Source organism: Nanorana parkeri, unplaced genomic scaffold (genome assembly GCF_000935625.1).
Source record: "Nanorana parkeri isolate BGI_ZX_2015 unplaced genomic scaffold, ASM93562v1 scaffold697, whole genome shotgun sequence".
In the NCBI taxonomy this organism is placed as follows: domain Eukaryota; kingdom Metazoa; phylum Chordata; class Amphibia; order Anura; family Dicroglossidae; genus Nanorana; species Nanorana parkeri.
Genome location: NW_017306965.1, coordinates 442612 through 506617, shown reverse-complemented (window position 1 = coordinate 506617; position 64006 = coordinate 442612). Strand labels below are relative to the sequence as shown.

At 39.6% G+C, this 64006-nt stretch overlaps 1 long non-coding RNA gene across 1 annotated transcript; it reads right to left on the bottom strand.

The window, feature by feature from the left end:
• Positions 1-22124: 22124 nt before the first annotated feature.
• LOC108792912 lies at positions 22125-47401 on the bottom strand. The gene is made up of 3 exons (XR_001941607.1): positions 47327-47401; positions 38847-38854; positions 22125-22135 (listed from the first exon to the last, which is right to left on the bottom strand). It is a non-coding gene; the product is annotated as an uncharacterized LOC108792912 (long non-coding RNA).
• Positions 47402-64006: the final 16605 nt, after the last annotated feature.

The following is a 64006-nucleotide window of genomic DNA, read 5'->3' as shown; positions in this document are numbered from 1 at the left end:
GGGGGGGCGGCCCCTTCTTCGGGACGCAGAAGCGATCTGGCGACAGGTAAGTCGCCAGGATCGCTTCTGTTGTAAAGCCGACAGTCGGCTCTACAAGTTTAAACAGACTCCCGGCGGCAAAAGTCGCCGGGAGTCTGTTTAAACAGCCCCGATGCTGGCGACGTACACTGTACGTCGTCAGTCACGAAGGGGTTAATATTTGAGAGGAGAACATTTTACATTCAGAGATGGATTTTTGAAACTGACTCACTTTTTAAAGGATATAAACAAATCAATTTCTGTGTAGAAAAGATGCTATCATCTCTTTCATCTACAATGTCCATAGCAGTTAAGGCTTGGAAATGCAACATTTGCCTAAGGTGAATGCAAAATATTTTGTTCCTAAACTTTCATTTTCAGACCCCGCATTCAGAATATGAGATGAGATTTCTGCATATTTCAAGGCAGTAAGGCTTTGTTATCAGTATTCCCTTTGTATTGCGTGGCATATTAGGTGATCTGGAATTTATTTCATATGGAAGGTGATAATTCCCGTCTAAAATTCAGTCGCTCTTCAGTCTGGGGGATTTGCCTTGCCACAAATTTGAAAAATCAAGTTAAAAGATTATATTTCTTTTAAACTTATATTCATGTTTTCTTGACCAAAAATTATTTTCCAAGTGAACTATAGTGCAGTAATCTTTGCAAAATGAAACGCAATATACAGTAAACAGGGATGCCACATTCTGTTGTAACATACTGCCTGTAATGTGTACAGTTTTCTGTGACAGGTAGAGGCAATAGTAAGCCATTTATAAGACCAGGGGAGGGGGAAGAATGTGACCAGGGCCATCCCTATAATGGAGCAGCCTCAGGAAGCATCTCACTGGGTCACGTGGGGGCATATGCTGCCCTTTTTCCAGCCAGAGCATCCCAGGTTGATAAGAACTCTTGGCAACCTGTGACGCACCAGCTTACTGACATCACTGGTTGCCAGGAGCTGAGCCAGAGTCTCTGGCTGGTATTCTGCCCACTCCTGGCAACCAATGACTTCATTGAGCTGGGAGGGATGTCGTGCACCACAAACTGCCCCATTCCACCTACCCAAAATGTCAACCACAGGCTGCCGACCGCCCCACCACTCCACCCCAAAGTAATGTGCATAATGAGCACCCGCCAAGCCCCCCTGACCTCAGACATCTAGGGATGTCCCTGGATGTGACAAAATGATTACCGTTGCCATTATTAAAAAGCAGGTCATTGCTGGTTGCAGATTAACATAGAAAGTAATTTTTTCATAACAAGAAGTATCAAAATGTCTTTATAACATCCTACTATGGAATATCAATTTAACATCCTCTGAACCAATGGGTCACAGCTGTGTCCTGTAGTGAAAACACAGACATCCAACATAAGTGTTGAATGCTGAAGAGTCTAACGGAGGCTGCAGTACTTGAACAGGGTGAAGATAAGAGACAAGTGCCACTGGAGAGATCTCTTCTTTTGTCGGGAGATGCCGTTTAGATTTTTGAGGTGTGTGGGTGGGGGGATAGTGCTTTATAAGAAAGTAGTCAAAATCAAAAAGATTGTATAAAAGTGCAACAGGTTACTGACTAATTACACAGTTAGAAAAAAAAAAAACTTAATATATTGTAGCTAGTAAAATCAAGCAAGTTTGCAACCATAGCCTAACCTATTTCTCTTTCTCCTGTTGTTCTCTGGGAGCTGTATTGAGATCATCAAGTTTCTTGCTAGTTACAACTTCCATTTGTTGCCTAAAGCTGCACATACACCTTACAAATATCGATTTTCGTATGCAATCACGTTTTCGTATGATATTCGTAAGGTTAGGCAGTGTACAACCACAAATACTGTACAATCGATCAACTTTTGACTAACCAGCAGGTTAGAAAACTGCACATGCACAGACGAAAATATGTGCAGCCGATTACCTCAATTCGTCCAGGTGCTTTCTTTTAATTACTGCTGATCCAACCTTGCGATAATCGGGGCAGGATGGGGCCGCCGTACGAAAATCGTACAACGGTTCGATCATCAGACGAAAAGTTTTGTCCGATGATCGCAAGGTGTATGGGCACCTTTACAAAGACAACTGCAAATACAAAGGAGGCATCACCAGCATTGCTTTACTTGTACGTGCAATATAGGATATCTCACAATTCATTGTCAGCGATCACACATCTAAAAAGATCTCAAGGACCAAATGTAAATCTAAATGCTTCATTGACACCATATAAAGTATTAAAATACTGGTTAGAGTCACTAACATGAAATAATATAGATATAAGGAAGCACATAATAGTTAAAGTTGATCTTTTAAAAGATATGAAACTACCATTTATTGCTGTTTTGTATTCATTTGAACATAATACATAATACATTTTGTATTCCTTTGAACTTTATACAACCAGCATAAATGTATAAATACCTGAATCTGTCTTCTGTGATCCCCTGCACAACAGCCCTCATACTGAAAGTGTAAGGTAACGAGGTCTTCTGCGCATGTGCATGGTCCTGTTTTTGCACCATAGGAAAACTGGCACTTGCGCGCATGTGTGCGCATCGGGACGTACGTGCACAAGCGTGCTAATCTGGTGCAAAGGTGCACTAATCTGGCACACAGGAAGTGATGCAGTACCTCTGAATTGATCTCCCTATTTAAAGCAAGCACAGACTGGTCTTAGTTGCTGGATGGTCTTCCAGCTGTTCCCTGTGATCCTGTTTGCTCTGCCTGTTCGCTGTTCCTGTATCTTGACCCGGATTGAACCTGACTGCTGCCTGCCTTCTGACCTTGGAACTGTTACTGGACCTTGCTTCTGTCTCATCCCGTGTACTTTGCTGCCCAACTGGTGTGACCCCTGGCTTGTCTGACCTAAATTCTGCCCACTGCTCTGGTACCCTGCTGTCCGCCTGGTGTGACCTCGGCTCTGCTCTACCCGATCCTGATTCTGGACTTCTGCGCGGCACGGTGTTGCCCCATCCACTGGCACCCTTGCTGTTTCTGAGGCTCTATTCCCATCCTCAGAGTTTGGGGGACACAAGGTGCAAGGGGAGCCTCCTCATCAAACCAGTCTCCAGCCAGATACGTGATAGAAAGAAGTAGGAGCAGAACCAGAAGCCTATTAGTATCCTCTGCATGCTGATGTGCTGACTGGAGGAGACAGCAAAGTGGGCACAACTATTGACCTATTTGTCCACTAATGCTGATTTTGTCCAATCAGCAGGCTGTGGTCAGGAAAGTGACACCACTGTATGCCTCCTTTTACTGTCTGCCGAGATTTATGAAACACAAACATAGCTGGACAGGATTGCAAATCCTATGGGAGATAAGAGAGATCACATATGTATATTTTAACTGTGTATTACATTTTATAAGGTCTATTTACTCTTTAAGGAACCTGCAAGCCCAACATTTGTTACCTCTATCTGGAACAAATAGTCATACCATACAAGTAAGTACATAGCATTTTACATAATTTTATGAAATTGTTTCCTTCTATTTATATTTGCTTTGACATCATGTTCAGGAAATGTTCTCAGGTTAAATAAGCCTGTCCACACACAAGCAGATCCCTGACTGAATTCGGCACTAAGAGTTATGTCAACCTCCTGCTGACTGACATTAATTTTCTCCCTGATTTGGCTGTTTCAATGTAGCACATAGGTAGGGAACCAACTGTTCCCTTCTGATATGTTGCTGAACCTCTGTGTAGAGTTAATGAACACTTCTGAAGCTTATTAGGTCAACTTTGCAGAAAGCACTCTTGTCTCAACAACAAGAATTCTCTCTCACTCATCTTCAAATGCCTATCCTAAGTACTTACGTCTCTTAATGCTGTTAACTGCTTCATATATACACCAAGTAGTAATTTAGGTTCCCTGGTCATTTTAGACATCAAGAAAACAGCTGAAAGCCTTCTTTAAAAGTCTTGTTTGTTTTATAATGCCCCCGACAACAGCATTATTGAGAGCTTGTTAGGTCATCTATCAAGAACATACATATTGATGAATATTCTACTTTATAGACATTTCACTTAATTTACGAGTTTCTTGAAAAGCTGCTGGAAGTTTCCAGATAATTAGATTTTTTTTTCTTTATTTCCATAGTATTTAAATGCATTTGAAATATACCATTCGTCACCAGGTAAAACCTTTCAACAATGGTGCCACTTGCCAGCAACGGCTCCAGAGAATTTAACTCTGATTGATGGCAGGTCAACTCGAATTGGCTGGCAGAAATTCCAATTTTCTTTTGGGAAATTGCTCATTTCTTGAAGTCTATTCCTATTTTTACAAGTGGACAGCAGGCTGAGATTATACATTACTAGGTGTCCAAGTATAAAATTGTGATGGATGGCTCCACATTGAGGGAAAGAGTTAAATGCTTAATTTAGATTTGTCTTCAGTGAAATAAAAATATCAAGTGAAGGAACTTTAACATATATATTTACTTTCTTGGTTGAAGAGTTTTAGTGGCTAGAAATAATGTATAGCAGGAACTCAAAATACATTTCCTAGTGTTAATAATATGGAGCTTTTATGTGTTGTTTATAAAGATTCTGGCAATAGAAGGTTTGAAATCAACATACTATTTCTCACCAGTAAAATGAGTATCTCTGTGTGCTCCTGTCTATATATATATATTCCCATTTGTCCCACTTTTCCGTAAAACATAATTTTTATTTCAAAGCCTTGCTTCAGATTTAAAAAAAAAATAGGTTTTCATCCTAGTTTTTCTTTGTGGTCTGTAAACCATAAACCACACTACCCTACACTACACTACAACACTCCAACTTCTTTGCTTCCTTCGTAGTTTAGAGCAATATGTCTCCTGTCACCAAGCATGTGTACATTTGAGAGTTTGGGTGGCTTACTGTCAGTGTAAACATTTCAAAGAAGGCAGAGGCAGAATGGTCTGTGACACACTATTTGATGGAAATGTAATCAAAATTAAAGTGATATTAAACCTTTGATTTTTTTTTTAATTTTTATAAAGAGAAAGCCCACACTGTCACTGGCCGGCGACCGGGGCACACAAAATTACTAAAGGTAGCATGCAAAAAATGGTGTCTGGGATGCAGATCATTGAAAACACAGGAAGTAGGTGTCTGTGTGAAAACCTGGTAGTTCAGTATATTCAGGTAGGCAACTGACCTCATTTTCTGGGAACATAACATTTCTGAACCTAGACCTATTGTCCAACGAAAGGCTCTGACCTTTTTGCTTAGCTAAATCCTGGTGGTGACAGGCAGTGTATATGCACAGTATAGCCATTTTTTTTTTAGACAGAGTACGGAAGGGCTAAAACACCTTCAAGTTTTTTTTTTTTATCCTGTTTGAAGATCTCCCTTCACTTCCTGTCCCAGAAACACAAGCCAAAGTTAAAGTCAATGTCTAAAAAGGAAATGCCTCTGTTAGGCTCACCATACACTATGCAATATGATTGTACAATCTCCTTTAGTTCTACCAACAAAATTATTGATTTGTTCATGTGGTTCCCATACTAAATTGTTGTTGGTAGCCCTTAGTTGTTAAAGGAACATATCCCCAATGGGACATTTATCTACAATTCTTATTCTGCTTAAAGTTGTAAAATGTTGGATTTTCCATCACTTTCTGTCTCTCATATTGACAATGCTCACCAAGACAATCACAAAGGGTAAACATAAAACGGCAAGGACAAAGACAGCAATAAAAGTTGACAAGGGTTCTATTCTTTCCCTACTAAAACCCAAACAAAACTAAAAAACTTTGGTCTGTACATATGTTTTAACAATATCAGGAATCAATTTAAAGTTTTGAGACCTTTACAAATGCACCTTCCTGAAGCCTTGTACATTTCTATGGCCACCAATCTCTTCAATGAATCTTAAAGCTGATCCCCGAGATAAGAAAATATTGTCTAAATACGAGAGTCACTCTTACTTGAATCCTGGTGAGCTTTGTGTATTTCTTCCAACTCTGCACAGTAATCCAACATGAAAATATGCCTGTGTGCAGGCACGTCCTCTTATAAAGACCAGTTCTCTCTCCTTGAGAAGGGATGACAGGTCTTGTCTCCGCCTTATCCTGCAGTTTTCTACAGGCATCCTGTAGTAGGTGGGGCCTGCTGGGCACTTCTCACAGTTCTGCTTTCTGCACAAGCTATGTGCAGCATGGTGATGGTGTCACTGCTATTTTTATATGGTAAAAATTGGGTCTCTAATGGCATTTTATGCACACAAAGTAAACATATATCCTCTTTGGCTATTGAATATATTTTAATGAAAGATGTTTTGACCAGTGTTCAGCATTAATAATCATATTACTTGCAAGGATTTATTATTCCGTATATAGCTGACACCTAACGTAAGGCAATACACCAAAAGTATGTTTTAGTATCACCATCTTTTTATTCTACCGGGCCTGCGCTTTCAGAAAATATATGGTTTGGGGGGTCTTTTACAAACGCTAGCAACGCAGCAGTTGAAAATCAAACCAATAGGAAAAAATTGCAGAAAATTCAAAAATGGCTTGGCCAGCTGATTTGAAAAATGTTCCGGAGGGCTTGGCAGCGAAAGGGTTAAACTGCTTTATTCCTTTAACATAATTAGAACTCCAAGCTCTTGATGCTTTCTTTAAAAGCAATGCAATATCACCATTGATTGATGTCTCCCAGAAGTTGCGCAAGTTGAAAAACAGATTCAGTGTTTATGCCAGGGTGAAGTTGCTGTTTGACGTTAATAAATCCTATCCAATTTCTTCATTATCCTCTAGCATCTGAACCCATCCAAGTATCACTAGGGACAGCCCATAGAGCTGTAGGCTAGGAGTTATAATAATTCTGAGAATCTTATAATAGCACCCTTTGCTTTGATCAGTGAATATTGCATTGGATATTGTATGAGACGCCGCAATAAATTCAGTACAGGTGCAACAAAGGCTTGGAAAGAAATAAACAAGATATATGGCTTGTACATATGAGAATGTCATTGCGTAGAATTATTCCCAAGCAGAACCTCAATAAAATTAGGTTCCTTACTCGGCAGCTTTCATGTTTAAATTTTAATTAGCCCTGTTTATCAAATTTTGCACAAAATGAGTTTATGGCATTAAATCTTCAGCGCTTAAGACGTCCCAGCAGAACAAGAAAATAATGCGAATTTGTGACCCCCGCTGTTTCTTTTGATATTCTCTCCCAATTTGTTATAGATATTATGACATTACATGGTCTACACTTCCATTAATATTACTTCTTTCTCCTTGCTATCATCTGTTATCTAATTCATTTTATGGGAGGATTAATTAATCTTTCTTTCCATGTTTTGCAAGGGCTGTTTTCCTACATGCGTGAGTATTGATTTGGATGTTTCAAAGCCATTCTTTAAAACCATATTTTATCAGATGCTTGGCGAAAACGTGATCTGTAGCTAAACCCTGTTTATCACAATGGTAACTGAGCAGTTTCTAGGCTTAAATTAAAGAGGGTTTTACATCCCTAGACCACTTTAATGTTTTGGTTCCTCTTGTAAAAAATTAACCTCTTCTTTACCAGATGTCATTAATGCCTAGATGTGCAGGAGAAAGGTGGTCTAGATTGTGAGACCCCAAAGAGACGTCGTAGGATGCGGATGGAAGGGAGAATGTTGTAGCACGTCAAGCACAAGTGACAGATCCTATTGCGGGAACTATGATCTCACGGGAGGATGAATCTTCAGACAGCCCTTCAGGAAGTGCACGACCAAGGGATCCAAAGCCCATCTGGACCCCGACAGCGCTGAAATGGCCGAAACCTGAACCCGGAGAGAGTTCCAGCTGACGCACTTGTCCAGACCGGACTGGAGGAAATCCAGGACATGATTCACAGTAGGAGTGCGGACGTCAAACCCGCCGGCTGCTGCCACCACAGTGAACTTGTCCCACACTCTTCGGTAAGTAGCGTTGGTTGAGAGTTTCCTTGCCTTCAGCAATGTGGAAATCACCGTATGGGAGCATCCCAAGTCGGAGAACCAGTCCCGCTCCAAGTCATTAGATGAACCTCCAAGTCATTAGATGAAGCGTCTCGGGTGCTGGGTGCAGGAAAGGGCCCTGCAGGAGGAGATTGTGGTGATTGGGAAGCAGGAACGGAGGTTCCATGCTCAATTCCAGCAGTGGAGGGAACCACGGCCTCCTGGGCCAATATGGCAAGATTGCTAGTATCACCCCTGGGAATGCAGCCACCCGCAGGAGAAACCTCGGTATTAGAGGATAGGGCGGGAAAGGCATATCCCAGAGTGAAGGACCACGGGCAGGTCAGAGCATCCTTTGCCACAACCTGGTTGCATGGAAATCTCGTCACGAATAGAGCGGACTTGCTGTTGTTGGGGGTTGCAAACAGGTGGATTTGAGGCACAGCCCAATACTCCATCACCATGTCGAAGATTGCCGGATTCAACTCCCATTCGTGCGGATCGACCGTTGAGCGGCTCAGCAGGTCGGCAAGGCTGTTCTGATTGCCGGGAAGGTAGATCGCTGAGAGATGCCATAGGTGAACCTGTGGCCAATGCATTATTGGCTCGAGCTCCAGCAGCATAGAGCGACTGTGGGTGCCCCCCAGATGCTGAATCTAAGCGACCGTAGTTGAACAGAACAGTGTTGGATGATCTGGGAGAAGGTAAGGAGACCCTTGAAGGCCGCTCGCACTTCCAGGATGTTCGAGGGCATGCCCCACGCTGGAAAGGACCACCTGCCCTGGGCAGCTAAGCCCTGGCAGTGTGCCCCCCAACCATGGAGGCTGACGTCTGTGGTGATCACCATGGACTGTGGAGGACAGATGAGATGATGATTCCGGAGATTGTGTTGGTGAGTCCACCACTCGAGAGACTGTGTCATGACTGCTGATATGACAATCCTCTGGTGAAGATCCACTCTGTCTGACACACATCCAGCAAGCTTTGACCTCCTGGTGATGATGGTGGCATGTGCGGTGAGAGGTGGTCTCTCTGCGGCTGCGCCGTGAAGTACTTCTTCCTCTGGACCTGTTACGTCCAGGTGAGGATAATTTTGAGGAAGTCCGCTGGTGTTCTTTGTGAGGATGGCTGAAATCACAACATTTTTATGAGAATACACACACTTCACTGTCTCTTTAAACGTCATTGCAGGGGCGTCCCAAGGCTGGGTGACACCCGGAGCGGTAACTGAGTGTCACCCCGCCGAGACGTCACTGCACATGCGTGTGACATCACCACACGTGTGCGCGCTGACGTCATCGTGCACGCGCGGCAGTATTCTGATACCTGCCGGGGGCCATCTCGGTGATGTACACCGGCAGAGAGAGGAGGGGACAGTCACCCGGCGGGATAAGGTATGCCGCCGGGTCCCCTCCTCTCTGCTGATACTGTCGGACGTTCGGTCCATTCAGAGGGGGGTGACACCAAAATGACTGTGAGTCATGTTGGTGTCACCCCTCCAATGATGTCAACCGGGTGTGGACCCGGTTGTACCATACTCTTACCAATGATGTCTAACAACATTTTGTATTCCAAAAATTCCAAACATTTTGTATTCCAAAAATTGTTTTTTTGTTGCCAAAAATGAATAAAGACAAAGTGACTGTTGCTTGTTCAAGAGCAATAGTGCATTCAAAATATCTAAAGAGAAAACATATGATTCGGGAAGGGAATGTAAGGAAATGACATGAAAGGCTGGCAGGGAAAGACAGCTGTACCAAATAGAAATGCACACTAGCTGAAAAGTGTTCAGTCAACTAGGAAGGCAAAAGGATTGTATTCTTTATTAGGAGGTCTGTAGCTTCCAAATTTTAGGAAATGGCTCATGGGTATCAAGGATGAGACCAATTAAAAATGTACCTAGTTTACATGACTTAGAAAGCTGGCAAGTGTTATAGGTGCTGATGTGCAGTAATTAATCTGGCACCCAAGAAGATGATAGATACCAGTGTCCATGACCAGGTGCAATCAAATCTAGAAAGACAGGGTAGCACAAGATTTTCACTCTAAGGAAAAGAGTACCCCAACACCAAGGCAAGCAAACTGTATATGTTGGTCCAGCATGGAGTAACTTCTTTTTTTTCTTTTGAATAGTATATGTACTGTGCATATGAACTACTTTCAGATGCTTGCCTTGATTGTCTTGACCAGATAAGGATTGCTGACAGCTGCAATGATGCACCACACAATGTTATTATTACATACTGTGCAAGAACATCATCACCATCACACAAGATGGAATTATGTCATAGAACAACAAAGCCAATGTGCAAATGTTTACGGATTGTTTTGATTTCTAACAGCATACACTCATTTGTAAAAATAACTTTTGTCAAGAGAAAGTCTGAAAGCTACCGGTTCTCAGTAGGAGGAAATCTCTAATAGGAATTATACATTCACCCATACCGTATGCATAGGTTAAGAACACCAACCTCTCTATCCCCTTTCCAAGAAGATGTCGAGGATCTTTTTGGAAGAAGATCCAAGAAAATCCTCTTCTTCGATCTTCTTGATCCAAGAAGATTTTGTATTATTTTTTTGTACTGAAATGTAAATATTATAAAATCTTATGTAATAATATGATGAGTACTTTCATATTTTTACAATATACATTTTATAGTCAACCTTCAGCCGTCATATCATAATATTAATCCAAAGTTCCTCGTGATATAGTTATCCTTTACATACGTAGGTGTTGAATATTCAGTTTATTAACCCCATACACTCTGAGTAGTATTAGATAATATAACAGAAAGAAAGACATTCTAATATATGTGTTATTTCTGTGTATCTTTAGAGCACTCGAGATAACCTTGAAAATAATGTGAATCTGATTAACATTCTTTGGTTTACAACGCGAGTCGGTTTTCAGTTTTCTTTACATTGTGTCAACATAGGCAGAATTTTTTCCCCCACATATTATGGGGGCATGGAAACAAACACAGAACACAAAGGGCTATTAAGACCTGCTGATTTCAAGCATAGTCATTATCAATTGGTGTAATTTTGCAGAACAAAGATTGTGGATTGGAATTGTATGTGCAGTGTGAATCACGAGTCAAGTACAATGAACTCAACCTCAGAAAAACAGAAATGAGCAGTGTGTGCAGATGATTTCCTTTGTCTGTAATTACAGAAATACTGCAACTTTTATACAATAACCTAATACCCCATGGCATGCTTAAAGGGGAACTAATTTTTCCAGGTCTTTTTTTTTTATTTTCTTTGTTAGATATTTCATTTGCAGTTAATGTAAGTTGGGTTGAAGCATCTGATGGCATCATATGTGAATTTCAACAGTGAGATGTCCTACCTATAGTCCCTTGTTTTCTTTTTCCTCATCTCATCTAATTTAAAAAAGAACAGTCCCACACATCCAGCCTCATTCTTCCAAATATAAAATGAATAAAAATCCCACAGAAAGTTTTGTATTCCCCCCATTACAACTATAGAGGACATAGAATGCAAGTGTTCAGAACCCTGGAGACACTAAAAATCAAGAGGTAATATTACAACCTAGCATATACCAAATCCATAGCTGCACTGATCCACTAATATTTGTATCTTTATTTGACGCTGAAGTCTGGCTAGAGAAGTCCTCCCCCCAAAAAAAAATCCCCCCACCCTCCCTCTACCAAATTGCACCACAATTTTAAAAAATAGCCTAAACGCCCCATATACTCACCTAAATAGACAGTCACATGACACACTAGGTCTGGCATCTTTTCCACTGCAATGTGGAAGAGTCCTTCTTCAGACGCCCACATCTCATTCCAATTTTGTCCATTGGTGGGGTCCTCACAGGGTCATGAAGACAGCAGCATGGGTCCAGACTGTAGATAAGGATCACTGGTCCTCACTCCTGGAAGAAGAGCCATGGAAGGTTAAGTGAATAGGTTGAAGGTAAGGAGGGATTTCCTATTTTGTCTGGAGTTGGGTTGAACCTTCCACATCAAGTTGTCTCCTCTCCCTAAACACTGTACAAAAGGTCATTTGGGGGTGGGTAATAATTAGATAATATACTTACCTCTCCCCAAATTCCTCCTGCAGTGCCTAGATCAGAGTGATGCCATCTTGCTTCTGGCCAGATCTTAGCTGTCCAGATCTCACTGAAAATGATCCTCTACTGTGCTGTAGCATCATCTTGCAAGATCTGAGCTCATTGCCAAGGATTGACAAGAATGACAACCCCCCCCCCCCAGGGAGAGGAGTGGGGGCACCTGGAAATGGCAGACTTTTCCACGGAGTTGGATAGTCTGCTTTAACTACCCATGCATAAAACCATTTTGGGATCCATAAAAATAAAGTAAAATGGGATTGTACCCCTTGATCAAAAGAGACCAATGAGATAACTGTTGTATTGCCAATACCAACATTCTTTTATACTGCAATAGAAACTTTGAACTCCTCAAAGAATATAGTGTAGGTAACCTTTATGAAAAACGGATATTCGCAGTGCTTGGTTACATTTTTGCAAGTCGACGTTTGATATATAAAAAATCAGCTCATGACTCCTGGTGTCTTTTGAAATACAGCATCCTCAAGACAAGTACTGAGCTGTAAGAGCTTTGAATCTTCTAAATAATATACAAAAAAAATCTCCTGAAGTTAACTATTTTTTATCTACTGCAATAACTCCCTGATTTACAGCTTTGAAAGCACAGTCTGCATCACATATTAGCAGCTGTTTTTATGTAAACACATGGATAAAATGGTGCCATGACTACATTGTTGGGGTTTTGAGAATCAGAGACCTAACATTGTGTGCATTAAAGGGAACTGAAGCAGGGTGGTATGTGGTGTAAGTACTTGCAAAAAGCATGCATGAGAGGTAGAGCCATTGCCCATAGCAATAAATCAGGACTTATCTTTCATTTTTAAACATGCTTTAAAAGAACTTAACAATACATCTCAATTGTTGGCCTAATCTCCGAAATCCTGAGCAAAGAAAATTTCATTCAAGGTGAAGACTTTAACTTAATTGTTTATTTCATTTTCCCAGATTAGCAAAGAGGAAATCTCATAGTTAAAACCAAAAAAACTCCAGTGGCCTGTGCACTTTTTTTCATACATTTGCTTTACATAGCAGCCAATGAAGAGTAGAGGTTTGGGAACAAAATATAAAATCTCCCAGGCCCAGATCTTTTTAAGTTGGTGAGCTATAGGTAGTACTTGTTAGAAATGCAACAGCATTCTAATGTACTGATATACTGATATGTCTTTTGAGCTGTAGATGGCACTGTAGTGTTATTCTCTATGTTTATGATTATCTATGATACACAGGAGGTTCTTTTTTTCTCTTCTCTCTGTTTCCAGCACAATGATTTATAGACAAATGTAATGTCCTTCTAGGCAAGTAAAACTTGATTCAGTATTCCTCAAGATATCAGTGCTTCATCTAAACACATAACCAACAGTACTGAAAATACAATTATAGTAAACAAATCACTGAAATTATTAATAATGTTAAAAAACAATGAAGTTATGGTAAAGACAAGCTTTGGCAAAAGCTTTTTTAAGTGGCCCCTTTGTCACCATCAACAAAACAAGAACAAAAGCACATGTAATGTTTTGACCCTTCACTACTCTAGGCATTAATTAATCTGCCTGGGTTCAGTTTGCAAAGAGTTGAACTTTTTAAACCTTGAACCCTATGGGAGGCAAATCTGGTTTTTCAATTCTGGCCATGTGTAGGCTAATAAGTAAAAAAAACAAAAGGCATGGGAAGCTAGGAACTGTCATGTGCATGTGTACCAATGCCAAAGAGTACAAACAAATTAATGCAAAAACAGTTTCTCTCCCTATACAGAATTGCCATCTAACCCACCCACCCTTTTATAGGGTTTTAAGGGTTATCCATTCCTTCATGATATTGACTCTCATGACTAAGCTAACCTGCTCTACATTAAAGGTTGTTCCTTATTTCTGACAATTGACCTGCAAACCTCTCAGCCAAAAATGTGTGATTCACAAACTGCGAATCCTGGAGGTTCTCCACAAACCCATGGTAACCTGAACCTCATTCCTACCCTTCTCTTCCTCTAAGTAGAAAGCTTTGGTAGCCGGTGCTTGCCGTTCTGGTTATTGGATGGACATCATGCAGCAAATGTATAGGTACTGGGCAACATCAGTGCTTGGATCTACTTAAAACTATCCAAACACATTCATTTTTTTACTCATGTAATTTTTTTAATAAAAATAATTAGTAGATGTTGATGAATTCAATTGCTATTCAAGTGACTTTTGCTTCACATGATGAAGAAAGGGTTACAATAAACATTTATTCTACATACATATGCTTTAAAACACTATTAATAATTTGTAGACATTTTTGGCCAACTACCTCATGTTTGCCAGTAAACTATGGTGTCTTCAGATCCTTTCATGCTTGCCAGCCACAGTCAGGTGTTTGCACACTGTTTAAAATATTGCAGAAAAAGTGGATAACAGCACATCGACATATACCAAAATTGGGTTCTTTATTGATCCATAAAAGAAATTACACGGGAGATGAACAAAAACATCTAACATGTTCACGTACAAATGTGCTTAGTTTTAGTCATAACCCATGACTACATGCCTGAGCTCGTGAAATGTGAAATGTGTTAGAGGTTTCTGCCTCATCTGGAAACATTGATCAACCTCTGCCTCATCTGGAAACATTGATCAACCTCTGCCTCATCTGGAAACATTGATCAACCTCTGCCTAACCTGGAAGCATTGATCAGAACTGAACTGAATAGAATACCACCACAATGTTGCATGAGCAAATTAATCAAATGATTAGACAGTGGCATTTGGGCACCTTAAATGGTCAGCCAATACAAAGCCTGTAATCCATTTGTATGAAGATGTTGGACATTTAAACCACATGATATTTTGTTATATCTCTCGAAAACGTATGCTCCCTGCTGTGCCCATTATGAGGGGATCCCACACTACCTGTTAATTTTTTTATTTATATAGTGCCATTATGAGGGGCACCCATGCTCCGTGTTGTATTTTCTATGTATATTATACACTGCAAAATGCAACAGCAGGTGATAAAACACATATAGGTAGGTGGGAACAACCCAAACCTTCCAGGACAGGAACAGAATTGTTAATTTTGGCAGGAGGTCTTGCTGTTGGCATATCCATGAAAAAAAAGCCAGGGGCTCACCCAGTCCAGTCCTAAGATTGCAATGATTGGTTGACCAAAACTTCGAGAGCCAGATGTCCTGAGCCATGGTTGCCGCTGTTCTTTCTGACCATAGCAATGAAAGGGTACTCCCTTTCTTTTTCAAGGACAGTAGATAAGAATAAAATGGAGACTCAGACTGGTTGGTAAAAAAGACAAGAAGAAATCAGGCACTTTTTTTCTGTAAGGGCCATTGATGAGAATATGTCTCTTTTCCAAGAGCCTGTTCCCACAAAGGGATAATAATTAGGTTGCATCTGTTGTACATATATCATCTACAAGACAACATTTGTCACATTTACTGCACAGTAGAAACAAAACAAAAAAACCACAACAAATGTATTTTTAATAAGACTCAGAAGAGCCAATAGCAATTAGGCATTGTCCTACCAAAACTTTCTGTTACATACTCATTTTCATAACTTATTGATGCGTACAATTAGCAAAGTTTTTACAGTAGACGTTATTAGGATAGTGGTGCCAAACACTTGATCAATTAACATTCCTAATCCCATTATGTTAACGTTTAATTGATATCTAATTAACTTGTATGGGGATTTCAATACATGGCAATTTAAAAATGTACACTTCCTTTTCAAGGTTAATGTACTAATTGGAATCAAATTGAGCATCGCTTGCTGTAGTAGTTTCAAAGTAATTATGTGACTATTAGATTTATCCCTCAAACGCTCAGTAAGTTATCATTTAACAATCAATTTATACAATTAAAAGAAGCAATTTTGCTGCCAACCCAAAAGCTGAGTTTTAAAAAGAGACGATGAAACTTTTACAAGTGACACGTCGATGTGCTACAGATACCGCAAATCAAACGTACAGCCAACTTAATTATGGAGGAAATAACATTTAAGTGAGATTCATCAATATTTCTCCATTAAATTATGTCATCTATTAAGGGGTAAATTGATTGTTCTAATAAATATTTTAAAATTACAATAGCAATAGCTGTAATATTTTAGTGCACCGAATCGCCCAAGCAATAAACAATACCCATTAAAACCTAATTGCAAATAAAATGGAAATAATTAAGAAAGTCACATGGTGCCTCAAGTCTGGTGCCTACGCAATCCGAAAGAGGTTCTAGATTTAAATTCCTAATTATAAATATTATATTTTTTAAAAAAAATGACTTTATTAGAAATTAACAAATTGATATAGGCCGGACCGTTATTAAGAAAAGCAAATCTGCTGTAACGATTTAAGTGAATGAAAACTTGTTATTCATTTATAATATGATTAACATACAAAGGTCTGGTGCTTTTTATGAAATGTTTTTATCTGTGAAGATCCATCTTTAGATGAAGTATGCAGTGATAGGTCATCAAGTAAGTTGAGATATTATTTTAATGGCAATTGTAATATTTCAATGATAGGTTGTTTTGCATATTAAACACCGGAGAGGTTCAAAAGAACTAGAGAACAAACTGTTCAGTTGGGAAAACAAAAGAGTTAGGAATATACTTTAAATTGGTCCCAATAATGTGTTACATGCCCCAGGCTTCTTAAGCAGTCACTGGCATCCCACATAGGTGTAATTAAAGGGAATCTGTCTTGATAAGGAGGAACAGGTTCTAAGAAGATCATTTATATCCTTATTTTGAGTGACCTGAAACTAGCAAATAGCCAGTGATCCAGGTCAGTGCCTCACCAATCCAGTTTTTCTCAACCAGGGTCCTGTGGAACTGCTGAGTTCCTCTAGAGGTTGCTAGGATCTTCTTAAAGCAGACCTTTACCCATATCTTTAAAATAACAACAAACACACCTTTAAAAATGTTTAGTTATGACAATATACAAACACATACTTCTAGATAATTGCCGGCTTTGTATTCTTTGCATACCTTATTTCTCTTGTCTTCCCCAGTCCTCTGACAGTGGCCATGTTTATTGAGGGCAGATTACTAGCTCTCCCTTTACTACCTGGATTTATGGCACATGTGACTAGACATGTGACTAGGGCATGTGACCATCTCAGGGGAGGAAAATGCCTTTCCCTGAGATCTCAGATGAGATTACAGATGAGATTTCTCAGCAATGCTCTGCTGATGAAGTCATTTTGCCCTTTCAAAGCAGGAAGTGAATTCAAAATCCAAGCATTTTACACCTGACATGTCTATGTTAATTATTAATCATCATACATAGAGGGATGCATCAGTAGAATTTGTTTTTTGAGTGTAAAAGTCCGCTTTAAAGCCCATCACCAGGCACAATTCCAGGACAACGTTCAGACATCCTCCAGGGTCATCATCTACTTCCTGGACTGGTGCTTGTGCAGTTCATAAATGACTGGCATGGCTTGGCTCCTGCTGAAGACTATCACCTGATTTTCTACAAAATTAAAATGTTGCAGCCTAATTACTAGAGGAAAGTGAAGAAATGCTTTGTCTTGCCTGCGGCAAACTAATACCATCATCTCAACCTCATAGGCTTTTTAATGATAAAACCTTCCTATCGTGGACAAAAACCTGGCTGTTCTGATGACAAGTCTCTGAAACTTGCAGCTAAGCACCACAACCAAATATTAAAGCTGAACTCCAGCCAGTTATAAAAGATTCAAATTAAGGCAGTTCAGAAATCATGAATACATCCTCTGTTTTTAAATACAAGTATTCTAAGTACCAGAATGCACCTTGCAATTTCTGTACAGTAGAACTTCGACTCTGAGGAACAGAGAAGCAGCACAAGGAACCAAGCAATTGTGCTGCAGTGCAAGCAGCATGCTAATAGGAGGAGAAAGCATAGTGACAGAGAGATAAGCTCATCAGTCTGCTGCTTCTCCTTTCACTATCTAGACACAGGCAGACGGTGTGGAGGAAACCTGTAAGTGATATCGAACTGCATTATCCGGTCTTCTGCCCTGCCGCACAGGAGTATCCTCTGTGGCAGAGTGGTGTTCATTTCTGAACAGGATGGACATAAATACAAATGATATGGAAAGTAAAACAGCTCTCATATATGAATTCCATGAACCCATCACACTCCTAATCATCTGGTCCCCAATATTTGGTTCTACGGATGGCACCATTACAGATATGAGAAGACACTGGCACTCCAAAGATGCTGAAGAACACGTCTTTTTTAACGTACAGTATGTCTGTACAATCTCATAATAGCAATTGTTCATAAACAGACATGGTGTTCATAATTTATCTTTAAAAGAGAACTATGGGATAAGTGTTTTTCCCCATAGTTCTCTTTAGGGACACGGGAGGACATAAACTAGCGTCCTCCCGTGACCCAAAGCTCAGTATTGCCCACGATATACTGAGAGCATCGCAGCCGGGATGGATCCCAACACTATTGTGACAGGTGGCTCTGCCTATCTAGAGGCAGCACAAGCTGTACACGCCCAGCTGTGCCCATCTAGATAGACTCAGCGCTGGAGGATCGGAGAGGGGAGGGGGGAACCCCTGTGGTGACAGTCACCGCTCACTGCAGGGAGACGTTCGGGAAGTGAGTGTATCGGCTGCATGTTTCTGCTCACTTCTTGATCAATAGAGCCGACCTGTGAGCAGGGCCATATTTACTCTCTTTGCTGCCCCAGGCAAGGTTCCTCAATGCGCCCCCCCTACCCACCAACCCCCCCATGGAGAATTGCAGACCTACAGGCTGCATACAAGTGATCTCAGCGACATCACCGAGATCACTTGTACAACACATGCGGCGGCTTCCCCGCTGTACATTTAGCTCTGCTTGCTCAAAGCTGGGCTAAATGTAGAAAACAACTATCCACCCGGTGCCCGGAACTGCATGTCCCGGGCATCAGGAGATAGGAATACCACACCCCTGCTGCCCCTCTACTCCCTGCTGCCCTGAGGCCAGGCCTTGGTTGACATTGTGGGAAATCCAGCCCTGCCTGTGAGAGCGTATTTGTCAAAGGTCGGCTCTAACTATGAGGATGAGTGGAAATCACTCACCTCATAGTTCTCCTTTAAGCAATTGCATCAGTCATTATCTTGTGTTACAAAGGACACTATGCATGTAGTAAACATACAGTATCCCTCATGACAGTTGTTTTAGGAAACCGCGATTTAAAATACTTATTACTGGTCCTGCTATTTTGTTTCATTTGCTTAAGCTTTCCTTTTTTCTTTAGTTGGGCATGCTCATGCTTGGTCTATAATTTGACTTGATGTGCACTTGCCATTGTTTTTACCCGGTGCAATCACCTTGTGCTTTTAGTTATGATTTTCATTTGGAAAGCATTTATAAGTAAACAATAAGCACAAAGGATGCATTGCCAATTTAAAAATCAGCATTCCTTCCCCGAAAGTGACATGAGTATCACACTTCCTGTCCGTTCATTTACAAAACGTTCCTTTTAACAAAATATCACTGGCAGGTTGCTAGGTAACCAGGAATATATCATAGTAAAGCTTTCCAACAAACAGCGCTCATGATTATGTGGATATAGAAGATGCTAAGGAAACAATTTCATCAAACAAAACAATTTCTGTCCATCTTTATTTTACAAGTGATAGATGGCGCAAATCCTGTATTGTTTTGAGTAAAATGTTTCATTGTATTGTCAAGTCAATTTTCAGTTTAATTCTTTGCTTCTGGACATGTCAATAAAAAACAAATACAGTGAATATTTTATACGGATCGCTTTTGCTTACGGAGGAAAAAAGGCACATTTTGCATTGTGACAACGCGCTCTGAAAGAAGTGAGTCAGTTGAAGAAAACTGACAAATCAAACAGCTTTGTTTTTCCAACTCTCTTTAATGTTATACTTATTATTATCATAACATGCAATTTATAGGAGATTCTCACCATTCTCTGCATACTGGCTGCAAATTCAAACAAGACTGACAGTATGAACATCTCCAGTGGTTGCTTAAAACTCCATTTTATAAAAATATTGTTTAAAATTGTCCCCGGAAGATTTAAGAATAAAAAATCAGCTCTGATTGCAATAATGACCCTTTCACTCTCCAACACTGTCTTCTGTATGCCTCTCCCAGGTTGAATGGTTCAGTCTACTTTCTTTACATGCAGGACATGCATAGACATGTCCCCTGGGGTGGGGAAGGGGGGCATCAGCGGCAACCTGCATTCACATACAGTAATTTAAGGAAAGGCCCATTAAAGTGACATTAAGGTCACACATTTTTTCATCCCCCCATGCTGCTTTAAGGACTTAAATGATGCCTCTTGGTCTGATCATCTTCATCCTTCCACTTGTATTGAGAAGTCCCTCCAACGCTGGTGCCGGTCTCTGATCCAACCCTGACTCCTCAGGTCCCACAGTGTTTGTCCAATGAGCACGTTCACTGCTGCGTGCATTCATCTCCACTGTATCTCTCCTCTTCTCCCCACCAAAGATCTCTACTGCGCCTGCCCTATCATTCTGCCCGGCCACTCGAGAGGCTTCAGGTCTTCAGACGGAGCTAGCGGCGGTGACATAGGTAAGTAATAACCTTTTCGGCAACTTTTATTATTTTTTGTAATGTTTTTACATATATCTACTGCTTGCCAACAGTAGATATATGCAAAAAAACAAACAAATCAGTGTTTCATTTTACTTTAAGCATCACCCAACACTAGAGAGGAGGTGCAGAGGACCCTATGATGGCATGTGATTAGCATTAAGAAATCTTAAAATCATAAGTATAAAATGGAAATAAATGTGGGGGGAGAAGTGGGGTTGGGGGAGGGGTAGGAGGAATTGGATTTTAAAGAGACACTGTCACCTTGCCCGTGCATCATCCCTATTATCAAGGGCAATGGACCAAGGACATCCTCTGCCAACCTTATACTTACCTAACCTGTGTCCCCATGCAAATCCTTGTGACTAGTGCTGAAATTGGTTGGGTGGTAGTGTCTTCAGTGTTCTCCCCCCCCCCCCCCCCACCTGGTCATCGACAGTCCTCAGGCCTATCGATTGGCGATTGGGCCTGAGCACTGTCACAGGGGAGCAGGTCATGGTGGATATTCTCTCTGGCCGTGGAGTAGCAAGGAGCTGCATGGATGTGCAGGAAAAGTAAGTATCAGGGATCCAGGAATACCCTTTGAAGAGGCATTATCACTTTGCTCTGCATGGGCTTGGTGTCAATGTCTCTTTAAAGTAAACCTGTTGTTAATAAAACATGAAGCTTTCTCATTGCTTAGCTCTCTTTCTACAATTGCTAGTTGCCTGCCTTTATTAATGTTCTATTGTATCAAAACCTTGAGTCGCTCAACCCTAGAAAGGTATGCAGATGAGGACTTTTGACTTTCTTCATCTGCATACTTGCTCTGCATCAGAAAGTATTGGTGCCCAGGTCAGCATATCGGTGAGGCAACTACAGTAGAATTTTCAGAAGAAAGTCAACAAGCTCAGCCTATATATTTCTCTCATGTCAGATCTCCTTTAAATAAAATAGGAGCCAGAGAAGAAAGGAGAGGAGTGATTTGCTCAGTAGCTATTAGCTTGATAATTTAGATGATAAATCTCTGTGTTTTGGCTCATTGCATTTTACTGCACAATATTTTCAGCGTGATGTTAGTACTATCTTCACTATGGTAATTGTATTCATCCTCATAATTTCATGGTTAAAGTGAAACTCCAACAAATGTTAAACATTTTTCTGCAAGGAAAAAGGGAAATCATAGTAAGTGTTTCTTGTAGATCCATGAGTAAAATGTCCAATGAGAGGCCAAATTCTTCATTACAAGGAAACATAACAGCCAACAAATTTCAAGGGCACCAACACTCCTCCTTCATCAGGACTGCAGCAGAAACAAGAATATAAAGATGGAAATATTGGAAACATTCATGAATAGTTACAGAAAATCCCATATAGATCCCATTCATATAGACTGGAACTCGTTATGAGGAAATACATAGCATGCAAAAATAATCAAGCAAAGATACAATTCCCTAGTTAAACGTAATATTCTGTATATGGGTCTGGGGTTGTTGGAACAATCATAATTGTTACTGTTGTGAACTGTTATGTTCCTTTTTTAGAGACTTTGAAAATTTATTATCTGCTGCATACTTTTCTATGTGTTCAAAAGCCAATATTGTCATCTTGTTATTATGAAGCAGATTTTAAGTGTTCACTATTGTGTCAGCTTTTCATATGTGTGTATATTAACTACTTTTAACTTTTAACTTTAACTTTTAACTATAGATGATGACCTGTAACTTTGCTTGATCATTTGTGCATGATATATTTGGTCTTTTCTTATGACCTGGTTTTACCGGTTATGGCTATATGACTTTGTTTAAGTTATATTTTGTTCTAATATATTCTGTGAGCTTTCATGATTGTTCCAACTATTTTCATTTTTGCATATTTTTTCTAAGGCTTCACCGATAAAGAGGTTCCCATAGTTTTAATTTCCCTGAAACGTTTTGGATCTTCCTTTTTCCTTGTTATGTTCAAACCGATATTATAAGACTTTGAACTTCAGATCTTTGGTCTGGTGCTCTCACTAGACTTTCACATAAGGATCTTGAATTAAGGGGTATCCTGTATTTGTTGACAGCGGTCACTGTACTCTAAATGAACTCAACTGACTTTCTACAGCTATGAATTACTGGTAAGTCAAATCCAGCAGCTTTGATATACATGTTCAGCTGTTTTATTATACTCTGTGTCCATGTTAGGATTTTCCTCCTCACTGTTGAGATGACACAGAAAGGAAGAAAAAACAGAAGTTTGATCCTGAAGTTCTAACCTTAAAGTGTATCTAAAATCCCTTGAGTTTTAAGTTGAGTTTATTTTGAGATTTGGTATGGAAGGGTTAAAACCCTTGTGAAAAATGTATTACTATCTGTGATTATCAGTGCCGGGGAGGATTAGCCCTCAGTTTTTCCTGGGGGCTATTGTCATAGGAATGAGAAGTGATGGAAAATCAAACATTTTACAATTGTCGCCACAACAGAAGGGTGGTGGGAATCTCCCATTGGGAACATTTTCTCTGGTGACAACTGTCTAAGAGGATATTTCCCCTCTGCCCTAGGAGGTTTCCCTGAACAGTGGCATGAGAACTCCCCAATAGGACGGCTACTGATTTCAAAACTTCAAAAAAGATTTTTGGCTAGAGATGCACTTTGAATGGAAAATTATCTCTGGAAGTTGTGACTAAACAAAGGCAGGCAGAGGGCAAATAACAAGTCACCAGTATTGCCCATAGACTTCATGCAGTTTATCATTTCCCTATTACTGACTTACAATAACAGCCAGACCACCCACATTTTCAGGAATGGCAGCCTGTATAGTTCTCCTACTTTTTAAGTGTATGTAAAGCCAAAACTTTTATTTTTAGTTTTCAATAAAGTAAAGGCTGGTTAAAGCCCCTATCAGGCTTCTTTGTTGTATCTGTCCCATTTGGGGGATATTCCAAAGACACAACAGGAAGTAAGAAGAAATATCTTCAAAGCAAGAGGAAATTCCCTCTTAGAGAGTTGCCACCATAACAGGTGTCCTCATTGAAAGGTTTCCCTTCCCCTCCTGTTCATAGTGACTCTAAAATATTACATTTGTCTTTCTCTATTGGAATCATTGGTCACCAGGAGGAATGGAGGGGGCAGATCTTCCCCACTGGGGGCAAGAATGGCAATAAAAACCTGAGAGGAGTTTTAGCTCTTTGACACTATCCAAAACTAAAAACAGATTTGGCTTAACAAACACTTTAAAAACTGTGTTTGCACGTGCACATTACCTTTTTCAATACCTAAAACAAAAATGTTTGACAATTTAACCTCATACACTATATGCACATTACATAAAGTGTAATAATAAATTGCCCATATAACAATTTGCATATCCCATGACATCCGTAAAGGACAAATAAATTGTAATTGCTCTAACAGAGTCGGGATCTCACATCTAACTTGGGGTTGGAGAATTTTCATCATTATCCCTTAGCACTGTCACACAAGTAAGCCATTGGTATTTATGTGTCACTCACAGTCATTTGCGACTAAGTAGTTTATAACGCAAGATCTTCTCTCCTGCTCCACTTTCTGCCTCCTAATGTGTTTTGATACAGTTTTATGAGTCACTTTAGTGCAGTAGGTTCTGTTGCGATTATGATCACAAATCATACGAGACATATTGAAATAGAACATAATACCCTAGATTCTGCTACTCCATATCAACAGCAAAAACTGAGCTTTTTAAATTGTTCCTCTAATATGCTATTTGCGGTATTAGTTTTAAACTTAATAACCAACTTCTCCTAGTTTGATTCCAGCAAATACAATAGTGTATTAACTGTGTTTTTGCTTGTGTTTTTTTTTTTCCATATTTTTTTTTATTTCTGTCTTGTTTACGATCACCCGCCGTCTTTGGAAGCTTAATCGCAATATCTAACCAACTACAATTATTGTTTAATTTGAAAGAAACGTAACTGCAATTTGGCAAGTGAAAGTTAAAAAAGTTCTTTCAAGCGTACTAAACATCTGAAATGGATGGAACAGCGCTGAAAACATAAATTAAATCAACAACATTCGCGTTTCGACTCACAATGGAAAAAATTCAAAAAGCAAATAGAGTGTTAAATCACAGCACAATATTTGCATTAATTGTAATTTGGGTACAATTTAGCATGACATTGAAAAGAATGAAGTAGTTATGAAAAGAATTGCCTAAGACATTGAAGATTAAGAATGGAAAGGCTTGGAAATTAATCAGTGTTGTTTTCAGTGTTCTATGTTGGTATTTTCTATCAGTAGCAGAGTTTTAGTATTCTTTTATAGTGCATGATGTTTGAAATGTAAAGACAGATGAACCTTTGTTTGCCTAGCCATCAAAGATGTTTCACAAGCAGAAAGGCACTAGCTTCCCTCAAGCAGAAACATTTTAAAGCCCAACTTTGCGCTCAATAGCAACCCCTACTCCCCATCCCCGAAGGCCCCTACACCGTGTGTTTTGCTTATTAGTTTTATGTTTACCTTACTCAGAAGTGTTCACGTTATAGATCTTCTTCCTGTTCACTTCTTATCCAGCCAAGGCAGATTTGCTGTCCTCACAGTCTATGTGATAGCTTAGTCTTCACCAGTGCACCCCCCTAGGAGTGATAGGCTGGTGACCATAGTGGTCCCCAAGCTGAGAGCTACTGCCAGGCTGCAAGCTACCACCAGGTTGTGTCTCTTTTGGATCACCCCAACTAAAGGTTCACAGGAACAGAGTGCCTATGATGCCGAGACACGTTATGAGGTAACAGGAGGTCAGAGTACAGGCAGAGATCAGGGCAGGCGGCAGCTGAGGGCATAGCTGGTGTCAAGGCAGCACAGTGGCGTAGTGGTTTACACTTCTGCCTTGCAGCAGTGTGGGTCCCCGGTTCAAATCCCAGCCAGGTCACTATCTGCAAGGAGTTTGCATGTTCTCCCTGTGCTTGTGTGGGTTTTCTCCGGATACTCCAGTTTCCCCCCCGACTCCAAAGACATGCTGGTAGGTTAATTGGCTCCTGTCTAAGTTGGCCCTCTATGTATGCATATGAGATAGGGACCTTAGATTGTAAGCTCCTTTAGGGTAGGGACTGATGTAAATGTGCAACTATGTAAAGTTCTGCATAAATTGTCAGCGCTATACAAATACCTCTAATAAATAAATAAGGCAAGGGTCAAGGCTGGCAGTAAGCAGAGCGAGTGGTCAGGAACAGGCAGAGTCAGCAACAGGGCAGGAAACAAGAGCAGAGTTAGGCATTCCAAGTGAATCAGGGACAACAGGATCTAGTGCAGCAGTTACCAGAAAGGAACACATTTATTATTATTATACAGGATTTATATAGCGCCAACAGTTTGTGCAGCGCTTTACAATATAAGGAAGTCATTACAATTACAATACAATTTAAGACATGTTTGCAAGGAGGGCACTGCTGTGAGAGCTTACCATCTAAAAGGGAGGGACAATTGATACATGAGGAGGTAGCTGTGTGGGGATAAGAAAGTGATAGTTTAGTGGTTTTTTTGAAGCGGAAAGGCTTCCCTGAAGAGGTGAGTCTTTAGGGATTGCCTAAAGGCAGTCTGAGTAGGAGATAGATAAGGAGGTTGGGGTAAGGAAGTCCAGAGGATGATAGAGACTCTATAGAAGAAGTCCTGGAGTCAAGCATGGGAAGAGTTGACGAGGTAGCTAGTGAGCAGGAGGTCTTTGGAAGAGCAGAGGGGACGGTTAGGGTGATACTTTGAGACAAGGTTGGAGATATAGCTGGGGGAAGAGTTGTGGATGGTTTTGTAAATGGTTGTTAATATTTTGAATTTTATCCTTTTGGTAACCGGAAGTCAGTGGGGGGATTGGTAGAGGGGAGTTGCTGACACTGAGTGGTTAGGTGGATGAGTCTAGCAGCAGCATTCATGATAGACTGAAGGAGGGATAGCCTGTGTAGAGGTAGGCCAATGAGGACGGAGTTGCAATAAGTGAGTGCTGGCTGCAGGAGGAGTGAGGGGTCTGGTAATTAAAACTGCTTTTTAATGATATCCTAGACAAAAAGAGATTTTTTTTTACCCTTGCAGGGGTAGTTTTAAAATGTCCCCGGAGTTCAGCTCTAAAGTGCATCTACAGTCCAAACTTTCAGTTTTGGATATAAATTGAGGAAAGGTTAGAACACCAGTGTTTACTGGTATCTGTGGCCCCATTAGAGAAATCTCACCAGTTCCTTTTCCAGTAAATGTCATCAAGACAGACATGAGACATGAGACATGAGACGGAATCTCCAAAATGGACATTGACAGTAATAATAACACTATTTTTTGTAGTGAAAGGCTAGAGTCCTGTCAGCTTTTTATTGACATCTGCATCCCCAATGAGGCCTCAGATATAATTAATAAAACCCAAGGTTCTAACTTTCCTCTATGCTATCCAAAACTAAATAAGTTTAGTAGAAAGTTACATTTAAAGCTAAAACTTTATTTTTTCATTTTGGATAGAGTCTGGAGTGTATAAAACTGTCTGTGTCTCATTTGTGAAATGTATCCCTTATTTCCTGTCTTTTGGACACATCAGGAAGTGAGAGTAAATCTCTCAAAAATTAGGGAAGCTAGCTCTCTTAGCCAGTTTTCCCTGGAACATGTGTCCCCATTGGAAGCTTTTTCTCAACAAACCCCCCATTCTGCTGGCATCTCCCATCATAATGGTCACCAGGACATATGAAGAGAGAATATCTCCCTAACAGGGACACAACAAGCAATTAAAACAAGGGTCCTATCCCATCACCACTCTCTTCGAGTAAAAAAAAAAGTTAAAAAAAACTTTTGCTGCTTACTTCACTGTAATTCCAGCTACAGAAATGAGCGGGTTCCTGCGACTGGAACCAGATGTGTATATGAACAGCCAGGGGCAGAAATATTTTAGCAAAACAATGACAGGATGACAGGTCCTACAGCAGTCCAGTACGTTTTGCATGTATCTGCACGTCCAGCAGTTACCTGTGTGTGGTTAAGGACAGATGTTTGACCCTGGACACAATCTGTCTGCGTCCAGGGCTAATCATCTGTTCCTAGCTATGGGTAACTGCCGGATGTGCAGATACATACAAAGAGCTTCCTGGCCACGGCTGTTTACACACACCACTGATTTCAACTGCAGGAATCTACTAATTCTTCCCACAGCAATCTGCTACCACACATATCTGAATGTAAGGAGGCCTAACTTTCCCATATCTGCCCAAAACTAAAATATCTGTTTTAAGTGGGCTAATACTTTAATCTGCATTTTGATGTAATGCAGTGCAAAACTCAATGCACAGCTAGAATACATTTTAATTTCTCTAAAATGCACACTTTAAAATGACTTGTTCCCATTGTCAGAGAATTCTTGTTCCTATTTTCATGGTAAATGCCCCTGAGGGTGGTAATTAGACAGACAGTGTGATGTCTCTACTCACCAAGAATATACACGCACATCCTTTTTTTCTTTTTTCTACTCTTGTTTTGAAGGTTCAGATTATTAAAGGTGTTCTCAGATCCTCTCACTGCATCCTACTGCTGCGTACTGAAGTGAAGTGTCCACCTGCTGTGATACAAAGTGTCTTCTTCATCTTCCCGATAAGCTTTATCCCTGACTTTTCTATTTAGTTCTATCGCTCTATGTACAGATGAGCTTAGCTGGCGGAGAGGTGAGTACGGATCAAAAGAACTTTGATCGATCAAAATAATTTTGATCGATCAAAACAATTTATGATTAATTGACGGATTTTGCACCCCTAACATATATATATATATATATGTATATATACTTGAGAGTCTCACCTTGACATAATGAACAAGTTATTTTAAACATGACCATCCTAAATTTACAAAGAGTTGAAAGGTAGAAACTTTAAAGCTGTAACCAAGATAAATATATTTTTTAAAAGAACCCAATGTGTGCATTTAGGTACTATAGCCACTGCAAAGACACTCTCTATGATGCCAGATTTACTTAGCAAAACTGCCATTTTCACCTGTTATGTGGCAGTAATTGTTTACTATTTAATACGTAATGTTTTCTCCTACAAGAAGACAGTTTTTAACAGCTTGCCAGCAATGGATTTCAGACTATCCCACAATGGCCACCGCAATTTACCTATATTTTATGGCTACTGAAAAGGGAGTCACATGTGCCAGCATGCAGAGTTCTTGACATTAGAGGTAAGAATGCACTGCAGCATGGTCTGTGAAGAAGGAGATTGGTCAGAGAACATTCTGACAGGGTAGCTGAATGAGAATTCAGGGATACATCTTGCTGGAATCTTCAGTTAGACTGCTATTACAGGGACAGCAAAAAAAAACAAAAAAAACATAGCCTCAGACATTGGGTTGGTATAATTGAAGCAATCCAGCTAATCCTACATTATGCAATCCAGCAAATCATACAAAGATATTATTACTGTTCCTTTAGGTATTACTGAAGCATAGAGATGTGGAATTGCTTTATTTTGAAATCGATAAATCTTGGGGTGCGGTATCATTACCCGAGGTTAGGACGCCTACTTGATTTGGTAATACAATATAATGGAAATAATGCCATCATAGGTTGGAGGGTGTGTAGCCTAATTGTTATTGGTAAATCTATTGCTGACAAAGTACGGCTGAATCCACTATAAGCTGACTTAAAGGTATGTGAAGTATCGGATATGCCTATATATGAATTATTAGGTTTGAGATATGTTGGATGCCAATTATATTTTGGTTTTATTCTTTGCAACATAAGGCCCCAATCACACTATACGTTTCTGGATTCCTGCGTCAGGAATCCCAAATATTCAATTTTGAAGCGGCCGCCTTCACCAGTTCAAGTTAATGAACAGGTGACAGCGGCAGCATCTGTAAGTGGTTCTCCACATGTAATTGTATGCAATTACATGTAGTTTGGAATAGATCACTGTCCCTGGATACAAGATAGATGTGTCCAGGAATAGTCATCTATTCCAAATCATATGTAATCATATGTGCCGCTTACAGATGTGGCCACTGTCACCTGGTCATTAACTTGAATAGATAACAGTGGCCACTTCTAAATGGAATATTTGGGATTCCTGCTGTAGGAATCCCAAATCATACATTCTTGCATAGAGTGAGTGATAGAGTGGTAGAATAGAGTGAATGTAGCTACAGTATAAGGAGGAGACCCGGAAGAGGGACAGCTAAGCAATTACCCTATCTGATATTTAATATGTACACAGGTATTTTTCTAATCAGTATAGAATATGGACTGCTAAACTTAGGACCTCCTTTGAACAATATGCATATATAATAATAATATTAATGTGAATATCACAGATCCGCGGAGCGTTTATTGGCCTAGGGCCCTACTGACTGTATCCCTGTGCTCGCCCATGAAATCTCAGGTTTAAAGACTCCATCTGTACGTATAATAATATATTTTTTTATTAGTTTACATTTATAGTGTATCTTCTAATTACATGTATTTGTATATAACCTTAGTAGTCCCTCAGTAAACTGAGGAAGCGGCTCATGCATCCATGAAACACATAGAGACATCTATGCTGGTCACCTATTTGGTCAACACTAATAATGAAAATAAATAAATCCAGATTCTTTTGAAAGTGTAATAGTTAGAAAGTATTAGTGAATAGGTAATAGATGGGGATAATTACTTTTCAGGACAATTTTATAAATGGAGACTAAGTGGCATGATGTCCATATGATAAAGTTTTATATGTGTTTTTAATACATTATTAATACATTTTGTACATTGATATAACATAGAATGTTGAGGTTGGGTACCTTAAAAGTTCATCTTTATTTCTCTTAAGCAGGTCTGTGTCAATCTCAGGACACAATGGATAGGGATATAAATCTTTTGACAGGTAGAACAGTTTGGTTTTATGTATGTGACTTGTGTATTTAGCTATTTGCCTGGATTTTAGTATATTCAGCAGTCTGAATATCTTCACACTGTAGGTATTTGAACTACATAGCTAATTTCAGCTGAGGTTTCACTATTAGCTATATAGGAACAGAATCCTGAAGCTCTCTCTTTCGGCTATACAGCTTTGTAATAGGGTCAGTTTATGAAAACAATAGTTTTGGATATATATTGGCCTTTAAACCCCAACGTGGGCTATTTATTTTTTTTAAATGTTCCTAGCTGAATTAAAATTGAAAAAGCAGCTTTAGCTACAATTCTCACCTCCTCTATGGTGCTGTTCCCTGCAGTAACGTTATACTTCTACAAGATGTCCTCAAAGTGTCATTGCCCAGCCCCCTAAAGGGGCTTTACTATGGTGCCCTGCACTGTGTAATGATGCAGAGAAGGGTGCTGATGTCATCATGTCAGCTCTATTGTCTGTATCTTTGAGGGATGCCCACAACCAGAGCCACAAAGGAAGAGGACACTGCTTGGTCACATGACTGGTTTGAAGACATCTTAAAAAGTAAGTAAAAGAAAAAAAATACTGCAGTGGGCACCAACAAGGGAGAGGGAGGGGTGACAGGGAGCCAAACCCAGGGTCGGGTTTTGTATCAAACGTGTGTATTATCCATGCATAATTATAATCCATGCATATAATTATGCATATAATTATGCCCCCTCCTCAGCAGCACATACTCATATTGCTTGCTCCCCCAATGCTCTATTTATCTGTTGGGGGCAAAGAAAATACCTGATACCTGGTATGAAAAGCATTTGACTCCCTCCCCTTCCTCTTAATTGACTGGGGTTTAGTGATTGGCTCAGCACTGTCACATGGGGGACAGTCTTGTGTATGGAGCGGCAGTCTTGTGATGGAAAGGTGAGTATGTGCTGCTGGGGAAGGGGCATTAAAATAAATCTGTTTTTTTTTTTTCTGCAAGGGAAAAGCAATTTTCTTTAAACTATATATGTCTGCATAGCAAATGTCTGGTATTAAAAGGAAACATTTACTGAGAGAGAGTATGGAAGCTTTGATTATCGACATCCCCTTATAAAAATGTCATTTGACTGCAATCATGCTGATGCAGTAAATCCCATTCTCCCTGAATCACTAACAAGTAAGCAAATATGAATATCTGACATTGCTTTGACTTGGCTAGGTCCAAATTTGTTCAGGATCAGTGGCTCAGGAGACAGTCAGGCAACTAGCATTTCTAGAAGTAAGTCAGCAATTGCTAATCCCATATTTTTTGTTAATACAGATCTCCACTAATGTTTGATGTCCATCAAATGTAGGCATGCATGGACAGTTTGGCTTAATACATATTTTCCCATGAAACAGGCAACTAGTAGGTGTACAAAGTACCCTTTCTTGTTTTATAAATACTGTATATGTGTAGGTGGGGAGAACCCTCTCTTCATGAGCAGACTTTGATTTGTGATGCTCCTCTCATGTCACTAACGAAAAGCTTAAAAACTCTCTAATGATGTTCAATTGCTTAACATCTCTAATGATGTTCAACATCCACAATGCACCTAGAAACTAGAGACCATTTTATTGTTTTTTTACACTGGAAGTGATATAATAGATCTTAGAGCAGTGTTTTTTTCATGACACAAAATAATTATTTGATTGCCTATTATAATGGCATGTGTTTATGCTGACATGCCTTATTGATTCATGTGAAGTATGATTTTTAACAATGAATCTGCTTTAACAATTGTTTTTGTTAACCATCCAGCAGGGTATATTTGTATATATTTCAACCTCCCTTTTTTTTCAATATCCCTGTGTATTACTTATTTTTCATGTCAGCCCCATTGATTATAGGAGTTCAATAACATTGTTTACCACAAGCATAATCATTAGCTGAAAACTGATTTATGTCCAACCCCTAGAAAGCAATAGCTAGTTTTGAATGTGCATTATTTGTCATGGTAACTACATTAGAAAAAAAATCATGTACATTATATGATACATGGTGCTGTTGTACTGCATGCTGAAATGACAATTACGTTGACCTGGCAAATCTTTAATACTGTATATGTCAAATGATTATTCCTTTTGTTTATGTATTTCCTTCGTTTTCTTTTTATAGGTAGAGATGAGCAAGTAAAAAAAAAATGGACCCCATCATTTTCTCCACTCCCCAAATATTCACTTAGACTAGCACAACATAGTCTATCTATTCAAAAGTGATATTTTGGTTACAGATGGAGCTTTGCGAGTCCACGATTCTACTAGGCCTTGCGTACTCCAACAATGAGATCCCACTGCTATAATTCCCAACTTTGTTACTATCTACCTGGAGGATTTGGGTGCTCCTGTCCACCTTTGCATGTTCCAGCACCTCCTGTTTTAGCCTCCATAATATAAAGTAAATATAAAGTACAAAGAGTGGAAAAACCTCCTAATGTACACTGCAGATGTGCAGGCTCAGGAACTCAAGTGGAAAGATCCCACTAATAGAGTCCCTAAGAGTCAGTGGATCCCTCAACAAGAAGCTCACATTTCACATGAGCCTCATTGGCCATTAATGTCATGGTAAAATGCATGATACTTTGCTGCTGTTTGATGTTTATGGGTAGGGATTTTCAGATACCAAGTACCGTACTCGGTACAAGTACAAGTACAAGTACATGTACTGATACTTTTCCAGCTCCAGGACCAGACTAGAGAAAAATTCAAAAGTTAGGAGGCAGCCATCTTTTTAAGGAGCATACGGAGCTCCTGGAATTTGTACATCCCCATTTTAATGCATTCTTTCTTTTTTTATAAATATATATGATGCAGTGATGCACTGATACCATTTTTCCCAGTACAAGTACTCACAGATACAAGTACTGATACATTTTTGTTTAGTGTCATGTGACAGCTTTTCTAAAACAATACAGACTAATGATTTCAGGACAGTGGTGGAGCGCCAGAGCCAGGTCCCAGCTGAACTGGTATCTGGACATCAGTATCTACTCGCACGCTAGGGGGCGTGCGCGAGCAGGAAAAAAATGCCGTCTGGCGACGGCAACCCGCAGATAGGAGTCAGCCGTCCGTCCGTTTTTTCTTAACGGGCGGACGGCAAGAGGTTAAAGAGGAAATCTAGGATTTTCGAAAATTAACTCTTGCAGTGGGTCAAATTTTAATAATGTTACCCCCTAACAAGTACCTAAGTTATTGCATTTGGTGGTGACATATTCCCTTTATGGAGACATCAGGGGTCTAATGCAGATGATGAAGCCCAGAATTGCGCTTTTGCTTGATCGTCTGTTTACCCAGCACTTCAGCCAGGTTTGTGACAGCTCTGAAGCATAGTTACATAGTTATATTGTTAGTCAGGTTAAAAAGAGACACAAGTCCATCAAATTCAAACTATAGAGATGAGGGCACAGTGCTTCCAGCTTCAGAGTAGATCGATGAATGAACATTCCTAGATCATGGTCCCACAGATGAGCAGGGGAGACCAAAAACAACAGGGGAGACCCTCCCATTCTGAGATGGGAGGGGCCACACAATCGAAGGCTGGTACAAGTGATCAGGGCAGATGTACAGCCACAAACATCACTTGCTGAAAAAAAATGATACCCAGATCACTGTTGCAGCAATAGCCGTGATCTTAGTATAACCACTTCTGAACGACAATGCATATATGTGCATGTGCATACAGAAATCCTGAAGTAGTTAAAGATAGTCAAACTGTGTCCTTGTCCAGATTACACAAATTCAGCAGTATATGCAGAGGTTTCTGTTGACATTGACCCTCTAGCCCCTGTGACATTTTTCCTCAAGAATAGCTTGGTGTCAGACATGCAGGAGGAGACTTCAGAATCATTGTCACTAGTCATAGATCCTCCTTTGTAGGCTGTGCAGTATGGAGAATTTGTTTAGCTGTCTCAGTAGTGTAGATGTATTGCCGTCAGAGCTTCTGGTCATCCTGGCTACCACTGAAATTAACTCTGTATGCCTAAAACACAATCTTCTTCAGGCTGTAAAAAAAATCACACAGTGTCTCCTTAGCTAAATTAGTCTGACAAGATAGCTCTTTATTGTCCTGCAAAAAAATAAATTTTAAAGAACTTTGTTTTCGGGTTATAGAATAATTCCTACCTTCCAACCATCCCGAATTCCGCTCGACTGTCCCAGGATTTCAACAGAAACATACTCTCAAGGGGAATGAGTGTCTCCCGCCCTCTGTCTGTAGAATAAAATCCATAAAATGCCCTGTCTCTGTATAGGGCAAATAATAAACACTAATTGGGTGTCATGTTATCAAATTATTGTCATAGATAATAAACTGGCAGTGTTGGTGCACACATTTGTCACACTAGCCTGCAAAGTCAGTAACTGGCAGGGTTCCCTGATTCACCTGTTCACGTGTAATTAAATAGGATGGAACACAAGACTGTGCAGCAATTGTCACAATCACAAAACAGGTCCAGAACAATAATGTGCAGGCAACAATGGAGTGAGTACATGTAGACAGGAAATGATTGAATGTCTCTGGAGGAGACCAACAGCACTGAGATGCAAAAACAGATATATAAAAGAAAATGTAAAAAAACATGGCAGTTGTTTATGATGCACAGTGTTTTAGCAAACTAAATATCACCCAGTTAGGGTTTAGCTCTACTTTAAACAAGTCTATTCCATTTAAAGGAAAATACTGTATAAAAGTACTGTATACTGTATAAAGGCATGTATTCACCTAGATCTCTTACACTTTGGGCTAATGGGCATGAGGAGATGAGGACAACGGATAATAACTGGGTGAAACTTTACTTTATGATTTTCAGTAGAAGTAAGTTTGGTATAGTACCTATACAGAGTGAACAGAATGCATAAAATAGAAGTGATAATACCCTCTATTATGTTGGAAATGTATCTCCAGGACCAGGATGTTTGGTGAAAACTTGAGGTGAAGAAGAAAATGAGTGAGAAAAAGATGAATGAGATAATCTGATGCAAATGACCATCTTCTGCTATCAGCTGAATTCCAACACATTTCAGTGGTAACAAAATCCTGCTTCTTCAGAGCTTGCATCTGAAGGAGAGCAGTTGACTTAGCAATGACATGCACAGCTGCTATAAAAACTTTCAGTATTTGTCTGCATTTCTGTGAAGGATCAGTCTATTAAAATAGTGAAACGTCAAGGCAGCAATTCAGTGCACAGCATCTATATTGATTAAATCAACTGTCTATAGCTATAGCAACTGTATGTTCTACTACAGAGTATATCACTATCCTGTACACTCGATTCCTGAAGAAGGTGGTTTTGGACCCCTGGAACATGTTGGCTGGCAATTGATTTTCCTTTATATGCAGCTTTTACACTAGACTTTAATGGATCCAACTCTTAGCATCGGTAGAAGACATTTCAGGCAGATGGCAATTTAAATCAGAAGGGCTACTATTTCTCTGTTTACAATTATTCTCCGTAATTAAATATAGTTATATATAAGTCTTTTGTTTTTTTTTTCTATAATCCTGACATAGCACAAGGAAATTAGATGAACGTTAAAGAAGATACAATATGTGAAGAGAATTTTAATCTTTTGTTTTGTAATATATTGTGCTTTTTTGCCTTGTTTTAATTATAGCAGTGATTTATTCAGTTGACATTCAGAATTATCTTTCTGTCATGAGTTGATAGAGGCTTGCGAAGATCCTACTTATATGTCACCAATTTCCCTGGTTGCATATTCCGTTCTTTTATGGGGCTAAAGTACGAATGCTAGGGAGACACACGGGCGAAGCTTCAATCATGTCTGCGCATCACGCCGCCTTCGCTCCACTTTACACCCCTAAGGCATAATGTAAATGATGAAGAGGACGGGACTTCATTTTGTCATCGTCTTTTCAAATATCAGGTTTTATTAAACAAAACATTTTTCTTAATCACAGGTGCACAGCGATAGGATGAGTGACATCTTGATGTGCTTTCTTTGAAAAGTCTACTCCCATGGCATTTTTCCATGCACTTTTAAAAATGAGCTAGGATTCTTCTTGTGCAGAGATAAGCCCTAACTCAATGTCTAGAGAAGCGCTGCATTTATATGCCGCATTCCAGGATCATAACTCAGAAATGAATTTAAGGAGGGAAGTGAAAAAAATATACAAAATCAGACATCTTTTATCCAAGTTGATGGAGACATCGTGTGATGGATTTGACCCTTGCTGTTACATGGAAAAGGAAATCCCCTAATGGGAAGATTTTCAAGAATTCATAGATTTATGATGTGGATTTAATCAATAAGGCAGGGAGCAGGTGTATCAAATGGCAGTGTTCTGCACAGTGCTTTTTGGAAATTCTAGAAGCTTGACCCTGAGACTTTGAGAATTTTGGTATAGCCAAAGGACTTAAGCTTTACTCCCTGGATTTCAAGGTTACCTATTTAAAGATCAAATTTTTTTTAACATCATTTCTTCTATTACCTTTAGCCGATTTTTGTTTTTAACCTGATGGCAGTTTACGGTTAAAGAGAACTTGACACGTTGCCTATTCAAGGCATCGTAACAGAGTGTCACGACTCACTAATGGTAATGATTAATTACAAGCTAGGATCACAGGTGCAGAGCCTGGGGTCAGGTTGTTTACACAGAGTGTGTGGTGAATACAATGTGTCCTCTTATGAACACAGTGGAATCACTTTGGCGTTGCCCACATAACACTATTGTGATTTGGGAGTCCAAGGGTTAAGTCCCTGCATTCTGTAACCTTAGAGCCCTTAACACACAGGTAAATGGGATAGGAGTATTTCATTCAATCCCTTTAATGATTAGGGAGTGCAATCCAGTGTTTCCTCACACCAGTACAAACAGACTGTTTGTAGTATAGCAGTTAATACAATCCTTTACATGAGTAGAGAGTGCAATCCAGTATATGACCAGCATTACAGTTCCAAGAACATTAAGTCCATCACATGAATGGCAAAGCAGTCAAGTAGTGAGGGTATACTTGCAGTTAGTAGCTCAGCAATAGTCCACTGCGGCTGGGATACGAGTCCCCACTGTGGGAGTAACTTTTCCCACACCAATGTCTCCTTTAAGAGAGGTCCCTTAGCATAGCAGCTGTGGTGGAGGTGAAGGAGTCTGTCAGCACTCACTGACAGGCGAAGGTGCTCAGCAGGGAGTTGCTCACAGGAATTGCTTGTTGCAGGCAACAGAAGGCTGAGCAATTCAAACACCGCGGCTAAATGTGGGTGAGCCAGAAGTGGGAGGAGCAACAGGAGCACCTCGCTGGGATTGATCGGCGGCGCTCATTAGTTACAGTCCATCTCCAGGTGAGTCTGTTACACAGTCTCCTTAAAGGGACATTAAACCCTCAGATGTTTTAACATAAAACAATACTGTAATGTGCACCTTACTGTAATCCATGGTTGTTTCCCTTCTCTTTGCTGCTCTTCCTTTTAAATCTGTATCTGTTCTCATGCTGGGCAGAACTTCTGTTTTGCAGCAGACTGCCTTGTCTCTGAAATGGATACATGGTGTCTGTGTGCAGGTTTGCAACCTGAGCCAGCACTACAGGAAGAGGCACTCAGCTGCAAAGGGAAGTTCTCCCCCAGCATGAGAAGACATGATGATTTAAAAGGAAGAGCAGCAAAGAGAAGGGAAACTACCATGGATTACAATAAGGCACACATTCCAGTATTGGTTTATGTTAAAAAATCTGAGGGTTTAATGTCACTTTAAAGACTACTCTTGATTCACTTATACTCACTTTTGCCTTGATCCTTTACCTCACCATCAGATTGCTTGAGAAATACCTGGTTCTGGGTATGTAGTCATTGGCAAACATGAACATTGTGACATGAGGATGTCCTTAACCCTGAGTAAGCCGACACAGAGCATACACAGGGTTTGACTTCTGGCTATGACAGAAGAACATAGCAGTTTGGGAAAAACATGTGAGTATAGAGAGTTGGGAGGTGGAATTTCAAGAGACCCTGTCAGTTAGCCCTAAATAGGCACATTTTCATTGTTCCTGTAAAGTGATTTTGAGATGACCATAATCATTTTGAAAGTAACAACAGTGCCGATGTTGAGGCATCTTGTAGTGCCTGGAAATATCTGTGCTATATTTTAACTGTAGAGTCCCCTTTAATCCTAGGCCCAGGCTGGATACGGAGCCTGGAATTCTGCTCAAATCAAGACTGAACCTTGTCCCCTCTTAACAATCGAATGGTCAGGAGAGGGGGAAAACTAATTTTGACTTGGGAAAAATGTGGGACCCAATGTACAGCCTGAGCCTGAGATCCAAGGGGCTACACCCCTTGCTAGGGTTCATTTTGCTATAACTTCTGTATTTAAAACTTATTTAATACTAGCATAATGTACATTCTGACCACAAGTTACAAATCAAAACACTCATATTATAGACTACATGTCATAAATACATACTGGCATCTCTTTGGGTCACACGGGGAGGTGGAAGGTGTATGGCAACAGCGTCCCAGTTTGCTAAGAGCTCTCAAGCAACCTGGAATGCTCTCAAGCAACCTGTAATGGTCTGGCCGGAATCCTGCCCAGCTCCTGGCAGCCAGTGATGTCACTTGTTGCCAGGAGTTAAGCGGGTAATTCTGGCCAACCCCTTGCCCACCTCCTGCAACCAGTGACATCAGTGAGCTGGGCAGGACACCAGACATGACAGATCTGAAGCCATAGCCCTCCATTACATGCACCACTTGCACAACCCCCACCTCTCAGGAACATGTGCCACTAGCCACCTCTAGCCCCTCTAACATGCACCAGCAGTACATACTCCCCCCCGCCCTTTCTCAGGCGGTGAATAGTCTAGGGACACCATGTATGCAAGCCTATGGATATGCAAAAAACACTCAAAGCAGGTCAAATTCAAAGCAGGTCAAATGTAGGTCAGAAGGAGGTCAACTGCAAGTCAAATGGCCTGTCAGTAAATTCTAAATGATCTCAGAAATGTCTCAGGCTGATGTCAAACTGATGCCACTGACACAAGCTCAAAGCCTATTGACACAAGCCCTAACAGACAGCAGAAAAATAATCTTTCAGCACATGCACAGTTTAAGAATGGGAACCTCTGTTTTTACTGTTACTTGTGTTCTTCGAAAAATTACTCTCACCTCCAATGTCATTGCCAGTGCATTTGATTCTTGCATCTGTGTGTGTTAATTTGAGCTCGGGCTATTGAATTCTATGAACAATAGACATTTTCCTGCAAAGTAGGTATGGTTAAATATTATCTATTTACCTGACTGAAATATAAATTTTTACAATATTGTTATAATGTTTTTTTTGTTCTGAGTGTAATAATTAAATAAGTATATACAAAACATTATGCATTCCCTTTAAAGTCAGCATTCCAGGCCATCAGATGTTCCCCACATATGTGACGGAATAGAAATGATTTTGGGCAGCTTGTAAGTATAACTTCACAGGATATGACTTTTTACAAAATAATTTTGTTTTGCAAAGTGACTGTTTGAAGGATTACACAGATTATGTGATCTGTGTTCATGTAGTTTACCTTTCCTATGCTGACATAAAGGAAAAAATATACATTATGTATTTGCAACATTCCATAAATCCTTTCACAATTCTTCTTTACTGTACAGCATATCGTCACACGCCTTATTTATTATTTGCTGCCACGGTAATAATTGATTGACGGACTTTGGGACTGCTGCAAAGTTTATAAACTTGTACTGTTTTGCAATGCTTTATGAGTTGAAACCTTGACAGATAGGTCTCCTGGTACGTACAAGAAATGATTAGCATACAGTGAATACATTACCCCAGGGCTCAATTGACAAGCACTCTTGTCAAGCTGATTGATATGAATTGTGCCAATGTCTTTACATGGAGGGCAGTGCTGGGTTGTTTTTACTGTTAAGTAGATGTCAACGAGTTTTTACTATGTTATCTGCACTAAAAGAATTGTGCTGTTTCTGCAGTTTTCCCTAGAAGCTATACAGACACTCTTTGTCAATAGTGCTTCGGTGGATCTATAAATCAGCAAAAAGTTTGTATTGGCTTCTTGTCAAGTAGACATTTCATAGACCCCAACGGCTCATGTGAAACATACAATAGACATGGTCATATAGTTAATTCTGACCACTGTACTGTGGCATGGAATTTTTTTTTTTTTCCTGCTTATTGTCCTCTTCAGTTCAAAAATGTTTCCTAAAGGGCCAATGCAGTCAGATGCTAGCTTCTTATAGACCGTCCTGTCCTAGTTCCTGGATGTGTTTCTGTCCACATGGGAGTGTTAAATATATCTACCCACCAATGAGCATTCTGGCTGAATAGTTAATATTTTGCTGTGCATTCTATACTCAGTTGCAATTTCCTTTTACTACGCCACTGCAGATTTCAAAGTTGTCATTATGTCTGCATATAAGTGAACTCGACAAGAACCAGCAGTGACCTCTGACTGTCCTGACACAGCTGGCAGTATCAAGCTTCACTATTTAAGTCTTGGCATAGTCCTGTTATCAGCATGATACCTGACCCGATCCTTACACAACTCACTCTGATTTTGGCTTACCGGGCTTTCCTATGATCTCGCTTGTTTCAATGTGCTTTTTTATTCCACCTCTAACTGGTCACCAAGTCTGGACTTAAATGCACACTGTTTAGGTGACCCTGTTCAGCCCTGCCGTTTCTCACTATACTCCTTGGGTATCTAGTGTAGCTTCCACTGCTTTTTTTGACTCTGCTATAACTCTTTTGTCTTGATCTTTCAATTTTTTTCTCCAGGGTCACTAATAAGAGTTTTAAACATAACATTTATATACAACTGGTTTAAAGTGTCTAAATCCAAACCTTTTTTGGTTTTGTTCGGATAAAGTAGGAGACACTTAAAACTAGTCAGTTTTCTTTTTGCCGCCTATGTTCTGTTGTCCTAAACACACCATGAAGTGAAAGAAAATCTTGCTAAAGTGATGAAAAAATAATTATTGGACAGCTGTCCCTGGAAATGATGCCCTCATTGGAAGATGGGGAGGGAGCGGGCACAGCTGGCTCTGCCTCTAGATAGGCAGATTAGCCAGCTGGGTGGATATCGACAGTATTGTCAGGATCCATCCCGACTGCTGCACTCTCAGTATATAGCGAGCTATAGCCTGCTTTATACTGAGCTTTGGGTCATGGGAGGGCATTAGTATATGTCCTCCCGTGACCCTAAAGAGAACCATGGGAAAACAAGGTTACCCCATAGTTCTCTTTTGAAGCTATGAAGCTACCCTTCATGACTTCAACTTAATCTTGTCTAAAGCTAGCCTTACATGGCACAAATTTGTGGCGACTTCTTCCAAATTAGACAAAATGCAAGCTGTGGGTGGTCCTGTCAGCAGCACCAAGCTTAACAAAAGTAAATTTAAAAATCAAATGAGCTGCATAGAAAATCCCCAGCCAAACAGTATCTGTATCCTATCAGATACAGTCGCTGTTCTGGTATTCAGGCAGCTGTGGGTATCATCACTGGCGGAACTACCAGGGTCGCAGCGGTTGCAATTGCGACCGGGCCCTGGCGTTCTGCCATTTGGGGGGGCAGAGGAAGGAAGTAGAGGCCCTCCCCGCGATCGTGCCGCTCCTTCCCTGTTGCACAGCCACCCGCAGCATGTACGGGTGGCTGTGCGAAAGGGCTGGAGACGCTGTCACTGATCCCGGAGAAAGATCTGACCCCGCCTCTTAGGGGCAGAGCTAAGAGAGCCGTCTCTTAGCTCCTCCCCCTGGCCGCCAAGACGAGGAAGAGGGCCATGGGCCTGCAGGAGAGGGAAGGTAAGTTTGGAGTGGGAGGGGGCGCTGGGAAGAGAGAGAGAGTTTGTGTGTGTGTGTGTGTGTGTTGCTTGGACTTGTAGTCCAGCACAGCTGGTGGTAATCTGCATTGCTGTATGATGATTACACAGCAATGCAGAATAGCACCAACTATGTAGGAATACAAGTCCCAGCAATGCATTATAGGGTGGGGTGGGGGGGGCAGGGGGTTGGATGCTGGTGGTATTCTGCATACCTTACTTTTATTATAATGTATTGCTGGGACTTGTAGGCCTGCATAGCTGGTGGTATTGTGCATTGCTGTATGAAGATTATACAGCAATGCAGAATAGCTCCAACTATGTAGTACTACAAGTCCCAGCAATGCATTATATTTTTAAGTACGGATACACCAGTGTTAATACTGGGCATTTTCACAAGTATTCATACTTGTGAAAATGCCCCGATAGTAACCGCAGATACCGTTCTGTCGAGAACGCTGACCTAGTCGAATTTGCCGACCTCAGCATCTGCGCTTACACACAGACCAATATTATCGAGGAAACCGGGATTTACTCACAAAGTATTTAGTTTAAATCGTTAATTGTGACCAATAATAATATTCTGTCCATCATTTCCTGCCACCCATCATTTACTGCCATGGACGGCATATCATTAACGGTCACAATTAACCATTACAAACAAATACTTTGTAAATAAATGCCGGTTTCCTCGTTAACCCCGTCTGTACATAAACACAGATACTGGGTCAGCGTTCTCGACAGAACACCTGCACTACAATTTTAAACAAGCAGCTGCCTGAGGTCCCACGCTTGCTGGGGACCTTGGCAGCCTTTCCTGTTTACCATGCAGTGCCGTGGGGTTGGGGGGGCCCTTCATGGTTTCTTGCACCGGGGCCCTGAGGGTTCTAGTTACGCCTCTGGGTATCATGACTGTCTGAATAGCCAGCAGTGGATGGGGAAATTGTAATTGTGAGAGTGACCTTCTCTCATTCATGTATATGGCCAGCTTTAGAATTTTATTCAAATACAATAGCCACTAATAGAGAGGTCTAAGAGAACACCCTAATCACATCAATCTCCAAGAAAATATGCATTAGGCCAACATTCATATTCCAGTGCCAAAAAATAATCTATTGGTGATGTTTTAAGAAACTTGTGGTCATAGTACACCTACAACAGAAAACGCGTCAAGATGTGTGGTCATATATTATCACACACAAACGTGTGTGATAAAATGATAAAAGTTGAACATTTTGTTTTGTAAATGTCATAGTACCTTGCAAAAATGTTAGTAAGTACCTTTAAATGTTCTTTTTATGATGGATTGCTGCTTGATGCTAGATTCCAGTGCATAGGATTGCGGGAGGAGATATATTTTGCATGTTGCAATGTATCTGCCACTTTGCTTTTCCACTGCTTAATAAATCTTACTTCTATTGGTGAAATCCTGCATATTCTGATTGCTGCACTTTCTCACATGACCTTTCTCACAGCATCAGATTGTGGCTTCACAAAGAAAGACCAATTGACAGCAAATTGTTGGATGGGATGAACAAGGAAAAGTATCACTGGCCATCTAAACCCCCGAACTATAGTAGCATCCTGAGCACAACCTCAAAGCAAAATAAGAATTTACAAATGCTAAATATGCATGATACACCTTTTAGGAAATACAAAATTCAACAAAATGACCTCTAAGTTATAAGAAAGGAACATAAAAAAGACATGCAATACGCAACCTGTCTGCATTTGGCCAACGCAAACATGATCCAACATAAGCCTTATATAAACATAAATCTAGGCAGTAAGGTAAACAAATTTTCACTCCAAATTACGATGCCAAAGCCAAAAGGACGTGAATCCACCGCACACAGAATCGTGCATGTGCAGTTTCATTAAAAAAGTTTTATTTGTCCCCTTCTGCTTTTTCTTAATATTGAAGACCATTCAGAATGTAGTAGTTTTAGTAGTGAAAAACAGTCAGGGTTTAAACCACCATGTACTCCCCTGAAATACTATTGTAATGGGACATCACAACTCCCCCCCCCCCCAAGTATAATACATGTAATAAAAGTACTAACATAAAGAATTACAAACATGTAAATCCAAAGCTGGCATATGTGCTCCAGTTAGGATGCAGTAACATAGATGTGTGAAGTTTTATTCATGAAAAAATCTTTTTGAGAAATAATTTAAAAATAATTAAGAGCGTTTTTTGTCATTTTTTTTAAATTCAGTTGTAACATAAACAAATTATACATGATATAATTAAAAGTGTCAATAATGAGGATCTCTGTAAGCTAATTCCAGATCTTAGTAACACTTGCCACATGCATTAATTTGTTTGTAGATTGTTTGGAAAATATGGAAATTTGCAATAGAAAATGTCCACTCAGCTATGAACACAGTTTTGAGGGCAGAAAGTGCTGACTGCAATCCAACATGCCAATAGCACATGCATTTTCTTTGGTTTAGATAAGAACATTTACCACAGCAATCAAGCAACGTGCCATGTTTTTCGAGGATAACGTTGCTCAAAACAGAATGCACATTTGATTCCTCCACAACATGTAGCTCTTTGAATTTGGGGCATTTCTATCCTTTCCCTCTGTCGTATTTAATAATCTGCTTATAAGTCCACGATGGCTTATAAGTCCACGATGGCATGTTTATTTGGCTTGCTTTGCGATAAAATTGCTTGCCGTGGGCGTATTTGCACTCATAGGCCATGCCTATACTGTAGCAGGTAATCATTATGTCTGCAATTTTAAAAGTTTTTTCATGAAAAATATCTTAATGTTAACAAAAGTTACTTTTATGCTGTCAAACGTCAAAATGTGAAAACTATAATTTGGCATAGATGTAATACAAACTTACAGGCAGAAAAACCTTTGTAATCTATGTCATCCTGAGTACCACTTGAAGAGAAAAATGAATATACTTCAAGCATAATGTTGTCTCACTCTGCAAATTATCTTACTCAATACAAACTTTATTTGCCCAAGTCTGATGTGACTTTGATCAATAAATAAATCACCCAGACAAGACAAGCCAAAATGTTGATTTAGTCATGAAACTGACAGAGATAAATTGCTTAATATACTTAATGCATATAAAAAAAATCAGTATGTACATTTTTCAAGTACTGCAGGTGCCAGAAATGATAATCTAGACACAAACAAAGTAAATGAGTGCTAATCATTTATCGTGTAGAGGGAGTAATTATCTACACTACTGAATTTGGAAAAAAAAAATTGGGGTGTAAAGTGTGGATTGCTATATAATGCTTGTGTTTTATTATTTAGCTGCAATTAACTATTTTCGTCTTGAAGATTTTTTTCCAAAGTTATGCTGGTTTGAAAGTTTGTAAAAGTCGATCTCATCATTCAAAAAAAGAAAAAACATCCAAAACAATGTTTTTTTTTATTTATTTTTTTCTCTAAAGACATTATGTTTTTATTTAATTCTCTCCTAGAAAATGTAAGCCGTGATTAAATAAAAGAAAAAGAAAAATGAAACTTCTTTCAGACGTTAAAATGAGTAATGAGTTTAGAATTAATCCAAAAGCAATTTAACTTTAAACATTCATATGAAATTAAATGAGCCATTGAATTTGCTATATAAGCATGCATTAATCTTATCTTGCCCTGAAGAGAACGTTGCACGGTGACCCATTAATTTCGAAGCCTAATACAAGGTCTCTCTAATGCCTGCAGTCCATTAAAAAGTCTTATGCCCAAGTATAAGTGATTTTTCACAAACTTCAACTCAATGTATACTTTAATATTCAAATCACTTTGTGATCTCTCATGACAAGATTGCTTTTCAAAATGTCTGTTTTGAGTTGATTTAGAGAATCAAGAAAGTGAATTGTTTAATTAAATGATCACAACAGTGGTCAAAAATCTATATAAAAACAAATAATATATTCATAAAGATTAAAATAAAATGCTCCACTTCTCTGTGAACTAGTCAAAAATATTTTAACTTTTTTTAAGATTAACTTTGAAAAATGATTATTTTGTGTACCAAAAACTTAATAATAATGATGCATTAAAAAAAATTGTTACCAATTACTGTCTCAAAAAGTTTTGTTTTCTTTTTCAAAAAGTTCTATTACAGTATATCCAATTTGCATTACCAATCAATCGAAATTACAAATTGAGTTTTCTAAATGGGCTGTCAATAATATTTGAAAGGTTTAACAGTTAAGAAATTAACTAAAAGAAAAGCTGTGATTATTGGAAAATACATTATACTCTGCTACAAACATATGACTTCATGTGGAATTATGTTTTAAATCTCCTTCACATCAATGCAATATTTTTAGGCAGTACTTTAGGCAGTGTTTTAATTAGCTGTGATTGTGTCTGAGTATATCTCTTCACTTTTATTATAGATTACTTGTCTCTTGAGATAAATCTGTTCTGTATAAAATCCTTTATAATCAAGCTGTGGTGAAGTCACAATAGTAGAGTAGTGTAGAGTGCAACAGCAAACCAAATGAAAGAAACTTTGGACATAAGGTTTAAAAAGGTTTTATGATAAGGTTTAAAAAGGTTTTATAATAAGGTTTAAAAAGAAAGAAAAAATAGAACGTAATAACAGTGAAGTGGCTGACACATAAGAAAACTTTCTGCAAACAACATAGGACACATGTTCATGTTAATGCCACTATCCCCAGCAGCATATACTTCACTTTTCTTCACACCCCCATCATCTGCCACCATAACAAGGGCAAAAACAACCAACTAGCCCTTCATGATTGTGACAGTTTCCGGTGAGCTAAATAAAATGAACCACACAAAGTGTGCTATGGTATTACAGTTATTAGTGGTCATGGTGAAATATGGGTGTTGCCTGAAAGAACATGGTTTATTCTAACACACAGGAGGATTTTAAGGAATCATTTGTAAATGTACTTTATAAGCTGAACTTGAGGACTTCAGCTCTGTGAGAATAATATGGACTTCAATACATAAAATACCATGCCGTTATCACAAATAATGCTCATCATTCAGTTTCCTTAACAAGCACAACATATTCCACCATTGCATTCATAGAAACATAGATGAGACGTGGGAGAAAAAGACATAGCAGCCCATTTAATATTTTATTCATTACAGGTAGTGCTGACAATTTGCACAACTCTTCACATAGTGCACATTCACATCAGTCCCTGTCCTCAAGGAGCTTACAGGGTCCCTATCTCACATACATATAGGGCGAATTTAGAGAGGAGCCAATTAACCTACCAGCTTATCTTTGGAGTGTGGGAGGAAACCTACACAAGCACAGGGAGAACATGCAAACTACTTGCAGGTAGTGACACTGTAGAGCTGGGATTCGAACCAGGGATCCCCAATGGAAAGCAGAAGCACTAACCACTACACAACTGTGCTGCCACGGGCTGAACAAAAAAAAATTCAACAGATTCCTCCATCAAAGCTTATTGCTGGCTGCTATCTGACTACTCGAACAGAGCCAGCAGCTCTTTGGCTGCCTGCTTTGTTCACTCAAAGATTTTCTGACCGCCTCCTTTGATCAGCTGATCAAGGAATGATGGTTCCTGAAGAGCTGCCTGAGATTCTCATAATGTATGGCCAGCTTAAGGCTGGTCATAAACTGTTAGAATTTCAGCAGATTCACAGGACAGCATGGGGAGGTTGGAAGAGTCCAACTAGGACTGTACTAGCTACCACACAACACAGAGGGGGACACACAAGAAAACATACCAATGCACAAAACCTAAATATTAAACAAGCTTCTGTTGCAGCACAAGCCCCTCCAGTGTTACCAATCTCCTAAAAGGCCTACATACAGAAAATAACGCCAAGTCAGAACCATTATCTGCATATTCATAGATTTGGGGGCATTCCGTACTATGAGGCAGTAGATATACAGTGTTAGCAGATGGTGCTACATATGTACTTATAGCTTTCCAAAGGGTTTTTATAATGTGGAACGCCAGTTAATACTATCTTTGAGTTATAGATAGAGTGGGAAAAATGTCCAAACCGGTCGTGAGAGCTGGGTGTTAAAAAAAAACTTTCCTACCCACTATATGATTTTTTTACCCCACTATATCCACCATCTCTGCATATAAACTAGTTTATTGAAGTCCTGATAAAAAGAAACTCCTTTGATGCCCCCAAAACAAGCTGTCTTGTCTATTTCGACTTGATGCCCTTTGCAGTGTGAGTTCAGGTAGTTGATAAGGCAGCAAGTATCATACTTCAGGATTTTTCAGCATATGTGAAGAAGAGCAAAGAACCAGCCAGAGAGTTTTCATCAACGGTTGAGCTGTTTCCCGTGGGCAGCATACCTGGATTAAAAGGTTTATTCATTTATTCATTCTTTAAAGAGTAAGGGTTGTTTTTTGAATCAGATTTTTTTTTTATTGATGCTTTACCACATACAGAATATAAAGAGGGAAAAAAATAACCCAGAAACTGTATACAGAATTACATAGCAAAAAACGATACAAATCATTATACAAAACATAACATAATAGTATAAATAAAATACTTGAATACTCTACTAATAAAAGAGTAATGGTCATGATTGGGCTTAGGAAGGAATATGAATAATAGTGTTAAATTATTTTAAATTTGCAGGCTTACAAAATATATTTTGTTCCTCCTTATTTTCTTATTTAGCTTGACACTTTAGCTGGAGTGTCAAGGACATGTTGTCTCTTCTGTATTAGGGAACAAATACACAGAACACTTTCAAAATAGAGCTTTGACATTTTTTGTTTTTCTAACAAAATTCTGCTACTTATTAAATGTTACTCTGTTAAACATAACGGGCTATTTTCTTGCGATGCGTTTTTAATTGTACATTGACGTCGCTGAAGCCTCTGTCCCAGGACAAATACAGGTCAAATGGCAGTTGTTTTCATTCAGCATTCTGAAAATTCACAATGCTTTTTATTCATTTATGCATTTAGTAAGTTGCAGAAGCATATAATTTTCTTTCCAGTATGTGAGTGTATCTGGCGTCATTTCTTCTTTTAAATGACAGTTCTCCAGTTAAAATAACCCTGAAACTGTCTAGCCCGCATGAGACAATAACATTGACATTGCCGAACATCACCCATTAAGGCATGACTGTGTTGGGATAATTTTGTTCTTTCCTCAATCTAAACCATTGTTCAGCTGCCTGCCAAGATCTAGCACCTAATGATGAGAAAAGAATTGACAGACTGGAATCTGACTTATGACCGAATGTTGTTGGCTTGTCTACAACAAGGACATTTTTATCTAATGTACTGTAAGCTGTTTGTAAGCTGTTTGTAAGCTTACATCTCCACCTGTATTAATTTGCAGATATACATCTAAAACACTTTACATTATAATAATGATAATAAATATATCATAAAAAAAGATTTGTTATAAATAGACAAAAAATTATGATTAAAGCATAATTAGAACATAACTCCTATCATTTTTTTTTCAACAGTGAATACAGTAGGGAAGAGTAAGGACCGCTTTCAGATTTTCATTTTTGTCTTTGTCCCTGTTGAAGAAATCAAAGCTTACATCAAATGGACCATTTTCCCAGGAAACAAAAAGAGGACTCCAAAATGTTAAAGCCTTCGATGGAACAAGTATAAACGGGATATCTTTAAATGGGGACACTTGTTCTTGTATAAACTATGGGACTTACGCTCATTTAGGGGACCTATTTGCTCACTTATTGTTGTGTATAAAAGAAGCGGGAGAAAATATACCAGATAGGGACAAAGGCAACAATAAACACCTGACTGAAGTGTTTTGCTGGTTAAACTTTAAAGTGATAATAAAGACAAAATGTTTTACGCTTTATCAAATGATAATTAAATCACTTAGAATGGATGTTACTCCTTGATGTTTAAAAGTTTTAGTTTCCTGCAGAATCAGCTGGTCCCCTGAGCACTGGTCCTAATATCCTGTTTTAGGGTGTCTTCTTTCCTTTGGAGGATCCTATGCAGCCACCCTTGTGTGTGCTATTGAGTTTTGTGGGTCTCCACAAACATACAGGTACAGCAGGGCAAGCCACTCCCCTGCTCCCCACTGCTACTTCCTTCTTCTTTCCATCTTCCGGCTAGTAGAGGGACATGTGCTGGAGACTGCACTGTCATTTGTGATCTTGAACTGGACAGGAAGCTCAGAGAAGGAGAGTCGGAGCCATCTGTTTGGAAAAGTGAGGACCGTAAGTGTTTGGACAAAAATGTAAAGAAATATTTTGCTGGGCAATGTTAATTATTTGTTGGATCTGGATTCATTATTTTAAAAAGTTTGAGAGTTTAATATTACTTTAACTTGGCTGACTGGTTACACTTTAAATATGGTACCAGAATAAAAATTATTTAGGCCTGTCTTGAACAACCATAATGTTTGCATATAATTTATCTTCACTGTGCAGGCCCTGGCTTTGGAACTGACAAGAGGCAGTCCTGGCAAGAATGAGAGCTCAAAGTAAAGTAATGGCCATTGAACTTTGCTAAAAAACCATTTGCATGTCTTAAGAGGCATCTCCAGGTGCCTGGTCATTGGTTTTGGGGATTTTTTTGTCTAGTGTACTCCAGAAGCCTGTAAATTCAGGGAATTCCATTACAGAAATATCAACCTCAGCTAGGCATTCAACTCTTGCCCCTATGTGTTCCTGTCTCCTGTGCCTCACTTAGTTTAAAAAAACAAATCATAAGCCAATAGTACAGAGCAGGAGGTATGCTGAGTCTGGCCGGTTTGATCATGTTATCATGGCTAGAGGTGCATGTCAAGGCAAGGACAGTGCTATGACTGGCAGTAAGCAACTAGGCTCACTTTTCAAGATAAATCCCTGACCATACACATACCTTGTTCTTGCATTCTTCTCTTCCCTTCTCTTCCTTTGCAACGGGGGAGGGGCGGCGATTTGCATATGAATGAGCCGCAATATTTACATATGAATGGGCCGTAAGGTCCGGCGGGCCGGATTCGGCCCGCGAGCCTTGTGTTTGCCACCCCTGGTTTAGAGCATTTAGAATAAAGAACAATAAAAGATAATGCCTGTAATTTATCTCTCTGACTTGTAAAATGAATTTAATTTTCTTGAAAAACTGTCATTAAAATATATTAACTGAGACATAAAGCAATACTGTTTAACAAGACACTAGTATGAGCTCCTGTGGTCTCTTCAGCCTCAGTCAGCTGTCTTTTAATGAAACAGCAAAGCTCACTACAACTGTACATATTCTGTAAAGACAGATTCACTTTTAAGGCCTCATTCACACGTCCATGCGGCTTGCATGCCCATAAATGGGCCGAGCCCAGGAGGGACAGGTGCTGTGTTTAATTGCATGCATTGCATGTTCTTCCCTATGGGAGGACGCAGCTAAACCCTGTCATACGAACACCCAAACTTGCACATCTGTGTGTGTCCTCATGTCACAATGTGCAAATTCGGGTGTCTGTATGACAGCATACAGTCACGTCCTTGCATAGGGAAGAACAGGCTTGTGCACGCAATGACACCCAGCACCTGTCCCTCTGGGATCGGCCCGTTTACGGGCATGCACGCCGCACGGACATGTATGCCCCATCTAAATGAGGCCTAAAAATTAACGCCGCTGACTCTTTGCCCGATCTGCTTCCACAATCCTCTCTGTCTGACTCATTACTCTATCCCACTGCGTCAGTGATATACTCAATAATACATAAAGCAATCTGTCAGTATTTTCTACATGTTTTTTATTTCTATTTTATCAACAATGATAAGAACTCCCCATCAGTACAATAAGCCAACATATGAGCTGCTGTACCCATGGCTGAAGCAATCTGGTTTCACTCCATACACTCCGGGCAGACTTTTTATTAACCCTTGCAGTGGAGCTACCCCTGCACTGCAAGTGTTAACTGCTTGTTTTTGTCTAGCATAAAAAAAGATATACTCACCCAAGCCGGCTTGTTCTTCGACTGGTCCCTGGAGCATCTCTCTCCCTCCGCAGCAGCGGTCTAAGGTCCTGTAACTCATCACGTTATATACACAGCGGGGAATTTATCAAAACTGGAGCAGGCAAAATCTGTAACAGCTGTGCATGGCAACCAACCAGCATCCATCTTTAGTTTTCAAAGCTTAGCTGAACAAACTGAAGACAGAAGCTGATTGGTTACTAAGGTAAACTGCTCCAGATTAAGTCTGCTCCAGTTTTGATAACCCCCACAGTGTATAGATGTGAGGCCACTGAGGAACGTTCCAATGCTGCAGCATAGGAGAAAGGCTTCAGTGACTGGAGAAGCAGGCAGCCAGCTCAGCGGTTCGGGTGACTCTAAAAATAATGTTAAGCACCCAGACAAAAATGAGCTCTTAAACCTTGCAGTGTGGGGGTAGCCCCACTGCAAGGGATAAGAACACTTTTGCTTGCAATTCTTCTTTATGAAAGCATCCACAACATGAGTGGTAAAGCATGTCCCCTGCCATCATGCTATGGGGTAGGATACATTCTCAGTGGTCATTCTGCAGAGGCCCAGCACCTCCTTGCTGAGTCAAAACTAGAGTTTTGCAATCAGAAGGGGGCATAAACCTTCCAGATTGCAGAGGTATAATTGTACATAAGCATGTACATGTGTCTGGCCTCTGCATAAAGACCGTAACTGCTTCCTAAAGAAAACTTTGCCCTCCTTTTTTTTCGATGCACCTGGAATATTTTTAGCTGATTTAAACTGAAAGTTCAATTGAGTTTTTACTGCTCGACATTTCTGAACCAATTATGAAAACAACATAAAGCACATAAAACATACAGTAAAGCTTTGTGAAGTGCCCTTGTTGTCAAAAACATCCTGTTTGCCATAATAATACATTTGCTGGTTGTTTTCTAAATTAGTTCAGGTTTTAAGGTTCTGGCGCTTGCATTTTTTACAAAGCAGCACACAAACTCCCCAACCCTGCCGTCCCTATTTCACCACTCGACTAGTAAGCATAAATATTTGTTTCCCAACGAGCACCAGAGCAACTCGACCTTTCTTTTGATATATTCTTCCTTACTGAATTTGCTGAACGCTGTATAAGGGACCCTATGAATTCCATCTATAACTGCATGAAATATGACTCCCCCTTGTCAGGGGGGAAAAAAAATCCGGGAAACATATGAATTAACTAAGCTAAAGTTATAAAACAATCGTGCTTTTCCACTTGAGAAAATATGTCATATGTCATTTTTATTAATGTCTTTTGAGGAAACGTTCTACGAGATATAAGCGTACTGAACAGGTGAGTTTATGAAGCCTGATTTAGCTGGTGAAAATTACATTTGCACTCTGGGGTTCCTCCATTGATGGAATATATTCATTTTTCTGTACGAAGAAAGTAAACCATTCTGAAGGGAAACAACCAACGCAAAGAAAAAAAAAGAGGCGAAACAAGGCAGACCAGCTCATGCTTGTTCTCCATATGTGTGGACAATTCATCAGGGCTCTGGGACAACACAGATGTGGGAAGAACGAACAATTTCTCAAGGCTGTCAGTGAGCTGTTGTCTTGTAGTAACTTATCACATGTACACACTTGCTAAACAAATCTTCCTTACCACCGGGCAGATGCTTTGTTATAGTCTAGATATCTGTTGACTATTGTCTTTTGCCTGTCTGCGTTTTCCCCTTTTTCTTCCTTATCAAAAGCGGAATTCCAGGCAAACAACTAAATAAGCAGTTTAAATATATGTATAAGTAAACCATCGTAACTCCCCTAAGATGCATCGTTTTGTACAGCCAGCCTTATGAATCAAGCACCCTAGCAAGACAGCATAGCCTGGACCTTCCTGCAGACTGCATTGCAGTTAAACATAAGAGCCTGCCCCAGCGTATGAATAGACATGTAAAGAGACGTAGCAGGCAGATGATGTCATTACTCTTTCTCCTCCTGTCAGGAAGCATCCTGTGTTAAATGGACAGTCCTAGGCAATGCGGTAGTGCCTAAATGCCCACCCTCTCCCCTCTTGAATACTGCTAGAGATGGACATGTAACACTGCAAAAAATGTGTTTAGTTTCCTTTTGTATCAATTTGGATTTAGATTTCTTTTGTTTTTTTGGATTGCGGACGCGAAATTTGATTTGGTTTGTTATTCAGATTTCGGATTCGTACGAATTTTCGTTTTTGAACAAAGTCACATATGCGTGCCTTTAATGCAACCCCCAACAGCCAAAAACATATGAATGGCCAGAGAATAGTTGCATGTCCAATTTAGTTTCATTTTGAATGAAATTTAGATGGAGCTGAATTTCTGTTAAAGAACCATTTGGATTAGTTCGCATTTGGAGTTGTTCAAAATCAGAAATTCGGATGCATCCGAATGTCCGAATTTAACAACATTTGCTTGAATATCCATTCGGAACAAAACTAAATTTACATATCTAGCTAGAGAATAAAGGAGGCCGATGTCAAGATATTGTTATTATTTGTAAAGTTACTTAGGTTGAAAAAAGACAACACAACTCCATCGAGTTCAACCTATAGATTGAACTTGATTAATATTATTATTTAATTAACTGTTTGATAAAATAGTGTTTTTATATCTACCTACAGTTCACCTTTATCAGTAGGCAAAATAAATATGTATATTGTCTGTAGTACTGCAGCAATGTGTTACGTATTGCTTCTGAAATCATAATTAAAGCATATACTGTCACTGAGCATTTTTGAATTTTGAATACATTAGACAGCACCAGCATTTGTTGCAATATTGCTGAGGCTGCCTGTCTGGTTTCCCCTTTCTTATTGAGTGGTCACCAGGACAGGAAGTGCAGAGAAATCTCTGCTGTGAGGACACAGACAGCAGTAATACCTTAACAACTGTTCTAAGGCCCCATTCACACCAGGCGGAAGCGTTTCAGGGCGGTTTCCACATGATTTTTTAAAAGGGCATTCTGAAACGCAATTAAAGCGGCGAAAACGCACTGATCAGAGCATTTCCATTGAAATCTATATGGAAATGCCAAAAAAGTAGCTCAGGGAGCATTTTAGGCAGCAGGCGGTTGCATGAAAGATCCCCAAAGGAATGTATGGGATTGTTCATTTCGGCGGTTCAGCGCAGACAAATCCGTGCAACCGAATCACCCTGGTGTGAATGGGGCCCTAACCTCCCTCTATACTATCCAAAATAATAATTTTAGCTTCAGTCCTAATTTAGTCATTTTTCTCCAGAACGTGCCCCATAACATCCAAGTTCCTCCCAGTTGTAGGCTATAACTAAACCTCTTGAGCATGTTAAAACGAGGCAGTCTTTACACATTTAGGATTGCTGATAAGTGCGCATTTTCAGAATAAACCAGCATTTTCTAACTGTCTTTATTTCAAACAGCTTGTTTTACTTATATATTTTACCATTTTAGATTAACAAAGCAATAATGTTGCAAAAAGCCGATACAGTATGTTATGTTCACCTGGGATTTAATGACACCAGCCTAAACATCTGCTAGAAATTCATACAACCAAGAGAAAACTGTGTTTGATTTTTTTTTACACCTTATTACACAAGCTTTAGTCTCCAATATGTTAGGCTTATTTTAAAACAATTTACTGAAATCTTTGCTATGCCTCAGTCTCAACTTGACATAAGGAGGACATTTTTCAAGGATTCCCAAAAAATTCACAACCCACTAGAAGAGAACATGTAACCATTCAACTTTAAATACATTAAAGCAGACCTTTACACTCAAAAAAAATTCTACCAATGCATCCCTCTATGTGTGATGAATTATAATAACATAGACATGTCAGGTATAAAATGCTGTGATTGTGAAATACTTACACTTGCAGAGCATTCACTTCCTGCTTTGAAAGGTCAAAATAACTTCAGTTTGCCACAGCAATGCACACTGGTATTGCCTTGTCATCAGCAGAGCATTGCTGGGAAATCTCATATGTAACCTCACGAGATCTCAGGGAAAGGCAGTTTCCTCCCCTGAGATGATGTGCATGGTCACATGTCCTAGTCACATGTCTAGTCACATGTGCCAGAAATCAAGGAAGTAAAAGGAGAACTAGTAATCAGCCATTAGTAAACATGGCCACTGTCAGAAGACTGGGGAAGAAAAGAGAAATAAGGTATGCAAAGAATACAAAGCCGGCAATTATCTAGAAATATGTGTTTGTAGATTGTCATCAGTACACATTTCTAAAGGTATGTTTGTTGTTTTTTTAAAGATATGGGTAAAGGTCCACTTTAAACACATTGGGGTATATTTATAGAGCAGTCCCTCCAATTCCATCTTTTAGTACAGTTTCAAGGAGAGCAAAAGCTCATCTAATTTTACCCCAAAAAACGTGTATATTGTTTCTATATCGTTGTCTGTATTATGGTTTTGGTCACATGTGTTCTTCTGTTGGAAAAAAAGGTTGAATGTCAAGGGGGATGCGGTTTTCCCATTTTCTGGCATATTGATAAAGAGGCAAATGGTAGATTTTCCAATTGTTTTCTACTTTTAATGGCACCAGATGTCCATTAGAAGAGTCAATTAATTTATAAAGAACACCCATGCATCTGCTGCAACGCATCTCTATTGTTTCTTTTCCACAGCATTAACTCTAGTTCAGTTTAGTGCAATTTTGTAAAAATATGGCAAAGCAACATGCTTACTTAACGTAAAGAGGAACTTTACCCTTATCCATAAAATGACAACAAAGACAGCTTTAGAAATGTTTAGTAATGACAATCTACAAATCTTGCATACCTTTTTTTTCTCTTCTTCTCATGGTGGCCATTTTGACTAATGGCAGATTAATCCATCTCTTTTTACTTCATGGAACTCTGGCACATGTGGCTATGACATGTCACCAGGCACACCATCTCAGTAGGAAAAATGCCTTCCCCTGAGATCTCGCAAGATGAGGTTTCCCAGTAATGCACTATGATGTAACCTTCCCAGGATGCATCTCTTAGGCATGGGCTACGTCACTAAGTGGTAAAACAGTAACTGGAAGTAAAAGCAAAATATGTTTGTTTAACTAATGAATGTAAGAGGATTTCAAATCAGCATGCAGAGCTGCCTGCTGATGTGATTTTTAATGAAAGGGGGTAAAGGTCTACTTTAAATTCTTACATTTCCATTGCTCCATTTAATCATCAGACACAATGGGAAACACCCAGTACTTACAGATATGGTGGGCATGTGATTCTCTTCTTCCTCTAACTAAACAAAACATTTTGGCTCTACATACGCATTGTTTTTGCTGGCACAGGAGATATTAGTAAACATATTAAGAGTAGCTTGATGCAATATCCTATTATTGCCCACAACAAGCTCTGGCGGGACCTGCTACTTGCCTTCTTGTGACCATGAGCCGCCATGTCTTATAGTGGTGGTAGATCATATATATCTTTTTGGGAGGAGCTGAAACATAGTTGCGCAATGTCTGCGTGGTCAGTTTTACCACTGGAATTCTATAGGATCTTTGTAGATTCACTGACATGGTATCTGGTATCTTTTATTGAGTCCAAAGATGGCCCATTGTATTTTCAAATAAACGTTTGTGTCCTTTTAGCTAATGAATCCCGTTAACCTTTTAAGAAAATGCTATTATTTTATTGCTGATTTGACCATGTTTCATAAATTATACAACAGATTTCACATTCCTTCGCTAAATGTCTAACAGAACAAGTCATGTTTCAGAATATTTCACTGAACTTTATAGCTGAAGCATTCCATCGCCGACTGAAGAAGATGTTAGACGATACAAGCTGTTCTCTACAACTGGGATTTGATAGTGAATAACCCACAGCAGCATTGTTTACCTGTTGATTGCATGAGACAGATGGTGTGAATATATTTAAAAACTGGAGGAGTCTTTGCAATGATAAGATATTAAAGGAATGCTTAATTAAGAATTCTCACACATTTATTAAGACAGCCACAGCAGGCAGTTATGTAGAGCACAGTTAGGTCTTATACAGTTGCTGACTCGGCTTCCATTTTTGCACTTTGTACCCTGTACACATAGGGAAATATGGAAAAATACTATTGAAACAAGGACAGAGAAAGTCATCATTTAAAAACATGCAATATCATGCCCTTGCCTCTCTCTGGATACTATTGGAAGCACCCACTACAGACATTACAGAATCTGTAGCAGACAATGTTGTTTGGATTACACGGGTCAGCCAGGGCAAGAGCAGACACTTGGCTAGGGTGGTGCAGATAACTTTACAGATATGTTAGTCTTGGCAAGCAGAATATTGGGTGATAAGTGGTGTATGAAGCACTCTATGGTGAACAGTGGGCCTAAATTACCAGAAGATGGCATAACTAAATAGACACAGTTTAACGGGTGCAGTTGATAAAAATGGGGTATTTTGATATTTTGGGGAAAACATTTCCAAACCCAATAGTGATATATTTATGCTCAACCCTTTTATGATCATAGGTCAATACGGCCAAGATGCCCAGGCTAAATTAGGCAAGGTCAGCATGGATCTGTTAACTTGGCTATAACTCTATGACTAGCTTGCATACATTAATAATTTGTATATATTTTAAGGACATATAACATATTATTTGATATACTGTTTTAATACAAATCCCGTTCTGCTTTTTATGTAATTTTGTTTTATTTTTCTTAACCAATTTATTATTTTTCTTAATACTGTAATTGTATCTGATAAATACAGAATTAAACTGAGGCACTGCTCAAGTTGTAGTGACATCTGCAGCGTTATCTGTAGGCTGAATGGCAGTGACCACATGATGGGGAACCACTCTGATAATTAGTGGGATCAGAGTTTTAATTGACAGCTGGGGACAATAGGAAGCAGCCACTGTGCATTAGCTGTGATTTACTATTCTTTTATGTCAGTTCAGAAAAAGTAATTATTAAAAACAGCAGACATGCAATAGGAAAACATTATATACTGATAACATGTGCCATAAACAAACAGGGTACAATATGAATATATAATGATGCTGTTATAGAAGGATTATTTTGCTGTTGTGAATGTCTCACCTTTGCAGGTACTCACCTGCCTCAGCCAGCGAAAATACTAGTGCTTCTAGGTATACCCAATTATCCTTTCACCAAGTTTCCTTACAGTGGCTGTTCCAGCCTATATGACATTATTAGATGTAACCAGCCATTATTTTACCTCTCTGCAAGGGCCCACCATTGTGTTTATAGTCCAAAAATTATATAACCATTTAACCAGCTACATTAAGAAAGCTACTGTAGATAACCTGTTCCAAGCTCAGCAGTGTTTGCTTGGGTGCTACTTAAAAAGAGAACACTTTTCCAGTCATATCTCTATATCCTAAATTCAAGGAATTGCTAAATCGGTCTATGTTAGTCATGCCAGGCCTGGCCATTCAAGAAATAAATCGTACAGCAAATTTTAGGTGAAAGCATTTCATAAATTGTTATTTCTCAGAAAGCTGTATTACCTAATGGATTATGTGTGTACAGCACTCTGGAAGAATGCATAAATCTGTCATTGTATGACAACCCTTTTTCTCATCTTTAAGTTTGGAAAGAGAAACAAAATGTGTAAGGCACCACAGCATACATAATACTGCTCTAATGCAGCTGCAATACATTAAGTACTTAAGTACTACCGGACATATTACCAAGTTCATCCTAATAAAAAGACAAAGGGACGGGGTCTGTCCCTGCCCTAAAAAGAGACCTGCAAGGTAAAATCAACATATTTAAATTAGGGATGCACCGATACCATTTTTTTTTCAGACCGGGTATGAGTTCCAATATTTTGGCTCGCTGATACCAATTACAGAAACCTTTTTTTTTCTCTTAGTGTCATGTGACAGTTTTTCTAAAACAATACAGACTAATGACTTTGAGACAGTGGTGGAGCAGCAGGGCCCGGCTAGTTCTGCCACTGACAAGCTTTAGAGGGACTCCCAGCAATACAGTATACAGCAATTGTGAATGGCAACTGGCTATACAGGACTACAAATCACAGTAATACATTATACTGCAATGCCAAATGGTAACCAGCTATAGAGGACTACAAATCCCAGCAATACATTAAACAGCAATACCGAGCAATATGAAACTATATACTCTGTGCTGCGACAAGGTGCTTTGCTGGGTACTCCCTAGTTATGCAGTTTGTTGTAAAAAATATGCATGCAGACTACACGTTAGTAGGAACTCCAATAGGGGAATCAGAGGTGGAAAACCATTTGGGGGTCCTAGTTGACAGCAGACTTATGTTGGGTATACACGCTTCTATTTTTTTTGTTCAACCTGCCGGCTGAACATAGAAAATAGAACTGGTACCTCCATTAATCGAGAAATCTCCAGCATCTCCGGCCGACAATTTTGCAACGTGCTCCTTCAATCAGTTCATCAAGTGATGCCAGTCAGAAAGATGCCGACCGTAACACCCACACATCATGGTGATGTCACACGCATGCGCAGTGACGTCTCGGCGGGGTGACACTCGGTTACTGCTCCGGGTGTCACCCAGCCTCGGGACGCCCCTGAATGGTAGGATCAGTAATCAACTGTTTACTGTTAGCTCACTCAAGAGGACAGGAGGCCACCATCTGAAATTGGAAATAAGAAAGTTTCATCTTAAACAGTGAAGTAGATTCTTTACTGCGAAAGCTTTCTTACACAGGCAGTGTTTCAGCTAAGGGTATTGAGACATTTGAGTACATTTTCAATGCTTTCCTCAGAGAGCACAATATACAGGAGTACAGGTACTCTTAGTAAATTCATACACACACAAACATACTGCCACAGGTTGAACTCAATGGACCTGTGTCTTCATTTAACCTTAAGAACTATGTAACTATGTCGATTAAACCAACCTAGCAATTCATTTTTTGTAATACAATGTGTCTCTATTTAATCTCTTAGTAACCCTTAGTTTACTCTAATCAATGCAAATAAACGCCTTCTTTCCCTTCTCCACTTAAATATTAATTTCCTCTGATCTTTTATTATCATTTCTATTTTCTAACCATTAATAGGTAAACTTTTTCTCATTTCATTTGTTATTTTATTTCATGGTTGCATTAAAGAATAATGCAAAATGGAAAAAAAGCCTTTTGTCTCATTTGTAAAAAACTTTAAAGCATTGTGCCAGAATCACTACTTTAGTGTCATTTTAAATGGGACAAATGACAGAATAAAATTTAGATATACTTTTATCTACACTTAACACTATTTGTTTTGGAGGGATTTTTGCTTCACTGATCAAAGTAGAAAAAAAGTGTTTATTTTTTAAATGTGTTGCTTTTTTTAGTCTATGGATTGCATAAAAAATTTTTTTTTCAAGAAAATAGCATTTAAAAATGCTTTTTTTGTCCTAAAAAAATTAATTTGTATTATTTTTTAAGCTTAAGTAATAACAAACTTCTCGCCAAATCAATAGACCCATGACAGAAATGTAAACATTTCTGATGAGTGCAATATATGCAAAAACTGGGCCATAGGCAGTATATACTGTAGGGTATAGGCCTCATTCACACTAGAATCGGCCCGCACTTACAACTCCTTGCTGCGTGCAGGGCCGTATTGGGCAGCTCCCGGGAAAGACAGGTGCTGCGTGTAAATAGTATGCAGTCCCCGTCCTTCTCTATGGGACTATGCAGCCATACGCCGCCCTATGCTCACCCAAAGTGCAGGTCCGTAAGGGTGCGTGTTTCCTGGCTCGGACGCAGACAGGATCCATCCTGTCAGCGTACGAGTACGCTCACCTGCATCACACGCAGCACCTGTCCTTCCCGGGGTCTGCTCAGTACGGCCCTGCACGCAGCACGGAGCTGTACGTGCGGGCTGATTCCAGTGTGAATGAGGGCTTAGAGTTGATGTGGTTTAAGGGCCGTGGGGGTGACATCTCTGCCCTAATGAGTAGGCACAATACTTTTTTTTTAGGAGGGAACCTAAAAAGGTTGTGTAAAAAGTACACAACTTCCTTATAAGATCACTTATGCTACAGGGGTTCAATCCCACTATCCCAAATCCCATAAGAATTTAAGACTAGAACTCCCATGGATCCCATACGATAACTGTTGTTAACCCAGGGAGCACGGAACATCAAGGTGTTGATGTGCTCTCCGCTAATAAAAGAAAAATGGTAACACACAGTGCAAATCCTCAACTTTTGCTTGATGCAAACTGACCCAATTTGCAACAAGTTCTGGCTTGTGGGAACTGGTTTGGTGGTCTTCAAAAGCCCTAAAAATCTAAACAGTGTCTTCTGAATATATTGTTTACAATGTTTTAGTTTTTTTTGACTGGAGTACTAATTTCAGATGACCCAATTCACATATACATGTTACCACAATTAAAGGAGAACTATGGGGTCAGTGTTTTTCCCCATAGTTCTCCATAGGGTAACGGGAGGACACAAACTAGCGTCCTCCCGTTACCCTAAGCTCAGTATACCGCGAGCTACAGCTCGCGGTATACTGAGACGCCGCAGCCGGAGCGGATCATGACTTAGATGACGGGATCTGCCCTGCTGCGTGAGTGACAGCTGGCTCTGCCTATCTAGAGACAGAGCCAGCTGTACCCGCCCCCGTCCGTTCCGCCAGTCAGCGCTGGCAGATCGGAGCGGGGAGAGGGGAATCCAGCCCCTCCCCCTGTCACGGCAGAGAGCCGTGACAGGATCGAGAGGCGAGCGAACCCGGTATGTGTTCACTCACCTCCCGATCTACTGAGCCGACCTGTGACAGTCTCATTGTCACAGGTCGGCTAGAACTATGAGGTGAGTGAAAAGCACTCAACTCATAGTTCTCCTTTAAAAACAGTGTAGATCCCTTTTCAAACACATCAGCACAAGTCACTGAAACGGTCTCATGGTTTTCGAAAAGGCTTTTTTCGCAATATAAAAATAGCAAGAAAAAAAAAATTAATTGATCGTTTCAAGAATAATCAGTTGGAACTGAAGCCCTTCACCATCAGACGTTTAGAAAAAAAAGGGTTGAATGTTTAATATGTGTTTGTTTTCATAAATAATTTGTGAGGGTTCCTCTTTATTTATTTATTTTTTGTGCCTCCACAATAAAGTACGCGTGAATAAATAATAATACAGCCCCTAGCAAAAACCATGGCCTAAGTCCAAAATTATTCCATTTGGCAGGTTGTGGATCTGTTTTTAGTTTACACATGAGTAGCATCAATCTGCATACAGATAAAGACCCAAGCACATGGCTCCGCACAGCTAAATGCTCCGTGTTAACAGTTCTATTTTAGAGTCAGTCGCTGGGCGCATTGCTACGCGATCATTTGTCCTTGTGGTGACTTGCCAAAGAAAATAATTTTGTTCTTTACTGTACTGGCAAGTTTCTTTTTTTTTAAGAAGAGAGAATTCTCCCAAGATTCCATTTCAAGCTCCGGGTTTTGTTGTGACATAGAGGTTGTCAGTTGAGATTAAGCACAATTCCTAATGTAACCTGACAGTTGTTTTCTTAAGGTGCAGGCTGCAATTCTAAACATTGGAAGTGGACACTCTAGCCCAACCGCATTATAATTACATTTGTCTATCACTAGCTTAACTTTGATATGTACGTTAGAAGCAAGCAATTGGGGATTTTACTTACTTTGTTGTGTTATTGTATTATTTCAGAATATGAACTTTAGGTAAGGATTGCAGATGAGTATTGAACTTAAATGAACCTTACCAATCCCCAAACATATAAATAAAATGGCGCCACCATATTCTGCTTCTTCAAATTATTCAAAAGCACATTCTTTCCTAACAACCAAAATGTAATATGTTGACTGCGTTTGTTTTATTTTTTCAGGATAAGAACATTTTCACTTTCCATGGGCATCTCTACATCTGAGCATCCAGGAAACATGCCCCACATCTATCCCTTGGCA